The sequence below is a fragment of the Camellia sinensis genome, chromosome 2 (genome assembly GCF_055761805.1).
Source record: "Camellia sinensis isolate YWXY chromosome 2, ASM5576180v1, whole genome shotgun sequence".
NCBI lineage: Eukaryota > Viridiplantae > Streptophyta > Magnoliopsida > Ericales > Theaceae > Camellia > Camellia sinensis.
The window spans coordinates 93,256,705-93,328,793 of NC_138962.1; the positions used below are offsets into that span (position 1 = coordinate 93,256,705).

Consider the following 72,089-nt stretch of genomic DNA (forward strand, 5'->3'; position numbering starts at 1 on the left):
TTCACACAGCACCATCCTGTTTTAGTACATTGCCAACAATACCATAAGTCAACATTTTAAAAAGGAAGACAAGGAGATGTATCTTAAACACTCGTAACACCGCTACATCACATCCGGCGACCCCCAAACAGGTTTGCAAAAGGCGCCGACGCAGTACACTGGAGCTGTTTCTGTGTAAGCCATCCAATGATGTGGTCATCATCAGGCTGGCACATCATGATCTCCCGGTAATCGGCGTTATCCATAAGTGTGGAGGCGAAGTGGAATAACGGCGTACCAATCATGGATGGAATACTACTCAGCTTATGCATGCACTCGGAAATAGTGTACAGCGATTCGTTGCCTGTGAGGTGCCTAACCGTGACCTGCTGATTCTTCGAACGAACCACATCTGTCATTCTGTCCATGCTTTCCGCAATAACGGACGCACCACTTGTTGCCTTCTTCGACTTTGAAACACTTGTTGATGGCGTCTTTCTCCTTTTTGGCTTTTCAATCGGAACATGCTCGAGTGAAGAATCGGAATCCACGTCCTGTGCTCCTGCGGGTATCGGATCAGCAAATGGCTGCGCTCCCAAACTATGCACTGAATCAGATGAGGCCTCATCAGCTTCAGGGAGGATCTCTCCCGAGGTCCAATGGTGCTTCCTACTAGCTGATGCCCCCATGAAAACCGTCTCCATCAAGTCACGGTGTTCCAAAGTTTTTTTCCTGAACTTCGCACACACCTTGTTGATCTGCAGAAATGTAGATGTATAAAAGAGGCAGACGTTATATTTCATATAAATAAATTGTATTGCAGTTAAATGAAGAACTAAAAAATGTACTTGTAAATGACAGATATGAAACTTGTTTGTACATGTACTTACTGATTCCATCTTGTCCCACCACTCGTCAGGTGCCTGAAACAAACCGGTGTCATAGTCAAAGCCTATCCCGGACACTCCCTTACTTGAATCCATCAACTTTGTCCACGCCTGCCACTCTTTTTTCAAGCTCATGTACTTATTCTTCAACTGTTTTAGTCCATGTTTTTTTCCAGTTTTTCTCTCAAATTTCCTTGACAACGACTTGTACCCTGCCTGGCTGAGGACTAAGAATGGGCGATTTCCTTTACTAATCTCATTTGCGATCAACTGGAGGAAAACTCGGACTGAGTTACTGTCCCATGAGGCCTTGTGGCTTAACTGATTTTGTGTCTCTTCAAGGCTGCTTGACTTGTCACTGACAATGCCTTTGCTTTTCGAGTGGTTACGCGACGAAGTACGTGTGGAAGCCATTACTAATGTACGGTTACAAAAGATTACCATCACAAATTTGGTTGTTACATACACACGCATAAGCCATGACACATTATTAACAACAAACAGACATATATGATGCTAAAGTTAAATTTACATATACCCATTGGAAATTACTAACGTACGTAAACAGGTTCCATGGAAGTTAGTAGTGGCCACAAAAAATATGATAGTTAGTATTACGGCTCCCATATGCGAGAACATACTACCAACATACTATGAACGTACTAACTACATACTAACAACATACTGACAACATACTAACGTCTTTGTACATACCCCCAAACATGGTACCGGTGCTTACATACGGCACAACAAAATGACAACCACAATGCAGAGCACATACACAATGGTCTTAAGGACACGCAAAGATTGTTGAATGTCTATGACATCAGCCCGCAATTGCATGGCAATTTCATCTCCGGCAGACGCATAGCCTTGGTTCTCTCGCCTTGGTTCTTCACACCAACCAATCCAACTGACACAGGGCTGATGAGTGGAAATTATGGAACTATTAGTTTCAACGGTTGGTCATGTTCATACAGTTATGATCGGTAAAGATTGGGTCACTCACCACAGGGCGGGGATAGACAAAGTAGGGACGCCCTGGATTTTTGGTGGACCTGGAAATCTTAACAATACAGGGGCCATGTCCACAGGCACACATTCGACGTGGCCATGTACTGGAAGTTGCACTAGAGGTAAATGAAGCCATGCTATGTTTGACAAACATTCGAAAGTAACAATGAATCATAGCAGTAATTAGTTTATGATATCCATATTTCAGGTTAAACATGAACTGAATACGCTGATGCACAAGTTTCATAGGATGGGTTTACAAACTCATTATTTTATTCATTTTATGTTAAAGAAAAACAGCACACCAGTTATGGTTTCACTGTCAAAATGTTTGTAAAATGAAAATTTTAAACTAAAATAATGACAAATCCCCACATTATATAAGCTGGATATTTTACTTCCTCACATTATCACCTTCAATTAAAATTATGCCAAAGGTCAAGCACTGAAATGTTTTTTTTACATTTCTGATAAATATGTCAATGAAAACAAAAATGAATTACTTTCTGCCATATGCAATCGAGTGCTCCAATGGCAAGTTTACATTCATGAATCCACAATATAATAATAGTGTAGTTGAAGTTCCATACATTTTCTAATAACAGTTTGAAATGTCCAGTGTAATAAGAAGTGAAGTTGAATAACCACAAAAAAAAATCTCATATATATGAATGAAGCCACATATGAATACAGATTTTTTGAAAAGACATGGAGACATTCTCAATCAAAGCAAGTGGTGTGGACATCTGGGTTTAGGAGAGGTTTGTAGGGCTGGAAAATTGATTCTATACTTACGTATGTGTCCAACAATTTTAGGTCGGTTACATGAAGCTTGTTTTACCATCCTACTCAATCAAAGCCTTCAAAGGCCATAATCTTAGTTAAACCACAAGGTAATATGCCTTTCTGTATTATCTCAAACCAATTTAATTTGTTCTCCCTCATCTCCCAATGTTACCTTAAATGTACATAATGTCACTCTTTCTTATCTCCTAAGCAACATGATTCTTGTGTTATAACAATGAAATTGATTACATGGCAGCGTATGTTGAAATGCTATATGATTGTTCAGTTCAAAGCAAGATCAGGACATGATGATGTGGAGACATTCTCAGATTTATGACGACAAAAGCAGAGGGTTTTACTCAGATTTAAGATTATTATCAATACATAAAATTAGATTTTAGATTTCAGCAAAAAAATTGATTACAAATTCCAAATTTCATAAACAAAAATCTGAAAAAATCACAAATTCAGAATTCATAATTCAGGAAAATCAGATTGCATTCACCATTCACAAATCAATAAACACTTTGATATGAACTTTTTTTTTTTCTGTAATGAGAATTATAAGAAATCAAATTAAGAATTTACGAACTCAAATTTGTTTGTAAATTCAGATTTTTTTAAGACACATAGAGACATTCTGAGATTTATGAAGATAAACATAGAGGGCAAATTCAGATTTCAGATTATTATCAATACATATATTTAGAGTTCAGATTTCAGCAAAAAAAAATTTGATTAGAAATTCCATATTTGAGGAAAAAATCAAAACAAATCAGAATTTCAGATTTCAGATTTCATATTTCGGAAAAATCAGATTTCATTTTCAGCATTCAAAAATCAATGAACACTTTGATATGAATTTTGTTCTTTTTTAATGAGAATTATAAGAAATCAAATAAACAACTTACAAAACTGAAATTTGTTATGGAGACATTCCAGATTTATGAAAACAACACTGACATGGAGACATAGTTTTTGTAAATTCAGAATTTTTGAAGACACATGGAGACATTTGCAAATTAATGAAGAGAAAAATTTCGATTTCATATTTCAGCAAAAAAATTGATTAGAAATTCCAGATGTCAAGAAAAAAAATCAGAAAAAATCAGAAATTCAGATATCATATTTCACAAAAATCAAATATCAACATTCAGATTTCAGATTAGGCACAACAATCAGATTTATGAAGATAGAAATTTAGATTTCAGATTTTAGAAAAAATCTTATTAGAAATTCCAGATTTAAGAAAAAATTAGCAGAAACAAAGCAGAAAATATGAATTTAGAAAAATCATATTTCATAAATACAGATTTCATATGTGAAGAACACCTCAAAAAATTGTCAAAAAAAATGTGTTTTCCACCACAAATCGGTCGTGATGACCAGTTTCCATGACTGAGCGTCCATCGGAGTGAGGTTTTGCAGTGAGTGCGAGAGATATAACACTGGGTTTCCCATTGTGCAAACCGAAATGAACAAAATGTAACCCAAAGAATTAGAGGAAAATTTTGAAGCAGCAACAACAATGAGTTTCAAAGATAAGCCGACCAGATCGGGTTCGAGGATAGGCTATTATGCAAACAAACCCCCAAAAAAAACAAAAAAAAAAGAAGGTAAAACCAACCATTACCTCAAAATCGGTCGTGTTTGAGAGACTGAGGATGAGGGTCGCCGCTGATATGAACTCCGGTGGTGTTGGCCTGTCAGAAGTATCGCTGTGGTTCTTCCCCGAGCAGCGCTGTTTAGGTCGCCTCCTTCGACGAGCGGCTGTGGATGACCTAACTACTGTGAAGTGTGTGTGGGGGGGAGGGGTTAGAGGCTGTGCTTTTGTCAACACAGTGCCAAGGGTAGTTTGGTACTTTCAACTCGCCTTGTATGTAAGTCATGCCCGTGAACTCATTTTGTCGTTTAGTGGCTAATTTAGCCTATTTTGGACTGTAGTGGCTATTTTAGCCCAAAATGAAGTTGCCAAACGGAGGCTAAAATAGAAATAAAAATACTTTTTTCATGAAAAATTAGTTTACATGAAAACTATTTTTTGATGTAAATATTTTATTAAAAAATTGATATGAAAACATAATTGACTGAAATAAGAAAATTGTCATTTTTAGAATGGTCATTTTTCCCTCCCCGCTCAACCCCTAGATCCCCCGTCCCATCTCGCACTGGCTTTCCTTGCCCTGATAAGTAATTAGGGCAGGAATGGGTTTTGCTTTCCCTACTTGTTCTACCCAACCCTACTCCAATTATATTTGTTAAATATATTTATATGTATATAACATATATAATTTTCTTTTGTTATAATAAACTTAAAATACTAAAATATTATATTTATAATTAATTTTTACTCATTAATCTTATAAATCTCATTAAATATAAATCATTATTTATAATATACTATATTATGTATAATTTTTATTCCCTAAACTCGTCTCGTAATCATCCCTAGTCATTTTCATGTTTGAAATATGAAAATAGAATTAAGTTTGGTTTTTCTAATTTGTGGTTCACTTTTGATTTGAAAATTGGGAAACCAGTGTTAGTGGTGCGATTCGGTTTCGGATTTGGGTCCACAGTTTTGGATTAAAACTAAACCAGACTAGGTAATTTAAACCATATACAATGTTGTCTCTCTATCTTATTTTTGTTTAAGTTAAGGGTTGAACAATGAGCTTGTTTATGTTTCGAAAGTTTATATTTTGAAAAATTATGACAGATTAATGTTGAATAATAGATTTGTTTACTATTATGAGTTTTTAACTGGTAAACATTATGAGAGTAGTTTGCTTGATGGTCATATTATTATTATTTTTTAAATTTCTAACAGGTTGAATATTTTTTGAAAGTGTTATATAATTTTACTTCTGAGCAAATTATATGAAACAGTGATTTCAAACTAGACATAGCTATGTTTAAAAGGTTTGGTCTGGATTGATTCAATGATTTTAATAATTTGGTTTGATTCCAATTTTTATAAAACTATAAGTAGTCAATTGGTTCTCATTTCAAACCACACCAAACCAAACCAAACCAGACTATTCTTAGCCCTATTAACTGTCTAAGTATTAAAAGAAAATATCGCTTACATTTAGAAGTGTTAAAAATCTAATTGTGCAATTTATAGAAGTGTCTACCTTTCACCGTACTATATTTTAGAACACATGGCATACCACAGTCTATTTTCGTCCCTCGTACCAGAACGATAAGCACTCCAGGTAACTAACATAGGCCAATCCTTCAATTTTACCTCCATCCTATAGTTTAGACAGTTATATGTAGGGCTGCAAACAAGCCGAATTGAGCCGAGTTTTAGTATATGTTTGGACTTATTTATTATGATTTTAACGAACTCAAATTCGAGCTCGAGTTCAATAAAAATTTAACGAACCAAGCTCGAGTTGAGTTGGCTTAGGTTTGGCTCGAGCTCAAGCCTGTTCACGAGCCTTAACGAGTCAAAAAATTTATAAATTTATACTTGAGTATGAGACTAAAGTTACAATTATATAAATGAATATTTTATCAAAATAATAATATCTACTACCATTATTATATAAATGTACTATCTACAGTTAACTATTATTTACATTTATTTTTTAAATTTATAAATAATATTTTTATCTTATTTTTTATACATATTTTTACATTATTTAATATATAAATAATAAATATTAATCAAGTCAGCTAACGAGCTGAGCTTACGAGCCAAGTGTTAGAATATTTGGACTTGTTTATTAAAAATTTAACGAATTCAAGTTCGAGCTTGAACGCAAAAATAAAAAATAAAAATAATAAACCGAGTTCAAATGAACTCTTACCGAGCTGAACTCGTTCACAAACAATTTTGTTAATTTGCAACCCTAGTTATATAGAACACATATGTTTTCTTTTTTTCCCAAAATCACCCAATTCAATTGGGTTGTTGCTGGTTTTAAAATGCTATTTTACTTTCTGAACAAATAATTGGTTGTCTTCTCTGCAAAGAATTGGTCATTTCCCCTTTCCACGCTACATAATAGGGCAAATTACACTCATCTCTCAGTTTAAAAAAAAACACTGTTAATTCTATATTTTTGACATAATTATAATAGTCTCTTTTAAAATTTTAATTTCATTTTTCATTAGTAATTTGTGAGTTGTACGAATTAAAAAAGGATATTATTATCTCTTTTTTACTAAAATATATATTTAACCTTATTTATTTTTATGTGTACCCAGCATTTGTATTAGTTTTGATTAATTTAATCGTACCAAAAGGAGGTTGAGTGTAATTCTGCTAACTATATTTTCCTCAAATTTCAGAGGTAGGAAAGAGAGGGAGGACATGAGCACACAGAAGATTCACCAGTTTTTGTATTAAATACAATGACAAGGTTGATAATTATTGAAGGGGGTAAGCTATATTCTTTGGATGAACAGTAAAGAAGTTAATCCCGATCTTATTTGCATATTATTTATACAATTTCTTAAACTGATTTTATTAAAGAAGTAATTTAAGCCACAATTAATTATTCATTTAACCTTAATTGTGATGCTACATTTGCAATTAGAGTGAAGTTATCTTCATCAAGGAGTTGGTGTCACTCTTGTGCATGACAGTAGTGACAGTTGTACAGTTCGTGAGACTCATTTTTGAGTTTGCAATTAGCGTAAAGTTATCTTCATCAAGGAGTTGGTGTCACTGTTGTGCATGGCAGCAGTGATAGTTGTGTGGTTCGTAAGACTCATTTTTGGGTCTTATTTTGATAATTCGAACCGTTTAAATTTTAAAGAACTTCAAGAATAATATACCTATGAAAAATTAAGTTGATTAGATATCAATAACTTCTTCATCAAATCACACCTGTATATAAAAAATGAATATGTATTTATTAAACTAAATACAAATGTGATTTGATGAATGAGCTATTGATATCTATCAGCTTGATTTTTTTAGAGGCATATTCTTCTCGATGTTTGGATCAACAAAATAAGACAATAAATGAATCTCACGGGCCGTACAACTATCACCGCTTCATGCACAGTGGTGACACTAGATCTATCTGCCAATTTTCTCTACCATTTCTCATTTTACTTAAGTATTCAACTTTTATATTAAAATTAAATATATTTTTTATTTTTTTGGTCTACCTTATTCATATTTTATTATTAATTTGTATTGAGTTTTCTACTTAAAATGAATTTGTTTATTAGGAAAAATTTATATTTAATTTAAACTTTATATACCTATATATAATTATATATAAAATATATAAATAGTTTGAAAAGATATTAAAAAAAAAATTAATACTCAACATAATTAATTTATCTTTTCTTTTTTCTTAATCCAACCACATCATATTTATATTTAATTTTTTAAAATAAATTTTGTATAACTTCATAAAAATTAAAGAATTAGAATTACATTTAATTTTATGTTACGATTTTTTTTCCAAATTAGCTATTATTATTAGGATTAATTACCAAAAAAAAAAAAAAAAAACTCAAGGTTTCATGCGTTTTTCACTTTAAATTCTAGTGTTTTAATTTTGACAAATTAAACCTAGAGTTCCATCTATGTTTCAATGTGTCTCCTCTATCCATTTCCGTCTGTGTAAGGTAACGGAAAATCGTTTTGGAGTTTAAAGTGAAAAAACGTGAAATCTTGGAATTTTTTTTTACCCTAATATTTAATTTTTTGTTTGTACATATATATATATATATATATAACTGATATATCTTATTGCATATGTACATATATGCTTGTATTTTTGTTGATATTTTTTAATTCAAAATTTGACTCTTTTGATGATAAAATTTTAATTTCGTCCCTAATTTTGATGATTATGTAAGAAGGGTTACCTGAAGTGTAATTAATCTCTTTTTTTTAAAGTCTGCACTAGAGTTTTGATGCAGTTTTTATTTACCGCTTATGAAGTAAAAATAACTTAAATAAGTTCTAAAAAAAATCTTTTAGTCTTGTTTGGTGCTACTTATCTGACTTGTTTATAATTTTTTTTTTATTTTAGAAGTTTGTAATAAACTATTTGGTACAACTTTTACTTTATTAGGTAAAAATAACTTAAATAAATTGAAGAAAAATAAATTTCTAAAATTTGGGCGAAAAGTACTTTTGCCTTCTACTTCTAGATTATCAGCTTGTAAATTATAATAAATTACACCAAACACACCATTTGAAAGCGGAAATTTGTACTTTTAACTTGTGTTTTTTTATTATCAATTTTTAATTTATAATAAATTACACCATACAACTCACTTTCTTTTAATAGAAAATAGCAGAGTTGATAAGTGAACCACTTAAAAGAAGACGCCTTTTGCTCACTCTTAAATTTATGATCCCTGTGCTATTATTAAATTCAAGTCATTTTTAAATAATTTTTTTTAAAAAAAAATATGAGTAATTTTAAACTTATTTTTTAAATTAAGATTTTTTTTTTTTTTTTGACCTTTGTTCTCAAAACACCAATCGAAACACGTGCTGTCAAAAAAATGACTTTAAATTTTTTTTTGCAGGCCTAGTGACTAGAGTCTTGTTTTTGAGAGGGATTTAATAATTGTTGTTTTTATAATTTTTTTTTGGTTAACTTTTTTTTGTTTTTAGTGATTTTAAATTTTTTAAAAAGAATAATTAATTACAAAAAAAATTCTAAAATTTAATGGATTTTGTCACTTTAAACCCCAATGTTTTTCCACTTTCAACCTAAAAACAATTCTCTGTTACCTTATACAAACAGAGATGGAGCAGGAGAGAGAGCATATTAAAACACGGATGGAACTCAAAGATTTAATTTGTTAAAATTGAAACACTATGATTTAAAGTGAAAATCGCGCAAAATCTTGAAATTATTTTTATAATTAACCCTTATTATTAATGACAAAAAGAGTATTTATTTTATCATGTTATAATTTAATATCATATAAAATAATTATATATTTATTTCAATTATACTTTTATAACACGATATCGTTCAAATTATTAAATTATACATAACTAATTGAAACAAAATTATTATATATATGCATATATGTTTATTTAAATAATACTTACATATGATTAAGATTATCAAAATAAAAAATTAGAATTGTTGTTTAATTTAAATGACTTTTTTTTTCTTCAATTTAATCATTATCTTCAATATTAAAAAAATATTTATTTTATTATATTGTAATTTAGCATAGAAGCATAATATATATAATTATATATATATATATATATACCCACAGATATAAGCATAAATAATTCAACCAAAATTATATATATTTATTTATGTTATATTTCATACATGATAAAATTAATATTATTCAGTGTGTTTGGTTGAGTTTTGTGGATTAAACTTTTTGAAAATTGAGTTTTTTGATTTTCGTATTCTTTTGTTTTTAGTGAATATTTTTTAAATTTTAAACATTTTTTTTACTTTTTAAGATATTCCTTAGTTTAGATGTGTCTAAAAAGTAAAAAAATTTGTGAAAAAATATTTTAAAAAATTAATAAATTCATAAAAATATAAAAAATGTACTGAATTCTTATATATATATATATATATATATATATATATATTTGTATATTTTATATTTATTGAATTTTTAAAAAAAAAAATTTACAATTTTTTTACTTTTTAGGTATATTTATGTTAGGTGTGTCTAAAAAATAAAAAAAAAATTGTTTAAAATATTAAAAAAATTCAGTAAAAACAAAAAAATACGAAAAATAAGAAAGTAGAATTTTCTAAAAAATATTTTCTGAAAAATAAAAACAAGCTTTCATAATACATATATCGTAATATATTTTTAAAAATAATATATATATATAAATAATTTAACTTAATTTTATAAAATATTATTTTTAAAAAAAATTAATCCGCATTGGTCAACGTCTAATTATTTATTCCTTCCGTCTCATTTTGTTAGTCTACTTTTTCATTTTTATTCGTCTTAAAATATTTATTTTCTTTTTTATTTTAGGATACTATTAAGGCCAAGTTTGGGAAGTTTAGAATAAGTGTACTTTTTGACTTTTCTTGTATTATGTGTAGAAAAAGTAGAGAGGAGATGTTGATTGATGTGACCCAAAAAAGATAAAAAGATGAAATAAGTGCACTTTTTTAGTTTAGCCAAACTTGACTTAAATTTTTAAAATTACACATTATAAATTATTATAAATACATTTTAAAATTCAAGTAGAAGGACAATAGTAAAATAATTAGGTTTGGTTTGGGAAGTGGGTTGGCTTTTTAGCTTTTTGATTTTTTTGACTATTTTAGCTGGGTTAAAAAGCTTGGTTTGGGAAGGACTTTTTGACTTTTTGACTTTTATGACTTTTTTTGTGAGAGAAGAGTATAATGGTTATAGGTTACATGTGATATTTTGTTTGTTATAGCTAAAATAACCTATTTTATTTTTTGTGACTAAAATAACTAAAAAAGCCTGAAAACCTTCTTCCCAAACGGTGCCTTACACAGTTGAATTTTTTTACTTGGACAAACAAATTGAGACGGAAGTAATAAGAATTTTAGTTGTCATTTGATATTGACTTTTTTAGTTAATTTTTTTGAGTTGAGACTTTTTTAGTTTGAGATTAAAAAATTCGTTTGATTTGATTTTTTTGACTTTTGTGAGAGAAAAAATGAAATAATTATGATTTAAATTATTTAACTTATTTTGCCTTTTCTGCTTTTTTAGCCCAACTAAGATCTCGTTTGGAAACATGTTTTTTAGTAACTTTTTAAATTTTTAGTTAAAATATGATATAAAAAAATAGATGCTTGGAATGACTTTTTAATTTTTTATGAAAATATATATAAAAATAGAGAGAAAATAAAATCTTTAACTTTTTTTATATAAGTTGTTAACTTTTTAATTTTTTTAATAATTTTTATACTTTTAAATTAAAAAATAATATTGTCAAACGAGACTTAAGGGAAGTACAACGAAGGCTTAATTACTACTAATTTGGACTTAATTGAGTCGCCACGTTGGCAATCTGAGTGGAGGTGTCTCAACCAATCAGCACATAGTTTTAATTCCTATATAAATTCCCGCTCCACGCCCTGTTCTCCGCCATTCCAATCAGCGTCTGTGTCTTCCAAAGAACCCAAAGCGGTAGAAAGCGAAAGCTAGGGTTAGGGTTTGTGAAGAAAGAAGAAAAAGAAGAAGATGAGTTCAGGTGGGGGATCAACGAAGGGTGGGCGAGGAAAGCCCAAGGCATCGAAGTCTGTGTCTCGGTCTCAGAAGGCCGGTCTTCAATTCCCCGTTGGTAGAATCGCTCGATTTCTAAAGGCCGGAAAGTATGCCGAGCGAGTGGGCGCCGGAGCTCCGGTCTACCTCTCTGCTGTCCTCGAGTACCTCGCTGCCGAGGTATATTTTCTTCCTCATCATTGTCCGATTGTTTCATCAAAAGAACAAACATTTTGTCCTCAATTTCAATAGATTTTGATTTGGGAATTATGTTTGATTATTGGAATTGGTTGGTGTTTGATGAATTTGATTATTTTTGTTTGCAGGTGTTGGAGCTAGCTGGGAATGCGGCGAGAGATAACAAGAAGAACAGGATAGTGCCAAGGCACATACAGTTAGCAGTGAGGAATGATGAGGAGCTGAGCAAGTTGTTGGGGTCAGTGACCATTGCCAATGGGGGGGTTTTGCCAAACATTCACCAGACTTTGTTGCCTAAGAAGGTGGGTAAAGGGAAAGGGGATATTGGTTCTGCTTCTCAGGAGTTTTAGGAGCCACCCAGCCTTATGTGATGTACAATGGTTTTTTTTTTTTGGGTTTTCTTTTTAACAATGTATTATGATTTTATGGGTATAGCTCCTCTTGGGGCATATGAATCAAAGTTCTACAGTTTTGATGGTTGAAGTTTGATGTCAATTGTGATTTTTTTTTTTCTTCTGGGGAATTTTGTGGTTGATGGCTTAATGTCAATTGATTAATTTATCCAATATGTACCAAATCTTTGGATCAACAATGCTTGGAAATCAAGTTTGTTTAGATACTGTAAACAAACATGCAAGTTGGGTATAGATCCTCAAGTTGGAATGTGAAATTTGGATCACTAGTTAACCTCTGCATGGAAAATGTTTAAGACCAAAATATAAGAGTGCCCAAGTTTCTGGACAACAAGACAAGTTGAAAAAATATTTTTTTTTTAAAACAAAATATTTAAAGATTGTTAAAGTATCTTATTAGAGGAAAAAAATAGTGGACCGTTTAGAGTTTACTTTAACTTTTTTAATTTTAGAATTAAAAAAAATAAATTATCTTTTAAGAGGACTAATAAAGTAAATATTATGATATTTGTTAATCATCTTAGGCTTCGTTTGGCAAGAGGTTATTTTAGTCAATTAGTTAAAAAGTTACTAAATTAGTTAAAAAGTCAACAATCTATACCAAAAAGTCAAAGATTCTTTTTTCTCTCTACTTTTTGCATATCTTTTTGTAATTAGTCAAAAAATCATTCCAAAAATATAAGTTTTTTTTATTTACTTTTTTAGCCAAATAGTCAAAAAGTTATTAAATTAGCATGTTCCCAAACGAAGCCTTAATAGCACTTATGCATCAAAACAATTTGAGAAGAGTCTAAAACTATAGATGAATATACAATAGTGTTATTAAGCTACCAATAATATCTTGAATTAAAATTAGATTTGAGCTCCATCTGAATTTGAAAAACTCACCAAGAAATAGATGAGTAAATATTTTCGACAATACTAGCCCCAACATTCTAAACAATACCAAAGAGAGTAAATACATAAATGAATGTATGTAATTAATTCGAAGACTTAAAATTTGCTCCAAACCTGTTAAGCTTATTAACTTCTCATAAAATTTATAATTTGGCTTGGAGTTCAAATTAATAACAGGTTTGGAGTTCAAATTAATAATCTGTTAGGCTTATTGACTTCTCATAAAATTTGCACAATTTGGAGCAAGTTTTCAACTCTGACTAGAAAGCTTTGAAAGATTTTTCTTTGATCTGTCTAACTACAAGATTCTAGACAAAGCGTTGAAGATAGTTTTGGCAGAAACAAAAGGTAATAATATATCTATATTTCTTTGCCAATTAATGTGTTCTCTATTATATCAATGCAAGAGCCAACGGACTTTCCCAAAGCCATGGCTTCTGCTACTTTGGATCGAGCTTCTTGATGACGAACTAATATTAAGAGAGTATTTACAGCAGCCCATTTTACTTGAGAATCAGCTTCACTCTCAGTGAAACCCAACCATTTAAGCACTCTATTCAACTGTTTCATAATTGATAAATTGCCAATTAGTAATCCTATTCAATTAAGGGAAAGTGAATATTTCATAGAAAACATGTGCTTACCTTTTCCACATCAGAATGAAGTCCTTCAGAGTATCCAAACACCAGTTGCTCTGCTGCTAAGCCTCCTAATATTACGCATAAAAACTTATTCAAAGTCTGGAATAAAAAACAATATAAACAAACCCATATCAACATATAGTGAAAATGATGTAGAGAAACCATTTTCTAATAAACAACAATATTAGGATTCTTATGGTAAAATCCTGCAAGCACTGAGATGATAATTGATTCTCAGTGTAATTAGAGTCCTACAAAACATTTCTCACTTGACAATATCCCAAACTTTGAACTGCGTATGCAAATGAAGAATTGTCAGATCAATTGATTGATACTTGATGCTTGATGCTTGATGCTGATGCTTCTTATTATTAAGAACATAAATTTTATGAACACAGCAGAAGTATATTAACATGAAAGTGAGAACTCAAACGTTAGTATTGCTTAATGAAGTATCCTATTGGCTTGAATTCAACCTTCTAACAGGTTCGAATAGGAACTTGTCAAACATTCACAAAAATGACTTCTGAACTTTTTGCAAAAAGGTTATAAGCATAATGCTCAGCCTTGTCTATAGGGTGTGACTCAGACTCATGACACTGCTATTTACTTGGGGCACAGTTAATGTCTGACCTTGCTTGAACAAGTCTGAAGTGTTTTAAAGAAAACCCACTAATTATGATAACCAGTTAGCACAGTTTGAGTGGAATGTTGGAGTTTATGTTCATGTTAATCAACCTTCTAGTGTTACACTAACTGAACAATGATGTATATAACACAGGCACATTGTTTTACTTTAAAAATATACAAATGAGTGCATATGCTCCAGAGATGCCAAGAGTAGAGGTATTTAAAACTAGATTCTGTGGCACTCCCTTTACAGGCCACTCATGTCACAATGCAGACACCTACTAGCTCATATTACTTATGCCTATCAAACTTTGAAATATAATTAAACTAAGCTGAAAATTTGGGTGTTGAAAATCACAACAACTCTAGCATTGTTAATTAAATAAGGCATGGCTAAACCAATTGTATTAGAAGCAAACACCACTACCTTATTTCCATTTTATTTTAATGAACAGTTTCCTATTGAAGTAAAAATGAAATGATTGTTCACAGCAATTACAAAAGGTTCTTCCTCATTATTCAGATCTGAATACTAACTGATTCTAAACAAAGGTATAAAAAGAAGTAAGCATCCTATGAATGGAAAGATGATAGGCAGTAGTATTCACAGTTTATGGCTCATCCAGTCACCATAAATAGGCATAACTTCGAGTATTCAGGCAGCAAACTTGAGCCAATTTCCTAGAGGCTTATCCAACTTGAGGATGACTTTTTATATTCAAGTGATATACAGCACATGTGAATCCTCTTGAGTGCTACAAATAATTTAAGCATATTGATTTCACGATTACTTTATCTTTCACAATATAACCAACTCAAAGCTCTGCAATAATGGATCCTAGAAAATAAAGTTACGTATAACATGTATACTTATCAAGAAAAAAATAAAAAAGAAAGTATGATGCACAATTTCTCTATCTTTCCTATTCCCTGTTGCTTTATTTTTATTTTTTAATTTCAATTTTGTGTTAATAATGAAAATCATAACTTGTGTTACATGGGCTCTTCTAGATTTGTTAATTAACCATATCAGACACTCGACACTTGATTAAGGATACGAAATGTTTGTCCAACATGTCTAGTTGGACATGCACATTCGATGTGCCTAAGGGCATCTCCAGCCTTCCCTTTACTCATATCAAATGTACATTTGAGTAGAAATCCTCTCCAAAACCCTCTCTCCACTCCTTTGCTCAAAACTCGTATCAAAATGAGTTTTACTCATTTTTTTACTCAAATCAAGGGAGAATCAAATGTTTACTCAAAATTTTTAAGGCTATTTTGTGGCTTTAAAATTTATAGTCCTGCCCTTGGTGAAGTTTTTACTCAAAGTTAAGCTTAAATTTGAATTGTCCATTGGAGTGTTTCATTTCAAATAAAGCTTTAAAATTTAGAGTAAAAGCTGGTTGAGTTTAAATCATGACTTTACATTTGACTCTGACTATATACATAAAAAACTCTATGTTAGTTGGGGAACGCCACTTTTCGTTTAAGAAACATGAAATCTAGTTGTGTCCTAGTGTCCTCGAACATGACAATTAGATGAATTCAACACTTAAAAAACACATATCCCCACCCCAACATAAAACACGTATCCATGTAACATATATCATAAAAAAATGACCCTCAACATGAGATTTTCTCCCTTGGACCACCAATTAGTTATTCATTTTTCAATCTTTTAATGTTTATGTAAAACATAAATATCTAGTTTGTCGTGGTTGATAATTGAATATGATTTGACACAGAAAAACCAAGTCACCATCATATAAATCAAAGAAAAACTTTTAGCTTAATATATGATAATAAAGGGAACAGGGTATCTCACCGTGGATGAAATCTTGCCCCTATTGGCCTGCATGTCATTAAAACAGATATATTAGAGGTTGATGATGACATTAAAACAAAATAGCACATACATATTTAGAACTTGTTTCATAGAGAATATCTTTCCAACTTATGTCACGGTCCCTTTTAATCTAGTTCCAGTGGCTTCAGTTAGTGGCAAATCATACTACTACATGGGTTTCTTTTTGGTCTTTTTGTTTTGTTTCTTTAACTATTTGCCTATTCTTTTTTCCAGAATATGATCTCTGTCCTGATAGAGCCTCACAAAAGGGTATTTTAACCCTTAGATAACAAATTATCTAGCAACAAATCATGTCATGTTTACTTTCAGATAAGCACCATCAGATACTGTAAAAATGGGTTCAGGACATATAACCCTAAGGTGAGGTGATTAGTAGGCAGCAGATGTTATATGCGCTTCTACATAGTGGTATTGCATATGTGCTAAGAAACACCGACACATCCAATAAGGCGTCATGTCATGTTGGACACCGTATAATCTAAGCTGATCTGATGCTGTCTATTCCTGATTAAAAGATTGTGTACAGATACAATGGTAGTGATTTACAATACTCTGTTATATTCTCCAGTACTTCCTCCAGTTAAGGACATCTACGATGACTGTTTTACCTTGGCTTCTTGTTCAATTTCAAATTTCATAACCATTTGCAATTGCGAAATAGAAAGACAAACGAAGGAATTTAAATTTAGGACAAGATCAACTTGCTTATACATATGTCTGCAGACTACATGGGGTCTTTTGTGTTTACATAACAAAGGGTTTTAAATAAAAACCTAAAAATATAGAGAAGAAACCTGTGTTATACACATTTAGCTAAATCATATCATAATGTTCATGATAACCTAGTGATTCAGTGTACCTCACTTATTATACCCTCCTATAGATGTTACAATGGGGATGTGCAACACTAGAACAGTTTGATTACCAAACCTTGTCAACCTTTACGATGAAAATGAAGAGAGAATAGAAGTCTTACCCCATCAAATAATTTTCCCTTGGAGAAGTTCTGTAATATTTTTGTAGTATCAATCTGCAAGCAATGAGAAATTGAGAATAGTGAACTAACCATTGTGAAAAAGTAAGTGCCGCACAAAAGCAAAGTAAACATCATTATATTCTCCAGTGATCAATCTCCAATTTCCTTACAGTCACTACAAAAAAGTTTGAATAAACCAATGGATACAAAGGTAAATCATAGAAGCAAAATTAACCAAGAACACAAACCATAACCTTGGCACCAGCCCCAAGAAATCCTTTACATTCCACACAAAACTGATCCTGAACAATGAAGCCAGACACTTAAGAATCTGTTTCATTTGAGCTTTAAAGATTTTACAGTGAAAAATGACTGCATCTCAGGCAACCATCTCTGATGCAACACACATCCGATGTGTAGCTTCAAATTTTTTAGGGCAAAATTCATTTTACCCCCTTATGGTTCAATAATAGGCAAAGAGCCCCCACATGGTTTTGGACTAATGTGCAACTGTTACATTTTCCATCTAAATTAACACAAATTGCGCCACACGCACGGAATTGGAGAGTTCACATAAAAAAAAGTTAAGGTCAATTATTGTTGTGAAAAGACACAACCACCCTTTAACTTCATCTTCCTCATCTATCCCATAAAAAAACCCTAAATCTAACTCAACCAGCAGCAGCAGGACAACACTTTCCACACCATTACTACACCTCTTCACCATTTTCTTTTCACTGTTACCAATTGTGTTTTCTCTCTCTCTCCTCCACTAGAACACCACCATAGAACACTCTCCATGGAACTCGTCTCCATTGTCCCCTCCAACTCTCTAACCATTTGATTGCTGGACCACAAGAAGCGAACTTGGCAGTGGTGCATCAATGACAGCTTGGCAACGGTGTTAATTTTCTGGACCACAAGAAGTCAACACCGTTGCCAGAACCATTTGGGATGGCCATACTTGTCTTGCCGGATTTGAATACGGGTTTATGTGACATTGCCGGAAGTAGAGTAAATTAGAAAGATAACACCAAGATGTGTGTGTGAATGCAATGGGTTTGTGCCTGAAGTTTGAACATCACATTAATTGTAATAATAATTGTATACTCCTTTGGGTCATGGTGAATGGATCAAATTGAAAGATCCTCTCATTACTTGACTTTATATGTTTTCACTCACATAAGGATCCGTCAAGCTCATGATGATATGCATGGAGTAATTTTTAACCCCGCTCATACGTTTTTAAGGATGAAATGGCATCGGTATATATGTATATGTACAGATTGAAAACTTAATACGTAATCAAATTTAAAATTAGATTTAAAAGTTAAATAATTTTTTTTTAATTAGATTGAAAAGTTAATTTAATTTAATTTTTTTTTTTGTAAATAAAAGAAATTTTATTATTAAATTAGGTTTAAAAACCAATAATAATAATGTCTTGAATAAGAAAAGGAAGGGTATAATTGTCTTTTCCTGTTTAACCTTAACAGAGTTATTATTGCAATTTAGTCCAAAACCATATGGGGTGTCTTTGCCTATTTTTGAACCATAGGAGAACAAGTGCTCCAGGCTTTAAAATTATGAGAAATCAGATCCAGAAGCTCAAATCAGCTAAAAAATATCAATTTCTCTGGCATACAATACAACAGGAATCAAGAGAACTGGAAAATGAAACCAATGAATTGTATTCCATAAATAACCTATGTTGACAAAATATATAAACGTATTGAAATTTTAAATTTATGCCGATTTCTTTTGGAAGGTACAGTCCATTAATGCAGAAAAAACAAGGCCAATATTTAGAGAAATGTAAATCATTTACTGGTTATGATTTTGGGGCAGGGAATAAACAAAGTGAAAGATAACAATAAACTTACGTCTCTGAGAAATTCAAATCCCAAAAATTCTACCCTTCCTCGTGCAAATTTTTCTTGTCTCAAAGCTTCCATGTTAGACACTTTATATCCTTTTGGTAGCACTCCAAGCAAGTAGCCAACTAAAAAATGACCAGCTTCGTGCTGCACAAAGTTATATTCTGCTTGTTGAAGTGTATCATGGCAAAGAAGTTTCAAGAAAAATGTTGAAATGGATACCTTTAGAAAGCGCCGTATTAATTGTTACTAAAAAGAAGTTAAAACTAGTGGAATAGCAAACATTTCAAGGTTGGTAATGTAAACTTTCTCACACCCCTGCTTGAAACAGTTAACTGGGGTAAACACAATGCATTGCCCAGTAAACCCGTGCCTTATTCTTTCACCAAATTGGAGTGGTAAGGAAAAATGGTTGTCTTACTTGCATACACATTAGATGATCTTCACAGAGAGACTCATAGCTTCCACTGTGCATCATATTCTTCAGTTCTAATACGGAGACCTAGCAAAAACAATTTTAGTCGAAAAAGACATGAAATTCAATACATCATTAGGATCAGTGGATGAATAGATTGATCTCTGAATGACTCGAAATGAAACACAAATAAAGCCACTTGCAACTTAAGGAAGTTGTATCCATGACAGGCAGGCAATTACAAGGACATCTTCCCTTAAAAAGTCACACTTAAGGGCAATAAATACTTGAGTTGAGGATGATAGAAAACTTGTGTCTAAAATGACAATCCATCAATTACATGAAGAAAATAACCTAAAACACCGTGTTAGTGCATGATTCCCCATAAAGAGCAGTCGATGATGTATCATGAAATATGTGCATCCTCTAGTGGCACGTCAGAAAAACAAACATGATAATATAGAAGAGTTACATTCCTATGAGCAGTATAAAATCTATCATCTTAGCCCTTAAAAAACTATAATTAATGTGTCAACCACCAAGATGCAAGTAATGAGGTTCGTTATTAATTAAATGGCCACCACATACAAAAACATGTTACAAGCTTGACCACATAAATATCATTATATCTACACGTCAAAATCATCAGAAACCTCTTTGCCTCACTAATCCTTCTTCTGGATCCTTAAATTTCAGAAGAAGTCAAATATTTGGGCAATGCTAAATTTTACCTTCATCATCCATGTTGTGTTTTCAGTATTTTAGAATGTTTAGTAATACACCATAAACTACAATCATACATGGATAACTCAGTCATCTTAATTTCCTCCTTACTTCTAGGAAGTTGGAGTAATATGTGATGAAGCACACATATTCTTAAATATCAACTTTTTCATCTCTCTCTATCTCGTGTGTGAACGCTGTAAAGTGAAATCCCACATCGCCCAAGTACTAAAATAATATTAAGCATATAAGCGTGAGGGCACCCTCACTTCTTGAGCTAGCTTTTGGGGTGAGTTCTACCAAGACCATGTGTGTCTTTGCATGAGCATGCATGCATGCCTTTATGCAAGTTGTTCCTTAATAGAACATCAGCCATGGAATTGTAATCCTTAATTATTAGTCTTTATTTCTCTCTCATATCTTCTGACTAATTTTCTCTTTAAATAGAAACACACTTAATCATCTACTTTCTAAAAAAATAAACACATAATTCTCCACTTAATATGAGAACCGATGGTTTGTAGGTTAGAAAAACTCCATACTCTATCCAAATACATCATAAGATGGAAAAGAGATTCATGAGGTTTGCCTGTACCCCATTTCTCAAGACACCAACCATCCTCATGAAAAGTAGATGTCACTGACTAACAGAAAGAAACTTATGTAGATCATTGAGGGCCAAATGGAGAGTGAGTGGCAAACCGGCAATCAATAAAAAATTAGTACAGATTCAGCTTTGGATTTTGTACAGCATGCAACACTTTGGTATATTGAGTTCTTAAACATTAAGTGATTCACCAAAAAACAATCTCGCCCAAATTTTCAGTATAAGAAGAAAAAAAAAACAGATGGAATTAGAGGCTTCAAATTATCTTTGATTATGAAAATATAATCCTCATCATTAACAATTGACTGGAAGAATGGGGAATACTGAAAATCTCCTTCAATTGAATAGAAGCTATCCCCAATTGTCATTGTCTCCTCAAACTCATAAACTAGACAGAACTCTTGATAGAACCCCAAGGGATTCCCAGTCCAAATCCTACATATTTAGCCAACCATGTAATGGCATTACCAGCAGCAGCCTATAGGGATTAGGTGTGGAAAATGTTGAGACAATGTCCTATTCCACAACTTTAGAATCTCTCCTAAGGCACAGGCAACTGTATGCTGACCGCTTTCCAGTATGCAGGGCGAGTTTTTGCTATACTCCTTCAAAAGCCAGAAACTACATTCCCTTGAATCCATTAGAATATTACTATTGTGAGCTACTAAGCTTCTCTTTTTCTTCTTTCTGTCTTTTGAAACGATGAACCATAAATTTAGTGTCCTAAACATTCCAAGTCTTCATTTGTCTTTTCCCTTTATAAATGCCATGAATCTCACGGAAAGAGAAATTGCAGTACTAAGGGGCACCACGTTTGTTCTGTTCAAATCCACTTTAATGAACCCATGAGGTACTTAATACTGATTATTTACATGTCTGTTCTCTAGTTGTTATAATTTAATCCTTTTATGTGCTCTATATGTGGTATATCACACTAGGACCTGGTTGACCAACATAATTTAATAATAAAAGAAATTATCTCAAGATAAATAAATAATACAATTCAAAGCCATACGTAAATCTTGTTGATTTCTCAAACTTAAAATTGTAATTATTGTTGACCATGGGCCAAGATACAGGGTTATTTGGATCTTGTTATGATCATCAATTTCTTTTTTCCCCTTCCTTCTGATGTATAACAAGAATCAAATCGAAGACCCAATTTTGCCCACCCCAACAAATCCTATGATGGCATAACCAGATTATTGTCATGTGAAAATCACTTTGTTGGGGTCGATTTCTTAGAACATGTTGGTATTTTTCAGCCCTTTTTGGCTGTGGGAGGCAATGGCAATGGCAATGGCAATGGCAATGGCAAAGGCAATGGCCTGGGAAGAAGCATGATGACCATTAAAGGTAAATTCTGGTAGCTCAACAAATTACAAATTCTGGAAAGTCTTTTGCATCAGCAATTATTTTTTTTTCCCATTTTTCTTACTTTGAGGTTTAAATAATTCATGTAATCAAATGTTGTATAAAATGAAATGCCTTCATGCTATTGGACATCCAAATGACCTATTATGATTGGCGGTGAATAGAATACATGCAGCAATGTGTAAATAGTTTATCAAGAAGATGCATCAAGACATGCTTGCCAATATTGATGGTTACAATTTTTTCCATAGCACTGCAATATAAAGAACAAAAAAGTTGAAAAATGCAAATACTTACACAGAAAAGATAAAAATGTGAAACTTTAACTCATAGATTGAAGGTCATAAAGTAGGGAATAAGGATAGAATGCATAAAGAAAAATACAAACCTCTTCCGATAATTGAAATTCAATACTGCGCTCGATGGAATTCAGAATTGAATCAACTAAAGATTGAAGATATGATATGTCTATTCCACTGAGCTTTAATTCATCCAAAGATGAGATTCTTCGATGAACCTACAGAATGGAGCTTTTAGCATCTTTAAGACAAGTTATTCCAAGAACATGATACATTCAATAACACCGGCATGCTAAAACATCATGGCAAAAAGTGTCTATGGCAACTTGGAAGTAGGGAGGGGGTGGGAGGAGGGAGAGAGAGAGGGAGCAAAGCAGTTTATAACCAATGTTTTAATTACATGTTTGAATGTCTATGGAAGACTTGCTATGCTTTGTGACTTCACAATTATCATTTTCCCATCAATTCACCGTAAACATCATATGAATCTTGAAAATACGGTATCAATTCAAATACAGATAATAACTACAATTTAATCAAAAACAAGATTTGGAATGGCAAGAAAACATAGTACTTTCAGCTGAATTCCTATGCATCCCATCTTCGGAACAAATTGAACCTATAAACTGTCAAAACTTCCACTTGATTTTTACCTACTGGAGGGACCAAATACTAGCCCACAACAAGAGTTCCATAATGTTTATTGTTTCTAAATTTTCAACAACACTAAATCACTTTCCTCTAATTTTCTTTCCCATTTTCTTGTTTAATAGAATTTTGAAAAACTCTCTTTTATTGAGGAGCATCATCTGAACCTCCTCAAGGAGCACTGAATAATTTCTGAGTATGCATCTAGTGATTGTGAATGACATTTATAAGAGAGACTTGAATCAAAAAGACATTCATAATAGAGATTTAACATTCCCGCCAAAATTCAACTCATAGAACAACAATTTCAAGCAACCACATAAATAAATCTCCAGGAAGGCAATTAATTAAGTAGCATTGCATCAACAAAGCGTCTAAGCACACCAACCCTCTGTTTGGTTTCTGAGAAAAACCGGAATGGGAAATAACAATAACAGCGAATAAAAGAAACTTGAAACTTGAAACTTTCTTTTCCTACAATCTCTAGGCAACCAAACAGAGACTTTCTCTGGTTAGGGAAAGGGAGCAGACCTGTTTGGCAGAACCAAAGCCACGGAGGCCTCCAGGCTTACCCTGCAATTGCTTGACCAAAGTGAGAGCTGCCTTGTGGTTTCCCTTAGAAAGCTCTCTATCCACTCTTCTCAGCGCTCGACGACGTCGTACAGCGTCTGGCTCTTTCAACTTGGCCAAGACTAGGGTTCCATTCGCAGGAAATTCGTGCCGGAGGTGGAAGGCGCCGGAGTGAAGCGGCAAGTTCATATCTCTGCAGATAGGATTTTCTGGTTGGTTCCCCAGAAAATGAACCCCAATACACCAAAAAGAAAAGGAAAATTTAAACCCTTGAGAAACGACGTCGTATGGAGTTGCATCCTCTGAGGCACCCCTTCAATATTCTTAATTTAAAAAAAAAAAAAAAAAAAACTTAAAATTTGTTAATTTCATTTTGTTGCTGATTGGAACTTGAATTTTTGATAATTTGGGTTTTTTCAAATTTTTTTTTTTTTTTTTTTCATGGTTAATTATCCAATTCATGTGGTTGAGAATAAGTGAGAGCATTGTGAAGCATGTGTTAAAGCATCCACCATTTTCCACTAGTGTTTTCTGGGTGTTACAAGTTTTCTTTGAATGGGCATTGTGGCCTACTATGCAGGTGTGTTGCCCAATTGGCAATTGAGATTGCCCAGTTTCAGAATTGCTAGCTTGTCCGAGCCGGCTGGGTTGCGATGGCAAGTGTTGGAACAAGTTGACAAGGAGCTGAGTAAAGGGGATGAGAGAATTGCACTTTCTCTTGTCAAAGATATGCAGGGCAAGCCCGGTGGACTTCGCTGTTTCGGTGCTGCTAGGCAGGTCCATGCCTTAAAACTTACTTCCATGGACTGTAATTCTTTGTATTGAAGCCAAAGATTCACCTCTTTACAATCCCAGATTGGTTTACATCATAATGACTTTAAATTACAGGCAATTAAGATTGTGTATAAATTGTGATGTAGCCAGAATGTGTCTTTTCCAATTCTGATATACATATATATATATATGGTACTGAACTTGCTCTGGGTACTGGAGGGCAATTTTAAGCAATAGGATTTGGAAATTAGAATTTATACATGGAGGTGTGTGCTTCTTCTTATCAAGTGATTGAAAACAATACAAGTCATGGATTTTCATTCTCTTTGGTTTCAACCTGACATTTGTCCATCTGAAGCGTATTTACACAAGCTTTTCTGCTAATTTTAGGTCACATTGAAGTTTCCATTCAATCAGTGGATTTTCTGTGCAGGTACCTCAGAGGCTCTACACTTTGGATGAACTAAAACTGAATGGAATAGAGACTTCCGCTCTTCTGTCACCAGTAGACACTACTCTTGGTTCTATAGAAAGAAACCTGCAGCTTGCTGCTCTTTTAGGAGGAATTTCTGCCTGGAATGTGTTTGAATTTAGTCCACAACAAATCCTATACTTATCTTTGGGATTGCTGTTTTTATGGACGCTGGACCTGGTAATTTGCTGCAAAACAAATTTTATGCTTCATCTGAAAACATGTTGCATTATGCATCTGTAATATTGTCGTTCTTTCTCTGTGCCTTTTGCCCAAAATTGAGTCTAATGATGTTGTTACCTATAACACAAGTAAACGATATTTACAAATACACTCTCTTCTCTACATATGCATAGCTGCTTTTGCTCCTGTTGAGTCTGGTTTTCTGTTATTTTATTTTTCCCAAAGTAAAATCTCTCAAAATCAGTGCTTTTTACTTGATTCATTGCAGATTGAATTGTTTCCAAATTGTGTTGAAGGTTGGAATGTGGCCTCTTAAAACATTTGGGTGGCCTGAACTTACAAAGATAGAATCTCATATGCTTATTCAACAACTTAAGATTTCTGTTTTACTGACTACTCTAAGCAGTGAAGGCTAATATGACTTCACCTCATAACTTATAGTAAGTCATACATCCAAAAAAGAAGAAGATAACTTGCTTGTTTAGGGATTATTCGCTTGAATTGAAAAGATGTTTCAATTTACGAAACCTCATATATTTGAAAAGAGGGAGAGTGAGTAGATCATATTTATGCCTTAGGTGCACAGTCTGCAATATATTTGAAAAGATTCCTCGCTTTGCTTCCTATCTTTTGTTATAGCATGCTCGGCAATTCAAACACTGTTTTCTAACCATTCTCATCTTTCTTTGAGTAAATTAAAGTCATCACTAAAATGACAGCATGACTCAAAAAATGAAGTAATTTAGTTTGAAGTTTCAAATCGTCAATAAAAGGAGGAACCATATTGGCACTTCACTTGAGGCCATCTGCACTCTACTTGCAGGTATATTTTAATTTCATGTACTCATAATATAGAGCATGGCCCTAGCAATAATTTAAGTAGTCTCATTCAAAATGATAAGTAAATTAGTGAAAATGCAGGATATATTTGGTATATAGGTAGAAACAAATTTAGCATTCATGAATTGTTCTCACAGTTCTCTGTGGTTTCTTTTCTCGTGCTATTCTTTTGTGTTTAAACCTTTTTTGAGTCATCATTTGACTTGTATAGTATCTATCATCGGTCTCATCAGTGTTCCTTTATAGGTCTCTTTTAATGGAGGAGTCAGCGGCTTGCTTCTTGATACAATTGGACACACATTTAGTCAAAAGTACCACAATAGGGTTATCCAAGTAAGATGCGTATCTCTCTCTCTCTCTCATACAACATTTTTCTGTTGATTTTCTACATTGTGTGATGTATTATTCCAGAAACACTATTCAGAAATTATGATACATGTATGTGATGCAGCATGAAGCTGGCCATTTCTTAACTGCCTATGTGCTGGGAATTCTTCCCAGGGGGTATACACTCTCAAGTTTGGAAGCTTTGAAGAAGGAAGGATCTCTCAATGTTCAAGCCGGGACTGCTTTTGTGGATTTTGAATTTCTTGAAGAAGTAGGTGGTCGTTTTCTTCAAATTTTTAGTACCTTATCTTGACAGAAGTTTTTTTTGTTCCTGTTATGTTGGGAGGTTGAAGGATTGTCTTACCCCTACTCCAACGCTTCTAGGTATTCTACAGGACAGCACTTTACCACCCCATCTTGTATCTCACAAAGTATAAACACAGATTCAAAGATAAATTTTGGACACTTTGAGAAAATAGTGACATAAATATCTGCTTGGGGACAGCTTCTATTTATTGGGTTATTTGTGTTACTTGTTTTGACGTAATATCTAACAAATTGTGGCATTACTGCAATAGGCTTGCACCTTCAGTTTTGTGAAGAACAAATTGCTGAAAGGCAACTTTCATGAGTTTGTAGACTTGATTTGTACTTCAACATGTTGCAACCAACATTATGCTATATATTTCCACATTTGGGCATCTATGAGGTTGAATCTCCTTTCTTTCTTTCTTTTTTCTTTCTTTTTCATTAGATTTTTGTGGAACAGTCTGCACGCACAGGGGCGACGCTACCCTTTGCTTAGGGGTGTCACCTGAACCCCCTCAATGATTTTTTTATTATTATATAGATATTAGAATTTATGACAGAAGTCAACAACTAAACCCACTAAATTATAATTTTGAACCCACACTTTTCACACCCACTACTTTTTGAACCCTCCAATGAAAAGTTTCTACTTTTTGATTTTTTTAATGATATGTCTACTTTCTGTTTAAATATTTTACATGTAAAAAAGTGTTATTTTGTAGTCTTGTTTTGGGAGATCAATAATGAATGATTGTTCGGTTATATATATTGAGAATGATGTATTTGATAGTATTGATAATGAGTTTATTATTGAACGATTTCAAAATATGAAATCTCGTCGGGGTGAATTGTAAAAACTCATGTATTAACATGTCTTTTTGTTTAAAGAGTAGTATCAATATATTAACATTCCTTTTGTTTATAATTTGAGAATTTAAATTAATTTGTTGATTTTTTGTAAATAGGTGACATATATGATTAATGTGAATTTTTTTTGTATATATGTCATTTAAATTTTTGATTAACTCCATTGGCAATAATTCCTGGAGTCACCACTGTGCACACATACTAATCACTACAGTTTGTAGGCCATACTAAAACCATGATGCAATCCCATGAAACTGGCACTATCTTTGTAACCATAGTTGGAACATGTATCCTCTCTTTCCCGTGCTCTAGGTCCAATTCCTTAAGGCTGTGTTTGGATTTATGATTTCGAGAGGGATTTGCAGAGGGAAAGGAAAAGTGACAAAAAGTCAGCTTATAGTTCAATCACATTTTTCTTTCCCTCAACAAATTCCTCCCCAAATCTAAGATCCAAACACAACCTAAAGTAGTTTACCTTCAATAAAACTAGGGAAATAAATTGTTAATTTTTGCAATTGACATGCTTAAAGTTATTAAGGGTGTATAGTTTTGTCAATTGCTTGTGGAAATGAAGAAGATTATTTTGAGTGAACAGGTATTTGAATAATTATCTTTTCTGTTGTTGGATCTTTGAATGTGACTTTTGCCCTCACGTGCAGGCTAATACAGGAAAAGTATCAGCCACGGTATGACCTCTATTCTCATCAGACGCATTGTCGCAAATTGATGTTGCAAGTTGCATGTTTCTCCAAGAAATTATTGAGTCTATCATGTCAAATTTGGAAGGGGTTGTAATTATGGTTCACTCCTCCTTATTAGATGCTGAACAGGTTTTCATGCATAGCACTGGCAGGTGTGGCTACGGAATATCTTCTGTATGGATATGCTGAGGGAGGCCTTGCGGATATTAACCAGGTTTACACCATTCTTTTTCTTGTGTTTCTATTAAAAAATAAGTAAACGAATAAATAAATTAATAAGAATAAAAAGAGGAGGAAAGGGGGGGGGGGGGGGGGGGGGGGGAATTCAAGCCAAAACAAGGAGTTTACTTGGAAAGGGCAGATAAATCATCTTTGCAAATGTGAGACTGATAAGTTTTCTACAAGTTAAGAGCCCATCTGCTTAAAAGAATGTTAATGCCATGTTGTTGTACTGACTTCAAGTGTACCATAGTATCCCTAGGGGTCCTCCTTATGGAGCCAAGATATACAAAATCAAAGACCAATCATGAAGGACCCGCCACCAATGTTGTTTTGTTACCCTCCTTTTCATTTGAAAAAAAGAAAAAAACAGAATCAAGGACCACCACCTTGACTTAAATATGGAAACTGCCACTGCCACATCCTTTAGGATGGCCATTTTGATACAACCTTTGCGTAGCTACGTAGTGTCCTGGATTCTCAATTTTATGTTTGTTAGAACTTAATTAAGATTCAAAATTTAAAATAAAAGTTTGTCTTTTAATTTAAAGACACAAACCAAGGGACACTTTTCAAGAGACATATGTCCATTGTAAATGGGTACTTAGCGTCCTATATATAGAGGACCACCTTTTATATCCGAACGCATGACAAACATCATATTTGTTTCTCTCATTTTTTGACGTCCTTTTCTCCATAGTAGATATAGAGTATTCGACTATTTTTTATTTCTTTTCTAGCCAATCCAAGACAGACTTGGCATCCGTTGTCACCGATCGTGTGCCATGTCAAATATTGTGAGATTCTGGGTTGTATCTTGGACACGTACTTTTTCTGCTAGAACCTGCATGAAAGGAGACAAATACGGCTTTAGGACATTGACTTGTCGTGCTTCTCATCAATCTTAGACTACTTTTCTTTTTATACTTTTATTAGTAATTTGTGCTTGAATCACGTTTTTAGTTGCTGTTATTCATGATCTCTAGTGTTAAAATGTTTTAGGTATTTGTAATATCTAAATCCCCAACAAAGCTGTCTCTGCAGAAACTTCTCTATCATGTTTGCTTGATTTACCAGTTTGACATGAGCTGAAACAGTGGCTTATTTTTTCTTGAGTAAAAACAGATTATTGTTCCTCACTATCATACATGGTTTCACTTGTTATGGTTGATACTTGATGTCATTGAGAGTAGTTGCATTGCTAAGTACTGAACCATTTTTAATTATTGGAACAGTTGGATGGATTACTGAAAGGCTTGGGTTTCACTCAGAAGAAAGCAGATTCTCAAGTGAGATGGGCTGTACTTAACACTGTCCTAATATTGCGTCGTCATGATGGAGCACGAGCAAGACTAGCAGAGGCCATGTCTGATAGAAGATCTGTGGGCTTTTGCATTGATGTTATAGAGAATGCCATAGACGATGCAGACATGTAGATTAAATTACTACTGATCTCTGTTGTTCAATCTTTTTACTAACCTTTTTTTTAAAAAAATGATGATGGCTGTGATTAATGAAAATCAATCAAATTAGGGAGAGCAGGATTAATCATCTAAATATTTAGTGACAAATAGACTCTTCCCTCAAGACCACTCCACAGGCAACACTTAGGGTTGGTTTGGCAAGGGCTCATTGTGCTTTTTTGGCTCAATGAGCCATAAAAGACAGAATAGGCTCATGAGCCACAACAGACAAAACATCCCATCCAACCCCATAATCATTACACTCTTCTCTCACAAAAAAATCAAAAAAGTCAAAAAGCCAAAAGCCCTTCCCAAACTAAACTTTTGAGCCCAGGCTCATATAGTCAAAAAAGTCAAAAAGCCAACCCACTTCCCAAACGGAGCCGCCACCTTCCTCCTGACCAAATTAACTTTGACTGGTACAGGGCCGAAGGCATATGTAATTCCTAATCGAGAAAATTTATCAAAAATTTTAAAATATAATTTCAATTTCTACCATCATAAAAAAATTGAACAACATCACCAATAACTAAACATTCTTTATTAACATAATACTAAACATTCTTTATTAACATAATACGATCATATTGTTGAGTATATTTTATTGTTTGCATTAACTTACAAAAAAATTTAAAATAATAATTCTTGCTATATGTTTCTATCTACTAAAATTAGACATCAAAGATTGTGCTTAGCATTTTTTTATGTTATATTAAACATCTACAATAAATTTGACATTAAAATTTCAAGCAATGTCTTTTTTTATCAAGTAACTAGCTAAAGAAACATTTTTCATCTTATTACGGAGTATAGTCTTGACAAGTTTCATAAGTGAAAACGCATGTTCCAATACACAATTGAAACATATAAGCTTAACACAAGACAAATCCTTAGTACTAAAATTTGGACTCAACACCCCACACCATTATCGAAACTTTATACTCAAGAGTAGTTGAACCCTTACTCACCCCTAGCGTCCCATAGTAATTTTCTCTAACCCTTTATATCTCTATTTCATCCTCGTTGCTCTCTCAATCTCACTAAAACCTATAGCCCCCACGGCTATTTGTAATATTCCATCACCATAATCGTTGAACCTTACACAAAATAAGTTACTTCATTGCCAAAAAATTTCAACTCGTGTAGACTTTCTTTTTCTCACACAATTGTTAAAACCTAACACATAAAGATTCATGGTGAATTTTGAACTTCACAACGTAATTCAAACACATGTGAACAACCAATAACTATGTGTCCAAATGTGTGCACAAATCCCAACAATTACCCCCTCCACTCATATGGGGTGATCCATATCTACATCCTCTAATATAGATGCCTCCACTCCTTTGAGTTCTCTGACCTTGCGTGATAATGCACCTTCACTCATATGGGGTGATTCATTTTTCTTCCACCATCATGAGAAAGAATGGGTTTTGGGGAGATTTTTTTGTTAGGGGTTGGGAGATGATGGCTTTTAGGGGTGTGGAGGTGTGCATTTAAATGGGGTGAAATTTTCATAAGGACAATTTTAGTATTATTTGGAGTGAAAAAATAAATTTTAAGGGTTTTAAAATTTATAAGTGGGGGTCCAAAATAATAAATAAAATGTTAATAGTAGTACTTCTGAATTTTTGTGTTGTGTAATGAGAAATTGAGTGCAAGGAGAAATTTTTGTTGTGCAAGTAGAATGTCCCTATAATTTTTTGCTAACATCAGCAAATTCTATGATGTCAACAAACAGTTGACTTACAGATGGATCCATGTGTTATACAAAATTCTAAAAGAGAGGTCAATGATATTTGAGAGAATAGAAGGGGTGAAAGTATTATGCCATCGGGCAATCAAACGATGTGAGTGTAATTTACACAAAATTAAATTGAAAGAGAAAAAGATTAAAAGAAAAGAAAATGAAAAATAGGAGGAAAAAAGAAAGTTACAACAGTTATGATGAATAAAGAGCCAAATGGGCCTACTGATTTTCACCATCTACCTTGTTGAAGGAACCCTAGCTAAAGACGAGTGTAAGTCATTTGACAGCAACAGTTAACCCGATTTTGATTTTGCTTGTGAAAATGAAGGTCTTGTTGAGAGAGGAAAGAAAATTTCATGAAGATTGTACAAGTACCCTTTATCGTAAATATTATCCTTGACAACTTCCACATCTTCCAAATGAGATCTCCGAAAGAAGGCCCTCCATTTGCTCTCTGGCCGCTGCCTTTCACTGCTAAGTCCACTTATACTTGCTTTGAGTGCTGCAGCACTTACCTTTGCCTCGTGTACCTTCCTCTTCCAGCTTAAGTACTCTTCCCACTTGAAAGTCTGTCATTTCAAAAAGGGCAAGAAATAGAAACTTTACTAGTCACCTAATGCAGTAAAAGGTGCATCTACAGACATACATATACAGTGATATAATTTTGACTCAATGAATTGCTAACCAGAAAATTCATTTTAAGTCCCAAATTGTGAGTCGTTTCTGGGTTTAGACATTTAGTAGATATAACTGATAGCTGAGCTACGAAAAGGACGTTAATTTGAGACACGCCCAATCTGTCATAATCACAATTTCACCACACAATACTCGAGCCAATAACACGCATGTTTTAAGTTACTCATGAGTCATGACAGAAATTGAATCTTCTATAATAATATGGCATTCCACTGTAGGGGGAACTTTTGCTTTTAAAATGGTGCAAATTTTAAATTTGAACACTTCCAATCAATTTGAAGTACATGCATCACTAAGTTTTCGTTACAGTATAAAACCACAATTCATGTTATGCCTTCTTTCCAAGGAAATGAATTCTGGAAAATAAGCCTAAGAAAGTTTGGGGACATAACTAAAGCATTAGAAGTTCCCTAAATTTGGTGCTCTTTGTTATCCCAAGAGACAGTAAAAACAAATTTATTTACCAAATTCAGGGCAAATGAAATAGACCTCATTTGTGGTGGTGTTTGTGAGACACAGATTGGCATGATACCCAAAGAAACCAGCTAGTAGCAGAGAAACAATGGCCAGAAACACCATAAGAAGTATTTGAGTGTTGTAAGAGCCCAACAGCCACTGTTACAAGCCAGAGAAAAACATTATGGTAAGAGCCAAAGCAGAAGAGGCAATGGAAAGCATGATGTAAGTCGATATAATGCACATGGAATGCAGACCAAATATAATAAAATATGAAGAGCCCATTCATAAAGCAAGGAATACTTGTAGTTTGTCGCTCCAAAAAAGAAAACCAAGTAAGCAATGAATACACATAGTTTCTCTCTCTCTCACACACACACACACACACACACACACAAAAAAAAAAAAAAAAAAAAAAAAAAAAAAAAGAAAAAGAAAAGAAAACCAAACAAAATTTGTACACGAAGGTTGTGCTTGGATCTTGGTTTTGGAAAGAGAAAGAGAAATGTAAGAGAAATGCAAATGAAATTTAAGCTAAATTACTTTTGTATTTCCCTCACATTTTCCTTTCCCTTTTCAAATCTCTATCCAAATTTATGATCCAAACCAAAGTTCCTAAAGCCAAATGCATAACACAGGGCATTTTAACATCATGACTCATGAGGTGAGGCATAAGTCTTGAGGGGTCAAAGCATAAGCATTTTGAATTTTGAGTTTTTAAATTTAGTAAATAAATTAAATAATTTAAAATAGTAAAAAACTAAATATAAATTCAATATAAAGGTGTAAAATTTTTCTCCTCGAGATATTGAACATTTTACTGCAAAGAAGTAAGCTTGCCCTTGTTGAAAGTGAAATTGATACTCACTTGAGCATTAACTTTGTGTTTTTTCTTGATTGGTTATTTATCTAATTTTTCTTATACAATTTAGTTGCAAATGGGGTTCTTATTTATTTTTTACCTTTTCATATTTAAACCATCTACTAGACTAAATTTAACAAGAGTCTAAGACGAGCTCTTCATATGTGTACTTCTCACATGCTTATGCGCACAAGGCAAACAAGGCACACCTAAGGTGTAAACCTCAGATTGTAATGTGCAAGACTTTTTTTTTTGATAATAAAAAAAATCAAAGCATTGATGTGTTTGCCTCAGCCTTTGCCTTGAGGTGAGCACTAAGGCAAGCCTTTTAAAACTTTGAGCCTAAACGGACAAAAACAAAGGCAGATTTTCAGAAAAAGAAGGGTAAGCCATCCCAATCAACGTACAGTAGGAGGCAATACCAAACTGATTGGACAACCTGAAGTACATCAGTAATGGATTTGTAGTACAATATCTTTGTTGGACCTTATTGCGAAAAATTGCAAAATCAACCTCCACCATGCTCTTTTTCTCTATCATTTCTTAGCATTCTAGTTGTGTACTTCTGGTTTTTCAGAGGGAAATGAAGGACTCTCTATCAACAGATTTTCCTGTAGATAGAAGCAGGCCAATGTATTCAAACAAAATGTTCATCACTAGAAATTTGTAGTCTCGTTAAACTGAATGTTTAGGCCTTGTTTGGTAATCATTTTGTTTTCAATTTTCAGTTTATATTTACAAAAATTTTAAAACTATTGTAAAAACTTGTTTGGTAAATTTTTTGGTTTATGAATAATTGGTCTCAGTTTGTAAATTTGATAAAAAATTGTAAACTCAAAAAATGAGTTTACGTTGGTTTTTAAACTCAAAAAACGCAGAGCTACAGTAAATCAAACCATACTCTCTCTCTTCCCTCTCTCCACAGCTCTTCTCTCCCTCCCTTTCTCACCACCACTTCCCCTCACCCTCCGCTGCTCTACCGCCACGTCCCCTCTCTCTCTCTCTTCTTTCTCCTCTCTACATCCATTAACGCTGACACCACCACAACTCTAATGCCACCGTCGACCGCGTCTTCTCCATCGACTACACTGCCGTCGGGGCGCTCTCTTCTCCTACGCCCCTCTCTCTCTCTCTCTCTCTATTCTAAACACCCACCACACCACCTCTCTCTCTTCAGATCTGGACTCTACCGCCTCAAATTTGGACTCCGCCATCACTTCAGATCTCTCATCCTCCATGCTCGATTCCACCATGGACGAATGATGGATCTTAGAGCTCCGAAAGCCACAGCTCTAGATCCATCACCGTAGTTCCAGATCCATCACTGTAGCTCCAGATTTGTTGCTCTTCTAAGGCTTTGATGGCGTCAGAGTCTGATCGGGAAGAGACGAGGATGCGAAAGACAAAGGACAAGGCAGTCCGCAGCGGAACCGAGCGTGACTGGTCCGGTTCAACAAAGAAATGACTTCTTTAAACTTAGAAAGAGTGAAATCGATTGCGTTTGTGTTGCTATTGTTGGTGTTTTGATCTTGCATTAGATCTCTAATGTATGTATATTGTTGATTTTTTGATCTCTGATGTATGATCCCACTGTCATAAATAATAAAAAATAAATATAAATATTGTAGGCCTTAGCAAATATGTTTTTTAGTTTATGTTTTTAAAAATTTTCAAATATTTTGTTCAAATCAAACGCGTTTGTAATTTATGTTTTTTTAAAAATAAACAAAAATTAGTATATAAAATTTTTGTAAACATAAACAAAAAACGTAAACATTACCAAACGCCCCAAACCAGCTTTGTTAAGATGTATAACCACTTTAAAAGGGTTCCCAATTATAAATAAATATGTTCAAGTTGACTCTACTTGCCGATGATGAGTAAAAAGCCCCTTAAATTAAAGGTGCAATGTTTCCAATGTTTTTCTTCACTTTTAAAATTTTAATATAAATATGATTATGACTTAATGAGTCATACGACTACGTGATAATTGTAACAACTAACAATTAATTCATAATGTACAATGAAACATTCTTCTTAACTTACTTCCTTCTTTCATACAGACAGAAGCAGTTATAGTTAATTTAATGGTCATTCAGGCTCATCAGTGATTAATGATACTTTAAATTAATCAAGTTCTGAGTCTAAGTCTTCACTGTATGATTCAGAATGGGTTGAGCTGTGTTAAGACATCTGGTTGGGATTGCATTGTATTATTTAGCTTTGGATTGATATTGAGTACTGAAGGTTGCAGCCATTTTGTCTTAGGGCTGTGGCCCTTGTTCTTCTTCTCTATTTTCTTTCCCCTATTGTGTACTACATCAGCACTTCACCCCTCCTTTTAAAAATAGCCAAAGAATCGTGTGATTTTGACCATGTTGCATTTTACCTCCCTACCATCACTAATCCCATCCAAATTAACAAAAATTAAGCCACACAACAAATTTGAGAGTTATATAACAAATTTAAGTCTAAGTCAAAATATACAATATAAAAGGATAAATATGCCCTTATGTTCATCTTCTTCCCCAAACCAATATGAAAACCCTAACCGTAACCCCAACTCTAACCCTCCCTCCTCCATGTATCCACCTCACAGCCACCTTCTGCCACTCCCTCTTCCCTCCATCACCTCCCCACCACTCACAGCCACCTGCCGTGTCCCCCTATCCTCCTCCATGACCCCCGCCACCCCCAACCCACTCCCAACCTAAAGACTAATAAAATTCCAAAAACCAGAAAAATATAAATGAGTTCCAGCATTCTAGCATTCAATCATTAGAAATACATATCGCTTTGTGACAACATCTCCTTCAAGGCATTGGAAAAAAATGTAAAATCATTTAAATGTTTAGCAGCACACTATTAAGACTTTCATTTTTTCCTTTTTGCTTCTTTCACTGTGTTGTTTAGAAAAGGCAGGAAGGTCTTCTCACCCATTAATTCTCGCAGCACTTCTGGTATATCAACACCATCTTCACTCTGGTAATTCTCAAGGATGCAGCACAAAGTCCATTTGTATACGTATACATAGGAATGGCAATGGGGGGCAATGGGGTGGATATTAATTCTCCATCCCCATTCCCCTATAATAAATTTTCCCCATTCCCCATGGGTACCACCCTCCCCATTTTTTAATGGGTATGGATTTTCCCCAACCCACTTTAATCCCCATTTTTATTTTTTATATTTAATGTTAACAACCACTTTTTTTTTTTTTTTTTTTTTTTTTAAGGTTCACAACAAAAACTACATATACCTTCAATCTTTTTTCTTTCTTTTGTAATATATTTAATGTTAACAATTTTTTTTTTTTTTTTTTTTAATGTTCACAACAAAAGTTAAATATACCTTCAATCTTTTTTCTTTCTTTTTTAATATATTTAATGTTAACAACTTATTTATTTATTTTTTATTTTTTTAAGGTTCACAACAAAAGCTAAATATACATTCAATCTTATTTTATTTTATTTGGTTCAACAACAAAATCAAATACACATTAATTAATTAATTAAAAAGTTTGTTTTATAATAATCAAATATATAATTTTGAGACAATCAAATAAGTTTTAGTAATTGAAAAAAAAAATGTGGAAGAACGTGGAAGATTAAAAAAAAATTACAACCATCTCTCTCTCTCTCAGTCTCACTCTCTCCCCTACATGTTATAAGAACCTGATTACAATGTTATAAGAGCCTGTTTGAAGAAATAAAATGTGAAAGAACCTGTTTGAAGAAAGTGTTATAAGACTCATTGCATCAGGGCATAAATAAGGAATTGTTTGTTGATCTCTTAGCCACAGACATTTTAGACATTAAGCCATCTTTCTCTTAGCAAATTTGAACCATTCATTTTAATTTATCCAAAATCTAATTATACCTTTAACAAATCTGAACCACTCATTTTAAGATATCTATGCATTACCACACCCAATCCATCCTCCATCTTCTTCCTTTAGTCCCCCACGAATTTTGTTGTTTGTTACTTTTAAAAAACAAAAAATGTTTTTTCAATTAAATTTTTACTAATTTCACAACACCATCACCACTATTCTCACTTTCATTGTCACACTACCATCACCATAGCCACTACCATCATCACTGCCGCCATCACCTCACCACTATGTAACAATCTCTACTTTCACTTTCGTTCCATCACCACCACCACCAAATATAAAAATATATATTTTTAATTTTTTTTATAAAAAATATTTTTCATTAAAAAATATTTTCTATCTAAATAAATGAAGCATAACATTGGGAAACAAGCTGATTTCAGTTAAATCTGTTCATAACTAAGAAAAATTCTTTTAATTTAAAAAAAAATTATTTAGTAAGACTTTGTATCCCCTTTTTGTTTTTCTAGCAAATAAATCTTTATACCCATCATTTCTAACCAATCATGACTCATGCTTGTTTTGATTCTCTACAATTTCCTTATTTTCAAATACATTCATATATATATATATATATATATGTGTTGTATAAATTGTGTGATAACATAAAACAAATAAATTCATACTCGTTAATTGAAATTTCAGAACAAGCAAACCATTCTGAAAATCACAATACATAACAAAATAAAATAACATAGAAAAGCAAACCGAAACCTACACTAGATAGTGTCCTTAATTTTTTTAAATAAATTAAAAAAATTCTAGATATGCATAAAATTTGACAAGAATAATGTGACAATGTTAATTAATGTGTATTTGATTTTATTGTTGAGCAAAATAAAATAAAATAAGATTGAATGTATATTTAGTTTTGGTTGTGAATCTTAAAAAAAAAAAAAAAAAACAAAAGAAAAAAGATTGAATGTATATTTAGCTTTGGTTGTGAATCTTAAAAATTTTAAAAAAAAATGGTTGTGAACCTTAAAAATAAAAATAAAAAGATTTGAGGTATATTTAGCTTTGGTTGTGGATCTTAAAAAAAAAAAAAAAAAAAAAAAAAATAGTTGTGAACCTGAATAAATAAATAAATAAATAAAAGAAAAAAGATTGAATGTATATTTAGTTTTGGTTGTGAATCTAAAAAAAAAAATATATATATATATATATATGGGAAAATTAGTGGGTACCCATCCCCAACCCATCCCCCGTGGATATTTAAAGAATATCACTTACCCTACCCAATGGATAAGAAAAAGAGGAAAAAACCCATGTATTTAGGTTGGGTCTCCATAGATACCCACAGGGTAGGTTATCCATTGTCATCCCTACGTATACATGCATTCTATGTTGTTTATGTATTTTGTGTGTGTATATATATAGATGTGGAATGTTACAATGTGCAGCCCTAACAAGGTGCACATCGTAAGAAAAGTTACAAATGTTTGTGGTGTGTTATGCCACTTAGTGGTAAAAGATACGAATGACAAAATTATGATATGCAACCTAAAGTTACAAATGACAAAGTTAAGCCACTTTGTGGTAAAAGTTATACCTTTTTTTGATGAGCAAAAATTTGATACTTTTAATGATGAGAAAAGTTCTGCCATCTTGTGGTAAAAGTTATGAATTATTGTAGTAAGGCACCATTTTAAGATTGCACATGGTAGCCTTCCCCTATATATAAACCAAACCAAGTGTTAAGTCCCATCAAATGGGGTCGGCTACATGAATCCTTCTTCTCCATTCGACTCTATCAAAGGCTATTTCTTTAGTCAAATTAAGGAGGTTCATATCTCTATTTACTACACTAACCCATGTCAATCTAGATATGCTCCTTCCCCTAACACTTTCATTTACTGTCATTGTATCGTATCTCTTCATTACTACCTCTGTTGGTCTCCGTTGTATATAACTAAACAATCTCAATATATTCTCTCTCAAGTTATCTTCTATCGGTACTACACCTACCTATTCTCAAATATACTCATTCCTAACTCTATCTTTTCTAGTCTTGCCACACATCCACCTTAGCATCCTCATCTATATATTGTTTCTTAGTTGCCTAATATTCCGATCCATACAACATCGCTGGTCTAATAGCCATTCTATAGAACTTCCCTCTTAGTCTAGTGGGTACTCACTTATCACACAATACCCCAGAGGCACTCCACCACTTAAGCCAACCCGCCTTAATTCTGTGGACCACATCCATTCCAATCTCCCCAACCGTTGTGATAATCAATCCTAAATAATGAAAATGTTCTCTCTTAGGTAGTTCTTGGTTCTCAATCTTCACTTCTCCTTTATTTCTATTGTTACTGTTACTAAAATTACACTCCATGTACTCTGTCTTAGTTCTGCTTATCCTAAATCCTTTAGACTCAAGTGCTTCTCTCAAAGTCTCCAACTTAGTATTAACTCCTTCTCTAGTAAAAAGCATACACAATGGCCATCATCCTTAATATTTCTCGTCAACTCATCCATAACTAAAGTAAAAACGTAAAGACTTATGGTTGATCCTTGGTATAATCCTACAGTAATTGGAAATTCACTTGTCTATCTAGCAGGCGATCTAATAGTGGTCACCACACCTTCATACATATCCCTAATCATATCATTGTAACATTTTGTTACCCCTTTCTTCTCTAACACCCACCAGATTATATCCCGACACACTTTATCATATGCTTTCACAAGATTGATAAAAACCATATGAATGTATCTTTTCTTTTCTCTATACTTTTCTATTACTCTCCTCAAAAGATAGATTACTTCCATTGTTGACCTACCAGGTATAAATCCAAATTGATTCTCTGACACTTCTGTTATATCTTGCAATTGACGTTCTATCACTCTCTCCCATACTCTCTCCCCTATATATATATATATATATTAAATTTATATATTTTGGTCTATAGATATGTATTGTGAGTGGCTGAAGAATGAATATGTTAGTGGAGGTGATTGCACTTTCAGCAAACACAGAAAGAGGAAGACCATTATAGTAAGAGGGTAAAGAAGTCTTTTTACATTTTCCATTAACAGAGTTAATTGTGCACTTTAGTCCAAAATCACATGAGGGGTCTTTGGCTATAGTTAAAGAGAGGGTGAAGTGTTGCCATACCAAGGGGGTAAAATGGATTTTGCCAAATACAAAAACCAATCATTCCTGTTACATTATTGAGCTATTTTTGTCTTCTAGTTAGAATATCATGTGTGTGTGACAATGAAAATCAGTAATTAATTGGCATGTATTCGTTAAGTCTATAAGTAATGAAGTAACTGCAGAAAAATAAATACAGTTGGTTTTAAAATAATTCAGTTTATTCAAGACCATGATGCTAAATCAAACCAAAGTGATGCTGTGGCCCTTGACTGGTTGAAGTCCAATTATCAAATTTGGAAGCCTAGGGTAAAGCCCATAGGCCTGAAGACTTTTTGGTTCCTTAAGTGCAATTGGTAGTTTATTATTATTATTGTTCAGTTAGATTTAATTAAATAAAATTAAGAGATAACGATTGCTTAGGTTTCCTGGTGTAGTTAGGTTTCTTGTTTTGCTTATATATTAGAGTTTTGCATTGTAATATTCAGTTTTGGAATAATATTGTTGAGAGTTCAGGTTGTGGCCGTTTGTGTGTTTCTTCCCCTCTCTTCTCTCTATCTTGTCCTACATCACAAAGTTAATCAATTTAGCTATGTTTTTAAACCAAAACCAAGCCAAAATAACATACCAAACCAAGAAATAATGATTGAGTTGGTTAAGTTCTCGGGTTGCATTAAACCAAATTTCCTTGTTGGAGTAAACATTCCCAAAACATCTTCAACGATGTTTTTATTTATCTATTTATTAATGTTAACAGTGAAACAAATGAAGCTTTATTAGCTTGGGAATCCCAAGCTTGCAAAATAGCATTGAAACTAATTCTCTCCAAACTCAAACCATAGGCCACAACTAAAACACTTACTCTTCACAACAGCAAAGTCAAATAGATATAAAATGTACATAAAAGTACTCACCTGTACAACATGTGGAGCCAAACTGCGGAATGAATTTTCAATCCCGTAATAAACTGCAGAAAGTATAGTACATAAGAGATACTGACATTCAGCCTCACATGCAAACCAACTAGGAAACGTCACGGACAAACAAATTTACCTGTTAAAATATAGACAACTTTTAGTTCCTTCACTCGACCAGCAAGAACCAACGCAATGGCTACTGTTCCATATATGCAAAGGAGGAAATGCCTGCAAACAACTTAAATATTGATAGGACCAAAGATTGAAGTAGATGCAGCATTCATGCTGGAAGACTCCAGGTTGAGACTGATTCATTGCCATAGAGCAAATACAACAATGCACAATCACAATGTTGGATTTTAGTCTCCACTGCAATGGGAATACTACTAATGAGACACCTACAATTGACCAAAATCTAATGTAGATATAGAAGATTAAAAAACTAACATGTCTGCACTTACATATATAAACACAAGTAATTATGTAGGTGTTGGCCTCCTCATTCCAGGAAGTTAGTCCCCTATGACACTATACTATTACACATTTTTCCTCCACACTCCTATAAACTTCCACAAAATATTCCCACAAATGGAAACTACATGACAGAGAGCCCTGGTTGTAACCTTTAAGTCAAAACTAAACATAGATAGCATGTGATCTAACACATGTATTAATTTGTTTCACACACATTAAGTTTCACTTTTTTATTAGATATGAAGTAGTTGCATGTGTTAGTATAAAATGATGCGACCCTGAACATAGTGTATTTTGAAGCATAAGCATAAAAGAACATAGTCAAAAACAAGGTCACTAGAAACCTATTTTACTTGGTTATAATATGAAATGCGGTTAAATCTCAACTCACCAAAGAAGAAAAGCCATGAAGTATCGAGTGTTCCTCTCCCCTATGCAATTATTCTGCAGCAATGACACATAAGAAAGAGAACTATAATGAGAAATGGGATGTACTGATATTTGATAATTCAGACCACCAAAAACATCCAAATTTTTTACGAATGGGAAAAAAAAGGAATAAAGAATAAGATAAAATCAAACCATCCATCCACAATGATGGTCAAACCGAGCGACACAGCGATCGCAAATGCTGCAGTGCTTGGACCTAGCAGGTCTATATCAGTGAAAAGAACCCTATTAGCAAAATAATGAAAGAGCACATTTAAGAGAACTACAAACAAAACAATGAACTCACTTCAGAATCTTGCATGTTGAACATTCTTTCTCCAAATAAATTGCATTGTCATACGGATAAGCAGAGAGATATTGAGAAACATTCTCTGCATTCACAGTTCCTGGATCAGAATAGCTAGTCAAAAGAAAGAGTAGAATACCCACACCAACTGCCAACAAGCTTGTGAGCCTGCAAGAACATACAGGGTCCAAGAAAAAATTGGAAGTTATGTAGACAGAAACCTAATGAATATTGAGAGAGTAAACATTAACATTTCTTAGTATGATACCTGTGAACTTCACTTAGATAATATCCAGGTATATAGCTGAAAACTGACTTTACAATAAAGTAATAAGTAGCTCCAATTATTGCCAAATATATGATCTGCCACAAAAGAAAACTAACTTGAATCCTCAATCAAATGCCCACCTTCCTTTTTTCTTCTTCTTTTATTATTTTATTATTTTTTAAGAAAGCAACTTTGCATGGTTTTTAGCATGAAAAACAAAAAAAATTATACTTTCTGCATTGCAGCTCTTTCCATATTTGATCATCCCAAAACAGATGTCCATGTAAGATTTCTGAATGTTTTTCTGTATATTCAATTGTGTATGTAATACAAGAATACAATGGTTTATATAACAATCTAACCCTAGAACGAAAAAATAAACACGAATTATTCACTCAATCCCTAACATATACAAAATATATATACTAGCATATATACATAAAATCTAATATTCTTACACCCCCGCTCAAACTCAAGGTGTTTTAGCAGAAAACACTGAGAGTTTGCCAAGAAGAAACTGAAACCGAGCAGTGGTGTGAGTTTTGGTGAAGAAGTCAGCAAGTTGCAGAGTCGAAGAGATAAAAGGAAGTAAAATAGAGCCAAACTGCAGATATTGACGGACAAAGGGACAATCAATCTTAATATGCTTTGTCCGCTCATGGAAGATAGTGTTATGGGCAATCTAAATAGCAATGCAGTTGTCGCAATAAAGAGAGGTCAGAGAAGACTGTGGTACACAACGAAGCCAAACAATCTCAGTAGTAGCATGAGCCATAGCACAATACTCAGTTTCGGTAGTAGAGCGAGCAACAACAGTTTGTTTCTTGCTTTTCCAAGAGATCAATGAATTGCCAACAAACATACAGAAATCAAACGTAGACTTGCGATCAGTGGCATCACCAACCCAATCAGAATCAACATAAGCCACCAAGTCCAAAGAAGAAGTAGAAGACAGCAGGAAGCCTTGAAATATAATACCCCGAAGATAGCGAAGAATCCGAACCAAAGCAGCCCAATGTGTAGAACAAGGAGCAGAAACAAATTGGCTAACCACATAAACAACATAGGCAAGATCAGGACGAGTAACCGTCAGATAGATTAAGCAATCCACAAGCTCTCGATATAAAGTAGGATCATCTAGAGGAATACCATCAGTAGTGTTGAGTTCAATGGGAGTATTAGAAATCTTAGTGTCAGTAAGACCAGCCCGGTGAATAATCTCATTGGCATACTTGGCCTGAGACAAAAAGTAACCCTTGGGACAAGAAGCGACCTCAATACCAAGAAAATATCTCAATGGGCCAAGATCCTTCATTTCAAAGGTGCGAAAGAGATGCTGCTTGACCTCAAATATAGCAGAACAATCAAAGCCAGTGATGATCATATCATCTACATACAGTAATAAGGCAACAAAACTAGTAGATGTGTGAAGGAGAAACAAAGCGGAGTCATGGGCACAAGGATGAAACCCAAACTCAGTAAACGATCATACCAAGCACAAGGAGATTGTTTCAAATCATACAGAGCACGCCGAATATAACAAACTTGTCCAGAGGAATGAGGAAGGCCAGGTGAAGGACGCATATATACCTTCTCAGTGAGATGGCAATTAAGAAAAGCATTCTTAACATCCATCTGATAAAGAGGCCAATGACGAACAGCAGCGACAGAGATCAAAGTAAGGACAGTAGTCATTTTGGTTTATATAACAATCTAACCCTAGAATGAAAAAGGAAACACGAATTATTCACTCAATCCCTAATATATACAAAATATACATACTGCTATATATACATAAAATCTAATATTCTCACAGTCCATTGTCAAAAAATCAAATCACTTAGTTTTCTACTTTTTCATATCACCCCTTCAAAATAAACTAAATGTTAACAAAAACAATGTTAGTGAAAGCATGAGACAAACTTAAGCGCAAAGGCCTCTTGGATCCTAGGCGCAAAGCGTAACCGTGCGCCTACTAAAGTAACCCAGACATTTTTCAAAAATAATGTATAATGAAAAGGGATTCATTATATATAAAAAATTAATATGTATATATATTTTCACTCTCTATCTCTGCTCATAACTTCTAGTTAGAATTGCTAAAAAGATTGAAAAGTTGATGAGGAATTTCCTTTGGGAGGGGCGGGAAGAGGGGGAGAAGGATCATTTGGCGAATTAGAAAGTTGTTTCACTTCTGAGAAGGAAAGATGGTCTCACTATTGATAACATTGTGGATAGAAACATTGTTCTTCTAGGAAAATGGTTATGGAGATTTCTTATTGATTGTTATTCATTATGGCATTCCATTATTAGAAGCAAATATGGGGCTCAAAGTAATGGTTGTCAATATCTTATAATTTTAGGGGGTAATTGTCGATCCCCAAGGAAATCCATTTCTCGCATCCTTCCTCTCATTTCTAGGTTTCTTTTTTTCAAAGTAGGGAATGGGGTAAATGTCTGATTATGGGAGGATGTTTGGGTGGGTGAGGCCTCTTTTGACAATCTTTCCGAAGGTTTTATAGAGCAATTCATCCTCAAAATGTTTCCATTGCTTCTTTAGCATGCTCTAATTTGGCACCAATTTTATGGAATTTCAATTTCATTAGGAATCTTAATGATCGGGAAGCACTTGAATTAGCATCCTTGCAATCAATGGTTCAGGGTTTTTCATTGTCTCCTTTGGCTTGGGATAGAAGGGTTTCACTCTCCATTCTTCTGGTATCTTTTCATGTAAATCCTTCTTTGATAGGATCATTGATAAACCCACATCTACTTATGTTGCATTCCACGCAAAGATTTGGAAAGCTGTAGTGCCTTCAGAAGTGAAGATTTTTACGTGGTCTTTGGCTCGTTAGGACATTATGATCAATGATACCTTTCAAAAGAGAATACCTAATCATGGTCTTTGTCCTTTGTGGTGCATTATGTGTAGGAGGAACAAGGTATCGGTGAATCATCTTTTCTTGCATTGCCCCGTGGCTTTGAAACTATGGCACCGGCTTTTTTCACTAGACTGGCTCATGTTGGGTTGCTTTAGGCAATTGTGCTAAAATGCTCTAAATTGATTTTTGGGGCTTTGGTGGCAATAAGAAAGAAAAAGCATTGTGCTTTTGTGTTGTGTTTGCTGTCTTTTGGGTTATTTGGTTGGAAAGAAATGCAAGAATTTTTTATGACAATGTCACAAACTTGCATTCTTTATAGGAAAGGGTGTGCCATTTGGCGTCGTTTTGGGCTTATGTTTCTCCTGTATTTAAGGGGGTTTCACTTTTTCTAATTTCCAAAGATTGGAGCATTTTTAGTTTGTTTTCCGCTATGTTTGATTATGGTTTTTCTTCGTATTTTCGAGTTAGAGGACTCCTTGTTCTCTCCTTATACCTTTTGTTTTTTATTAATAACTTTCTTTTGTTGCTGATCTAAAAAATAAAAATAAATACTATCAAGATCTAAAGGTTAAATCTAATAAAAAAAATTTAAACAAAAACAAAATGTGCAAAACTATCCTTTAATGTTATTTTTTTAAAAATGTACGTTAAGCGTGCTTTTATAATGTGTTTCACTTAACTACTAAAACCTCTTTTGTTGTTACGCTCTACGCTTTAAGCACACTTTTACCAAAAATTGAATGAAAATAATTTTTGATAAGAACATGGACCAAAATTTTGTTTCGATGTGTTGTTTTTATCAACATAGAAACAAAGATGTTTTGGAAACATTTTAGAAATGCTTCCAAAACATTTTAGAACAGTTATAAATGCTCAGAAATATAGATTGAAATCTATTTAAATGTATAAAAACTAAATAATTGATTAAATAAATATATTTAGACTTATATAATCATTCACGTAAAAGAACAAGTGTACAAATAAAAAATCATTCTTACTAGGAACTATATATTGTTAATTATTGTCAAATAACTCAATTTTATTAAAGCCAAGAGTAAAATATACTAAAAGTGTTTAAGAACCCAACAAAATAAAATGTACATAAACAATAGTAATGATATTATTACTATATTAGGAACTCTATTACCATAATCTTTTGATTTGCGATTCGATTTGTAATTTAAGCAAAATCGATATGAATTTAAGGGTGAATCTATGGTGAATCGCACAATTCACAATTGATTCACGATTCGATTAACTTTTTACATTTCATGCAAAATCTTGAAACTATTGTGTCTACCATATTTCGATTCTTTTTTTCTCTTTTTAGTGAAAATGACATAATTTCTAATATAATAGTGTTTAGTACGAAAATAACCAGTATATACATGATTTTTTGTTGTTTTGGTGACCAGAGAGATTTCAATAGGATCTCATCAAATTTACTAGTTAAACTCAACAAGTTTTTAACCTTTGGTTCTCATTTTTTTTCCTTAACAAAAATCAAAATGTATCTTGCACCATAAATTATCTTCTTTTTTTTTTTTTGAAATAAATATAGTTCAATATTACATGAATCCTTTTTTCTTTTTCTTTTTTTTTAAATATATATATATATGAACAATAAGCATACATAACTTTTAAAGTGTTTTAGGTTTTACAACAATTAATTCTTTCTTATTACTGAGTCCTTGTTACTTGGAAAGTAGGACTGCAAACGAACCAAGTCGTTCATGAACAACTCGAAGCTCAACTTGGTTTTGTAGCTCATTTGAGCTCGTTCGATTACCAAACGAATCAAGCTCAAGCCATACTTCCGAACTCGATAATTAAACAAGCCAAACTCGATCTATTGTGAACTCTGCTCAATTAAGCTTGGCTCGAGTATATTAATATATATTAATTAATTAATTACACTTGTTTGAGCAACATCTAACTTTTACAAAAATATTTGTCAGGAGTCACTGGTAACCCATTCTCTAAGTCAGCAAATAAATTATGCTCAAAGCACATAAAGGCAATAGAACGGACAACACTTATATGAAGAGTGGGAATGGTTGAAGTTTCCTTCGTTCTTTGATGTGGGACAAACAGTGAATGGACTTGCACAAAATGTTTGCAATCCTTAAAGCTTCCCACATCGCTTTCTAAAAGATTTGAATAGTTACAAAACTTTATATAATATAAGTGGATAAAGCCAACAACTAAAGCTATTCAAGTGGCTAGTCATTGTACACTGGAACCACATGAGCCGAGCACGAGCCTTCTTTTAACCCAACGAGTCCAGTTTGAGCTGATAATTTTAAAGAATATCAAGATTAGGGAATGATTGTGATATCATCCCTTTTTTATATTAATAAAGATCAATAATTACAAGGGAGCCCTAAGGCATAGAATAATTATAATTGAATAATAACCCCAACTAATAATAATACTCCCCTCAAGCTAGTGAGAAGATATCTCTCATGCCCAGCTTGCCTAAGATGTCATACAATGGCTTACTCCCAACTCTCTTGGTGAGGATGTCAGTGAGTTGTTCACCAGACTGCACAAATAAAGTACATATTGTGTCACTAGTGAGTTTCTCCTTAATGAAGTGGCAATCAATCTCAACATGCTTTGTCCTGTCATGTTGAACCGGATTGTGTGCGATGTTGATAGTGGCCTTATTATCACAATACAACCGCATGGAGTCCGTCTGATCAATACCTGGATCACTCAACAATAACTTGATCCATAAGAGCTCACACACCCCTTGTGCCATAGCTCTAAATTTAGCTTCTGCACTTGACCTAGCAACCACATTCTGTTTCTTACTCCTCCAAATAACTAGGTTGCCTTCAACAAAGGTGCAATACCCTAAAGTCGATCTCCTATCAGTTACTGATCCAGCCCAGTCAGCATCTGTATAGGCTTCCACAGGAAGATGATCACGCTTTGAAAAATAAAGACCCGTACCAGGAGCAGACTTCAAGTACGTCAAAATTCTTATAACAACCTTGAAGTGAATTTGATGAGGAGCATGCATAAACTAGCTAACCACATTGACAGCAACAACAATATCAGGGCGGGATTGAGATAGGTAGATGAGCTTACCCACTAAACGTTGATAGCTCTCCCTATCAACAGCTGCTCCTCCTCCATCATCCCCCAGATTCTGATTAGGTTTCAGTGGAGTGTCACAAGCCTTGTAGCCAAGCATTCCAGTTTCCTTCAATAGGTCAAGTACATACTTCCTCTGTGAGATAAATACCCCATCTTTGAAGCGAGCAACTTCAATTCTCAGAAAATACTTCAAGGTCCCCAATTCTTTGATTTCAAACTCACTTGCTAAATATTTTTTCAACAGAGATATTTCCTCACTATCATCACCTGTAAGAACTATGTCATCCACATAAACAATGAGCGTTGTAGTCTTACCACACGAGGAATGTTTCACAAACAAGGTATGATCTACCTGACTCTGTTTGAAGCTATATTTAAGCATAGCCTGAGTGAATCTCTCAAACCAAGCCCTTGGAGACTGTTTGAGACCATATAATGACTTCCAAAGCCAACATACTTTACCCTCTATTTGATGATTCTCAAAATCAGAAAGAATGTCCATATACACCTCTTCTTCGACGTCACCATGGAGAAATGCATTCTTTACATCAAACTGATAAAGTGGCCAATCTAGATTAGCTGCTAGAGAGAGAAGTACTCTGACTGAATTTATCTTAGTCACGGGTGCAAAGGTCTCTTGATAGTCAACGCCATATGTCTGAGTAAACCCTTTTGCCACAAGCTACGAAGCACGGACACAGACACGGATACGAGACACAGCAATTTTCAAAAAATGGGGACACGGACACGGCAAGGGACACGGCAAATTTTTTTTTTAAAATATATTTTTATTTGTTATGTAGATTAACAAAAACTAACATAATAATATTAATTCAAGAAATATAACCATTATATTTAAATAAATTAATAGATTATCCATCCACAAAAAAGTAGTACATATATAAATCAATAATTTAAAAAAAAAACAGTTTTACAAAGATATATATATAAACCTATTATAAATAATACAAAAAAAAAAGAGTAAGTTTTACATAGATATATATATATATATATATAAACCTATTATTATAAATAAATAAAAAACGAGAGTTCGAGTGAGAGAGAAGAATGCGAGAGAGAGGATAGACTGTTCGAGAGAGAGAAGAGTGCAAGAGAGGGACTATTCGAGAGAGAGGATAGACTGTTCGAGAGTTCGAGAGAGAGAAAGAGTGTGAGAGAAAGAGGGACGAGAGAGTGCGAGAGAGAGAGGGACTTACGATCAAGGTTCGAAGGTTTGGATGGACCTCGTCAACGACTGGACGTCGACAGTTGGAGTAGACGTCTTCGATCGATGGTTCGCTCTCTCCCCTTCACGGCGACAGGTTTGTCCACTCTCTTCACTCTCTCTCCTTTGTCTCTCTTTGTCTCCTTTGTCCCCAAAGATTTATGCCTCCTCGTGTCTATGTCGTGTCCAGATCTGGACACGCGTGTCCTCACCATGTCCTCTACAAAAAAATAATTAAATTAAAGGATACGCCACCGGCATGTCCCGTACGTGTCCCCGTGTCTAACACTGCCATGGAATCAAATCTGACGTGTCCATGCTTCATAGGACACAAGTCTACCCTTATAACGCTCAATAGAACCATCCGCTTTGTGTTTCACAGTATACACCCATTTGCATCCCACAGGTCGTTTGCCCTCAGGTAACTTAGTCAATTCCCAAGTGTCATTCTTCCTAAGTGCTTTCATTTACTCAATCACAGCAAGTTTCTACTCATAGGTAGAAAAAGCATCTGGGAAATGGTTAGGAATGCTAATAGAGGAAATACTTGACACAAAAGCTCTATATGAGGACGACAAATGAGAGTAGGACACAAAATTTGAGATAGAATATTGAATACAAGATTTCACGCCCTTTCTCTTGGCAATAGGAACCTCAAGATCAATAGGAGTACCAAGATCAGTGGATTCAAGAGATTCAAAGTTACCTGGACTCTCATCAGAAGCAAGAGATAGCAGTGGGTGAGCAGAAGTGGTCTCTTGTATCCAGTTGACTTTCTGTCTGTCTTTGTCCCTGACAAAAACTTGTCCGTCCCTATCTTGGGTGACATTGGATTCTGTAGTCCTAGTAAGAGGTGGTGGTGGTACAAGAACAACTAGAACAACTGGTTCCACCATAGGAATCACAGGAATTACTTCACACCAACACTCCCCGTGAAGGGAGGATTATGACACTGGAGAGGACAAGAAATAGGACTTGGGCTCAAAAAATGTGACATTCATAGACACAAACCACTTATGAGGAGGGTGATAACACTTATACCCCTTTTGAGTAGGACAATACCCGAGGAAAACACATTTGAGGGAGCAAAGGTCCAACTTACCACAAGTAGGAGCGTAATTGTGAACAAAACAGACACAGCCAAATATTTTTGGAGGAAGAGAAAACAAGGATTCAGAACTGAGGAGGACTTGAAAGGGAGCTTGTTTTTGTAAAACCTGGGTAGGAAGACGATTAATAAGATGGGCAGCGGTGAGAACAGCGTCGCCCCAGTAGGACCGAGGACACTCATAGGAAAAACACATGCACTGAGCCATGTCAAGAAGATAACAATTCTTGCGTTCCGCCACCCCATTTTGTTAATGGGTATTAGCGCAAGAAGTCTGATGGATAATGTCATGGGCAGAAAAATATTGCCCTAACCCAGAATCTATGTATTCCCCCCCCCCCCAATTATCAGAACGGAAGATTTTGGCAGTGGCCCCAAACTGAGTACAAATCATCTTATGAAAATTGTGGAACGCAGAGAAAACCTCACTCTTATCTTTAATGAGATACACCCAAGTAGTACAAGAAAAATCATCAATAAATGTAACAAACCATCGACGACCTTTCATAGACATAACACAAGATGGACCCCAGACATCAGAATGTATTAATGAAAAAGGAACTAAACTTTATTAAAATTGGGAGCAAAAGAAGTTCTGTATTGTTTTCCAAGTTGACAAGACTCGCAAAGAAACTCAAGACACATTATTGTTTGCAAAGCCAGATGAAAATAAATGCTCAAGTAAATAAAAAAAGGATGCCAAAAACGTCGATGCCAAGGGCTATGCAAAATACCGCCCAATCCGCTAAAACCGCACCGATCCGCATCAATCCACACCGCTCTAACCGCTAACCGCGGTTTAAACTATAAAATTTATAATCCGCCAACCGAACCGCTCCGCTCCGCTATAGTTAATACGTATACATTTTTTAACTTCCAATAAAATATCAACGTAAAAATGAGTGTGAGAGAGGTTTAAGATATGAAATTTATTACAAATTAGTGGTTATATCTGTGAAACATATTATGTAACATTACTTTATATTACATATCTAAAAAATATTATACAAATTAGTGTTATATATTATGCAAATGTATTATAATTAGTTAGAATATTCTTCAATCCGTTAATCCACCAAAAACCGCCCAAACCGCAATTTGTCAATCCGCTAATCTGCTAAACCGTCATTCGGTTTGTAATTTTACTCTCAAACCGCCCGAACCACACCGCACACACCCCCATAAATCATCTTGGGTAGTAGGACTCGTGGTGGAAGAGTGAGCAAGCTAGTCCGGTTGATCCAGGAAGTAGAGACCATTTTCTACACTACCATTGCCAATCGTCCTCGTGACAAGGTCCTGAAAAAGACAATGATCAGGGAAAAAAGTCACACTACAATTCAAATCCTTTGTAATACAACTCAAAGATAACAGGTTAACAGAAAAATTGAGAACATGGAGAACAGAAGATAAAGGTATGGTAGGAGTGACATGAACTAAACATTTTCCAGAAATAGAAAAAACAGTATCATCTGCAATCATAACTTTGCCTTGACCTAAAGAGGGCTTATAGGCAGAGAAAAGGTCAGAGGATCCAGACATATGATCTGAGGCACCAAAATCAATAATCCAAGGCAAAGACTTATGAGAAAGGAAAACACAAGGAGAAGAGGCTAAGTTACCTGAGCGAGTAAACGACGAGGAAGCTGTATTGAGAGCAGTAGAAGACCGACGGTCCAACAAGTGGGGCAGAACATCCTCAAGCTCATGAGTAGTCATGCTAGAGAGACCATCAGAAGCCTGACCAATGAAAGCGGAAGTAGAATCAAATATATCAACGGCACTAGACTGATAAGCCCGTGGATGAGAGCCACGTCCTCGAGACTGGCCTGACTGACCTCCTCTAGAACCAGACCAATCACCTCGACCCCCGGATGGAGTCCCATGAAGCTTCCAACATGTCTCGTGAGTATGCCGCGGCTTGCGACAGTAATCACAGAATACAAACTCCTTGGCAACAGACAGAGGAATGGGAGTTAGGTTGAGGCCATCTCTAGGGGTAGACAGTAATGCGGAGCGGTCAGTAGAGACAGGTGACATTATAGCAGATCGGCACCTCTCTTCATTCTGTACATAGGTGAATGTCTCCTGAAGTGAAGGAAGAGTGTCCATACCCAGAACCCGACTCCGAACCAGATCATACTCCACATTGAGACTGGCCAGAAACTTGAAGACCCTTTCCTGTGCAATAAACTTCCTGTACCCGACTGAATCAGTAGTGCAAACAGGCTTATAGTCCTGCAGATGATCAAGGCGTTTGCAGCCGTTGGTGAGGAAGGAAAAGTACTATAGAATAGTCTGTTCCCCCTGAACAAAGCTCTCAATAGAGCGGCGCAACTCAAAGGCCTGTGAGAAATTCCCTTTGCAGGAATAAGTAGTAGTCACTGCCTCCCAAATATTTTGTGCAGTGTCCATAGATAGATAACCCTCTCCAATCTCCAAGACCATAGAATGTATCAACCAACCCATAATTAGGGAGTTTGTGATCTCCCACTGATCATAACTCTGGTCTGTGGTGCTAGGTGTCTGTATCCTGCCATCAACATACCCCATCTTTCATTTGCTCTTCAAAAAGATAGTCAAACTCTGCGACCACGCTAAATAGTTTTGATCATTGAATAGAGAGATGGTGATTTTAAGACTAGGTTTGGGATTATCAGTCATAGTAGTAGGTATAATGGAACTCTCACTCTTAGGTGTCTGAGAAGGAGTGAACACACTGGTAGAATCTGCCATGGATACTATACTACCTAACCCTCAATAAAACTAGTGTCAATCACAAACCTGGAAGATGGTGGAGGAATAGTAAGCACAATGACCACTAAAAATGTTAAAGAATTAAACATGCATTAAATTTTTTTTATTTTATTTTATATTATTTAGAAACAGAACAGGAACTTGATAATTTTAGGTCACTACCACATCACAAAGTCAACGACAACAGCAGTTCAACCAAACAGGGAGACGTCACAGCAGAGGGATGTCGAAGGAAGCCTGAGATTGCCTCGGGACTGTCGACTGGGTCTGAGAGACTGCCAGTGGCAGTCGGCAAGGCGAGACGAGACTGCCCTAGTGCCTGCAACAGTGATCGAAGGGTTTGACTTAGGCCAGAAGGCTTGTCGGTAGTGATCGAAGGGTTCGATTTAGGCCAAAAGGCCTGTTTGCGATGGTGATCGAAAGGACTAGGGTTGCCTCCGGCAGGTTCAACAGCTAACGGCTGGGCCAAGAAGCCCTTCGGCAGTAGCTGACTAAGCTAGAAAGGTGGTACCTCTGTGGTGGCTTTGTGGTGGCTGTGTGATGTATGGATTTAGGGTTGTGGCTCTGATACCATGATAATTTTAGAGAATACCAAGATTAGGGAATGATTGTGATATCATCCACTTTTTATATTAATAAAGATTAATAATTACAAGGGAGAGCCATAAGCCATAGAATAATTATAATTGAATAATAACCCCAACTAATAATATACTATTCTAATATAAGCTTGGTTATTCAGGCTCGATTCGAGCTCGAGCAAACCTCGAATAAGGCAATACTTAGCTCGGCTCAGCTCATTTGCAATCCTATTGGAAAGGTATGCATACTTATTGTCCAAATATCAACATCGCTGTTAAGGGCTTTTTTTTTTTTTTTTTTTTGGATAAAGAAAAGTTTTATTATTGAAAGAGTATCAAGATGATACTAACAAATACATCGGAAAAAGTCAAAACAAAACCCAAACCTAAACCCCAAGAGTGTTTATAAAATCCACAAAAGCAAACAAATGTGAAGATAAAACTTCCGACACCCAACTAAACAAAATTATCAAAAGTTAAGCTTTCATTGTTAAGTTATTATTTTTTGAAAATTGAGAGTTTGTCTTTGTTTACTTTGAAATATCTAAAAAAAGAAAAAAGTAATATGGTGATCTAAATCTAATATTTTATATTTATAAGATATATTTAACATCTAAGTGCATAGATATATTTTTGCTAAGTAATATAGAAAAAGTGACTGAATCTTCAAATTCACAATTTGATGCGCGATTTGGTAAGGCCATTTCAATTCGCAATTCCTATCCCGATTTGACAACTATGATTAGGAATAATATCTAGATAGTAGAAATAGTTATATTATAATATTATTATGGATAATATTTATTAATATCATAAAATACATCCTTTCATATTTTTCTCAAATAAATTGTAAAACATTTATAATAAATTCTAAATTTGTGTTGATACAACTTACTGCCTTTGTAAATTGTGCTATGTTTTCGTATGGTTCACTATTTTCCAGTGTGTTTCAAGGAAAACAATAGAATTTCATTATTTCACTAGTGTTTCATTTGGTCTCGTAAGAAACAAAAACATTTGGACATTTCAATGGAAACAAATGGAACTTTTAATGAGAAGAAAATGTGACTTGCTACCAAAAAAACAAATCCAAATATGCAGAGGTTAAATATAAAAATAAAAAAAGAAAGAAAGAAAGAAAGAAAGAAAGAAAGAAAGAATGGTGGTCATGCTTCATTAAGTGCAACTTCATCTTTTCATTGCATTTAAAGAAAATCAAATGCATATTCCCATGTCTAATATGGGCATAACAGATATTTTTTAAGAGAATTAGGACAATATTAGTAATATCTATACATGCATGTCTTTGACAGCTCAAATGACAGCTGGGCCAAATATGGTATTAAAAGAGGTATCACTAATTTACCTAATAAAAAAAGAGGGGAAAACAAAAAGCAATTTAGAAGAGAAACCTGAATTCTCTCATTAGAGTTGGAGCAAAAGCAAACCTGCTCGGATAGAATTGCTTCAATTTATATGTGACCTCTCATTACATTTGAATACCAATTTTTTTTCCAAGGTAAGCAGTGCACGAATTGCCCGAATCTAAGTCAAAATTGTTGTTTTGTTTTATAAGATGAGAAAAGCTTGTGTGAGGAAGTAACATACAAAAGAAACTCATACAATTACAATAGATTTAATTCATTATTTTGTTGGTATTTTTTTTAGAAAACCTAGACCCCTCTCTCCCAAGAGCTGTTTCATAGTAGGAGACTCTATCTTCAATAGGAAAGCCCTTGATAGAAATAGACCCAAATTTTAATAGGCGCACAAATCATTTAAGGCCATTTTTAACCCAACATTAAAAAGCAATAAAACTTGGCCCATACGATTATGAATTGGATCAGATCTCCATGCAACCATTTGACTACGGACCGGATCTCCATATGGACTGGGCCGAGCCTCAAATCACATTCTACGACCTAGTACCAAACATATAAGATTGAGGCTTAGAGTACTAAATTACGAATAATCTTTGAAGTGAGGGCAAGACAGTAACAAGGCCGAGCGGCCCAGCATCTTAGGGCCGATCTAAAATGGATTGAGTCCTCAGTGTGCTCGCTCGGCTGGCCCAGCTTCGACAGTGCTCCCTTAGATGTAACCTTACTTGTAGGCATACTTAGGTCAAGGAGGCATAAACTAAAGTGCCTGTGCGGACTGGCAAAGGTTCATCAATGGAGAAGTCCACATCAACAAAAGCTCTAGATATTTAGCGAGGTCAGATCAGGATGGATCTTCAGTCACATAGGTTTCAAACTGCCTTCATGAAGGTAGGCCTAACCGAAAGGTGGTCCCCCCACGTTAGGCACGTCGATGATCTGAGCAAGGGGGCACATGAGGCAGTTAGCCTCATATACATCCTGGAGAGCGAGGAGAGAACATTGTAATAGGTAAGCATTCGTCTTGTGAAACTCCCTAAACCCTAGCTCTTTGCATTCCTTTGTTCTTCATATCTCTTTCCAGAATCCTGACTTTAGCATTGGAGGGGCTTCTCCAGCCAAACTCTTCTATTACTGCAGAATTCAATCCCACACATTGAAAAAGGGACCCTAATAGTAGCCTAAATCATCATTATGTGAAAACAATTACCAAATGATAGGATTAAATTATTAGTCATTCAGAGCCAACTTTCAAAATAAATCCAGAAAACATTTACCAAATGAGATACCTTGGCATCCTATAAAAATCCTAACAGCTTGTTATGTTTCCAATAGCATTTTATTGCATAAGTTAGCAAGGCACCGCAAAGTAAACATCACAACCATAAACCACAAAGTAAAATCATTCCACCCTCATCAGAAAATTTCAATGACTACTGTCTGACCCACAATATCAAGCAAACATGTGAGGCCCACAAATACAACTCCCAAAAAAAAAAAAAAATGTAGGAAAATTGCAAACCATTTACAACCCAACCCATAATTACCCACCTCAATTCAATATCTTTAAACCAAATTGCAAACCATTTACAACCCAACCCAACCCAACCCATAATTACCCACCTCAGTTCAATATCTTGAAACCAAATTGCAAACCATTTACAACTCAATCAATAATTACCCAACTCAATTCAATATATGTCAACAAAGTTTTTGCTTACATATATATAGGTAAATGGAAAAATGATGAGAATTGTGAGTTGGGAAACCTGTAGGATAGGGTTAGGTCGATCGCAGCAGTAGTACTCGACGGAAAGAAGCGCATCAGTGCCTCTAGAGCCACAGATCACCCCAACAATTCGTCTGAAGAAACAGAGAATAATTGATATCAATCTTGAAGAAGATACATAGGAGTGTGTGTGAGATAGTAGGATTATATAGTGATGAATAAAATACCGGAAATAATCGTAGGCACCGAAGGTGAGGAAGTAATGAATGCGTTCGATGAAAGTGCCTCGAAAGATTGGCCATTGGCCGCACAGGAATGAAACAACCACCAACAGTGTCACCAGGCCGTGGCACACCAGAATCCACTGTACGCTCATCACCATAGAAAGAGAAGCTCTGAAACCGAAATTGCAGCGTCTTGACTGGTTGGGTCAACTCAATCTAAATTTTTATGATTTTGTGGAATGTATTTTTGAAGAGCAATGGTACATTCCCCAATTTTTTCCTACCAAATTCCTTTTAATGATTTGGCAAATAAGATAATGTTTGCTCTCCAAATTGGTTAATATTATTTGCCACATCTTTAATTTCAATTTTTTCAATTCATTTTTTAAAATGTTAAAAATTTTATTTTTTATATTTTTTTTGTTCTTATTAAATTCTTTTAATATTTTTAGTAATTTTTTTAATTTTTAAATACACTAAACATAAATGTACTTAAAAAGTACGATATTTGTGAAAATATTTTTTTTATAAATATTTTACTTTTTAAATGTATTTAAGTAAGGTATATCTAAAAAAAAATTACTTAAAATTTTAAAAATATTCACTAAAAACAAAAATATACAAAAAAATAAAAACTCAATTTTAAAAAAATTACATCCAGAAAATTAAATCAAACACAGTGAATATTATTTATCACATCATCGACAAAAGTTTAAAAGGGAAAATTGGAGAAAAGGGCATTTTTCATTTTTGAATTTGATATGAATTTAAACATAAATTTGAGAGCGTCAGATTACATTTAGATTTGGTTTAGGGAGAGACATTGGACAATCCAAAACACGATTTGTATTTCGTATATAAGATTTTGTTTGATTAACAAGATTAATTGTAAATTAATTAATAATCCATAAAATAATGTAGAATTGGTTATACAATTAGATTAGTAAAATAAATAAACTCTATTTTGGGGGTGTTTGGAAATAAGTTTTTTTAGCTTTTTTGGCTAAAATAGCATTAAAAGACAAAATAAGTTAAAATAACTAATAAGATAAAATGTCACATTAAACTCATAATTATTTTATTTTTTCTTTCACAAACATCACATCCAACTATAAAAAAAAAATCAATCATCTTTCCAAATACAAAAATTTTAGCCTACTAAAATAGCCAAAAACTAAAATAATCTACTAAAATAGCAACTTTCCAAACACCCACTTTGTCTATGTTTGTTTTGCAATAGAAATGTAAATATATAATCTTAATTATATGTTTATTTTGTATTATTAATTGTAAGATTAAAAAAATTGCTACTTTTATTGGATAGAATGTCGATTGGAATCTAATCTCAATAACAAAAATTGGAACAAAAAACACTAAAATGTAAATCTCATGAATTAATAATTCCAACCTTATGATGTCATCCGCCCAATCAAACAGGGCCTAAAAGTGTTAAATATATATTTGTACATATGTTCGCACACGCTAAAATTTGATTACACAACCAACAAGATGTAAGAAAATTACTTCTTCTGGGATATCTAGGAATAAAACCAATCACCCGAGATGAAAGTGAAACTAGTTTCTATGGGTATGTTCTTCAACCAAATAGGATTCACTAGTTTGGCTCGTGTTAACCTTGTTGGTCGGAGTGGAGGGAATTTGGATGCTTTGTAATCCAAACACTGTCAACGTTAGAGTAACTGAAGCAAGCTCACAATTAATCACAACAAAGATTGCCAAACAAGAGTACCCTGAGTGGCTTCTTACAACAGTATATGCAAGCCCTATTAGTAATAAGAGGGATATGAACCTCTGAGTCATGTATGATAGTTGGAGATTTTTTTTTTTTTTAAAAAAAAAAAAAAGTCTTACAGGTAACCTAAGCCAACATAGTAGTCAAGATTAGAGGAGAACCATAATATTTTCAAATAGGATGAACTGATGCAAGCTTATGGACTTGCGGTGTTCCGGTCTGCGACTAACTTAGACAAATAGCAGACAATGATGGGCTAACATAATGGTAAGGCTGGACAGAGCCATGTGCAATAGTGAGTGGAGAACTAGCTTCCCCAAAGGACTGCTTAGAAATCTTCCAATAACTTATTTTGATCACTCCCCAATGATAATATTTATCCAAGGTAAGTCTCCTTACAACCCTTCTTGTAAACTTTTCAAATTTAAGGCTGCTTGGATCTCACATAAAGCATTACAAACAATGGTGGAGGAAAATTGGTCTAGTAACCAAGATTCTTTGTTGACCAATTTAGATAAACTAGCTCACAAGGCTAGTATTTGGAATAAAGAGGTGTTTGGCAACATTTTTGGAAAGAGAAGATGGTTACTTGGAAGGATTGAAGGAATCTAGAAATCCCAAACAAATATATATTCCCATAACCTTCATGTGTTGGAAATGGATATTATTGAACAATACAATAAAGTTCTTTATCAAGAAGAACTTCGCTGGTTCCAGAAATCTAGATCCAAGTGAATCACTTAGGGAGACAGAAACACCAAATTTTTCCATCTTACCACCTTAACTAAAAGGAAGAAAAGGGAGATTGATGTTCTGAAATGTGAGAATGGTGTTTGGATGATAATTCTGAATAGCTTAAGATGATTGTGCTAAACTATTTCACTAATATTTTTGCTCATAACTCTACCATCTTTTTGAATCATTGGAATAACCTCGCTACTTATATAGTTAGCAGTGATGAAAATAGTGATCTTATGAATGCTGTGACTAATGAGGAAGTTTAGAGGGTGGTGAAGAACATTAAGGCTTTCAAAGCCCTATGCAGTGATGGATTCCAAGCCATATTCTATCAGGGTATGTTTGATTGGACGGACTGGATAAGAGGGGATTAAAATCCATCGGACTTGAATCCTGGGACTGTAAATCTCCCGAACTATTTGGTTGAATTTGATATGTATCTCGTGTTTGTTTTTTCATGAGATTAGATGTCTGGAAATGACTATTTTTAATAAATCCAATGTTTGGTTGAACGGACTGGATGAGGATAAAAGAGCAAATGACTATTTTACCCTTTTCTCAATTGTTTACTAAGTAATAGCAATATTAAATATGTCTTTAAATTTAATCTTTATTTATAATTGATTAGTGGACCACAATTAATTGTTTAATTTTTTCAATGTTTCAAACAAACATTTCTCCAATAGTTATATTTTTAATGGTCACATTCTTTCAATATAAATATGACCATTTCCCTTCTAATTTTTATCCAACACAAAAAAATATATTTTATTTTATTTTTATTAGCAAAAAAAATAACTTTATTAATGCATAGAATGAACAAAGCATAAATACATCAACAAAGAAAAAGAGTAAACAGCACACACCCAAAAACCAAAAGAACATAAAACAAAAGTTGAAGAGATTTCAACAAAAAAACCTTCACACCCACAGCTTAAAAGCAACATACCAACAGCATCACGCAACACACTAACAACAATATGCAACACACCAGCACTTCCTCATCACACCAGTAAATCCACATAACACACCAATTACTAATCATCCAAATAACAGGACCAACACCACGAATCCAAACAAAAAAGAGTACAACAACCAAAATAAAAACAGCAACCAACATCAAAGTGATATATGTTCATAAAGATGTCAGTAGGTACAAATATTTGTTCCTATAACTAGCAACTTTCAACAACAAAAACAATAGTATCCCATGACTAGATGAGTCAGAGGCACCAAATCATGATATAACAATTTAACCCACAAAATACGATGCTTGACGAAGAGAAAAGGCAACAATTAAGTCTATGGAGCATAACCTAAAAACCAAATATTCCCATCACATGCCACAAGTTTGTTATGGAGCATTCCTACTTAGCAACCTCATTACCCACCTCAGCCTATCATCATGTGTCAAGAAGAACATGTCAAGTTTTTGGACATCATGGAATATGATTTCGCAAGCATCTAACCTTTCATCTACGGTAATTGGCAACTTTGTAAGTTCATCATTTAATGATGCCCATTTTGATGCGACATCATGTGAATACCCCATCATTCTTCCAATGAATTTCAGCTTCTCATTAGTTCTACCCATGACATCAACCAACTTGTCAGCAAACATAGAGAGCTCTTCAACTACATCATCATGGGATCTAGATCTTTTCTTGTCTTTCTTTGTGGCAGAGCTCTCAGAAGCTCGCTAAGTTGCTGAGTTTGAACAATACATTCCTTCACCAATGCGACTATTTTTTTCCATTTGTTCAAGAAAAGTGTCATTATCTATAAGGCCATGCAACAACACATCTTTCTCAGCATTCATAGCCTCAACTGCATTAGCAGGCCCTTTGGCAAACTCCTCTGTAGCTCGATCCTTGCCAAATATTTGAATACATTCATCGAAATATGGGAAAGTTTTGTTCCTCAGGTGTTTTGCATCGGTGTCCCTCTGTAATGACCAATTAATCCCAGTTAATATAGAAAAGTGCATTTCAAAAAGTAGTTACATAAACATGTAGCAATTAAAATAATAATAATAAAAAAGTATCTACATCATGGTAACTTTACCCAAACATATGCCTCCCATATACTATCATTCTCCACATCGATTCTTTTTTCAGTGTTATTCCATTCAAACCCACTAGTAACAAGCACACCGGACACAGAATTATAGTGTTTCTTCCATATTTTAATTTTTGATTCAATATGGGGAGAGCCACGTAAGTCTATCCCAGGTAAGATATCCGCCAATTTAGTTTTCAGTCTCACAAGATAGCCCGCCTTGAAAACATTGTCAACTTTCATTCCTTCATTGACAATGGACACCAATGTTGAAATTAGAGCATCCTTTTCACGTGGACTTCAAATTCACCTTTTTTTTTATGAATCAACCTTGTCATTCTTTTTCTTACGAGAACTGGATACCTCATTATCCATGCCTAAAGTAATCATTCAACATTTCATATGCATTATAATAAATCACGAATAACTCAAAAAACTATCATTCAAATAATTCGACATCCACATTGTCAGATATTAATAAAAATACATAGCAATGTCATATTACAAATTTAAATGGTTTAACAACAAATCAAAGTAGAGAACAATAGTAATGAAAATAAACACAAAACAATCCTCATCCAGCCCCCCCACTAGCTAACCAATCGTTGTACAATTGCACTGCAAGTGTACCCCGCCACACAGTCCACTCATTAGATGTCTCAACAGTATCAATGAAATCATCTCCCATTGGCAATTGATTTTCTTCATCATCATTGTCATCCTCTATAGGGTCAACTACCATCTTTCGTCGAATGAAGCTGTGTAACAAGCAACATGCTGTGATAATATGACTTTGGGTTCTAATGAGATAGTATGATGCACTACGGTATTGCCTATCTCATTTTCAACAATCCAAAACACCTTTCTATGACATTCCTGGCTTGTGCATGTTTCATATTGAAATATTCTTGGTAATTACTTGGAGTTGCCCTTTCTCTCCAAACAGACAAATGGTATCGCTGGCCACAGTAAGGCGCTAAGAATCCTTGCCCATTCATATAGCTCGTATCCACTAGGTAGTAGTAACTTGTGTGTGGAATGTTATGTATTAAACTCAATTATTATACATGAACTTAGGAAGAATTAAGTATCCTGAAATTACCATTTGGAATCCTTAGGTCATTAGGCCAATTGATCGCATCTCTTAAAACCCTAGAGTCGGCCACTAACCCTTCCCACCCCTGCAACACATATATAAAATTCATTTGTTGGGAGCAAACTCTTAGAACATTAATAGCAATATCTCTCTTTCTTGTCCTATACCTTGCTTGATGAATCACAAGTACACAAACTCTAATATAGGTGCCATAGTGCTCCAAGACAATTCTAAACAAACCAATTGAATAGATATTGTAATAGTTATGTTTTTTTTTTTTTTTGGTAAAATAGAGAACAAAAGAAAAGAAAAAAAAAGTAATGTAAAGTTACCAAATTCGTGGACAATATATTTATCTAGAAGCAATTCCACCGTGGATCTGTGTTTGCTTCGGTAATAGGATTTGGTGTGCTAAGTAAGTTGGCTTGCAAGCGTAGCACAGCCTTTAAGACATCATTGACATATCGACTGACAGTCTGTCCAGATCTATAGAAATTAAACTTAACATTTTTTATTTTCAAGTGTTGTGCCAAAATAAAGAGGAAGAAGGCCACTTTCTCTTAAAAAATGACATGTTTTGAAGGTCCTAACCCACCAATTGTATGAATCATATTGCACAAAGTCATAAAAGAACGACGATCTATACAGAGTTGTTCAATGCATGTTATGTCACTTTCTCTCACTAAACAGTTAATATGGTTCATTTGTTCTTGCAACCGATTAGGTCCTCTAATAAGATTATGTGGATACTTAGATAAATACTTCTTCAAGATAACTTCAATAACAACAAAAACTATAGTGCATAAGGCAAACAGTTCTTGCATTAAAACTTGCAATACTACATACAATTGAAGCTCATCATTATTCTCATCGTCGAAGTCATTGATATTCTCATCCATCTATGAAAATAAATTATCATACAAAAATCATTTAGAATTACAAATAATTTAAAGAATTGAGCATCTCTAGGCATATATATAACATATAAGAATTTGCAAGCAACATAGATGCAATTTCCATAGAAAACTCAATTATTATACACAACTCAATTATTAAGGAATTTGCAAGCAGCATAGATGCATATAGATAACTCAATAATTATACATGAACTTAGGAAGAATTAATTTTTTATTTCAATTTCTAAATTAATGATGGCAATTTCCATATAACTGTTGGAAAAATGGTTTAATATAGGCATATTTTAGAGCCCAAATTTGAGTGGCCCCAAACGTTGTTTGGGGTGGGTCCGAAGAGGTGAAGACAGAACGTCAAAACCATTTATGAGGTGAAGACAGAACGTCAAAACCATTTATGAGTGAATGGGAAGTTGACGTCGTTTTCGAATCTAACATTAATTTTTTAGATAAAATTCATTTGAATTTTTTCAATTAAAAATTATTGTGAGAATTTAATTTAATTCTAAATTCAAATTTTGGATTCCTAAGTGGTTTCCTAAAGTTTGTAATTGTGGGAATTTAATTTAATTCTAAATTCAAATTTTGAGTTTCTAGGTGGTTTCCTAAAATTTGTACCTCTTACTTTATTTATTAAACTATTCAATTTGTTTAATATATATATATATATTCAATAGTTTAATATATATATATATATTTTTTTTAAATAGTTTAATTAATATATAAAAGTTCCATCAGTTTGTTGCAGATGCACTAACAGACGGAATTTTTTCCAAGTTATTTGAATTGTTTGCAACGGTCAAATCTTGTGTGATTTAGTGGTGCACCTTTTCATTCAATTTATGGAACTTGTTCGGGCTGTATTTTTGCCTATTTATATCCTTTTTTTCCTAGCAGTCCGGATAGAGATGAAAAAATATATATGTCTTTGTGATCCGAATTTTCCATCCGGAATAAAATCAGTCTGCAGATTGTTTTTTGTTGCTGTCTATTTCTTTTATTTTGTGCATTTTCCTACATTCTAGTTTTTAGGAAAATTATAAAGAGAGTATAGAACACAGGTTTGGTTCGCCGAACAAATTTATTTGAAGTACTTCTATAAATTTGTGAAGATCATTGTATCCTGGGAGATAGACGCCATTCAACCGTAAGCACCGTAGCGGGGCGAATCTGTCTTAAGGACAGAGTGTCACACACTCGATTTGGTCTTAATTTTAATTCGTTTCGATAAATAAATCTGGTATTTTATTTATTTATTTTATTTGAATTTATTTCAAGTTTTTTATATACACAGAAGATTGTTCCTACAATCTTAAGACAAATTCGAATTATTCTGTTTATAGAATTTTTCGTTTGTTTTCCTTTTTCTTTCTTCGTAAATAATTTCGGAATAAAATTATTTTCTGTGGATTTACAAAATAATATTCTGATTGGAAAAACAAATAGCGATTATATGCTATTTGACAGATAGTAGTAATATATTGTCTCTTTTCTTTGACAACAACTAGTAGTACGATACTAGTGTCATTAACAATTCAGAATATATTTTTGCAGAATTTTTTCAGAAATTAATTTTGGGTTTTAGAAATTATTTTCTGAGTTTTCATTAATTAAAATTCTGTTTCAGTATTTTAATTATTGAAGTGTTACTGAAATTAATTTTCTTGTGTGGAATTAATTTGGTTAAATAAAATTTTATTTTATTTCCAAATTAATTCAAAAATAAAAGTTATAGTTTTTATTTCTTTTATTTTTACAGAATTTAATTTCTTGTGTGGAATTATTTTGGTTAAATAAAATTTTATTTTATTTCCAAATTAATTGAAAAATAAAAGTTATAGGTTTTATTTCTTTTATTTTACAGAATTTAATTTTCTGTGTGGAATTAATTTGTTTAAATAAAATTTTATTTTATTTTCAAATTAATTGGAAAATAAAAGTTACATTCTTGTTTCTTTTATTTTTACAGAATTTAATTCTGTGAATTTGGTTTAATTTTCTGTGTAGTATAAATTCTAATTATAATTTTGTTTTATATATTAGAATTGATGGCTACTGAAACAAATGCCCAAACAAGTACTACTGTGGTGGCTGCAATGACGCCAACCCCCTCTCCTGTTGTAACAGTACCGATAAATCACGGTGAAAAGCCAAAGAAGTTCTTAGGAACTGACTTTAAAAGATGGCAACAGAAAATGTTGTTCTTTCTTACAACTCTGAACCTAGCTCGTTTCCTCCGTGAAGATGCTCCTATCCTGAAAGAGGATGAAACCGACCGGCAAGTGGTTGCTGCGGTTGATGCCTGGAAACATGCCGATTTCCTTTGCCGGAATTACATCTTGAACGGACTTGACAACACATTATATAACGTCTACAATCCAATCAAGACAGCAAAGGAACTTTGGGAATCGTTGGAGAAAAAGTACAAAACGGAAGATGCTGGCTCAAAGAAATTTGTGGTTGGCAGATTCTTGGATTTTGTAATGGTTGATTCAAAAACTGTGATCAGCCAAGCTCAAGATTTCCAACTCATTCTGCATGACATTCACGCAGAAGGTATGTCTCTCAGTGAATCCTTTCAAGTTGCAGCCTTAATTGAAAAATTACCAAAAGGCTGGAAGGAATTCAAGAACTACCTCAAACACAAGCGCAAAGAAATTTCTATGGACGAGTTAATTGTGTGTTTGAGGATTGAGGAGGACAACCGCAATTCTGAAAAGCGGGCTGGTAAGCTTCCTATGGAGTCTAAGGCAAATGTGGTAGAACATGCTTCAAAAACCAAGAAATGAAAGTCTTCTGGAGAAAGTTCATCACAAGGCTCTAAGGGGGGGAGAAATAAAAAGTACAAGTTTAATGGCAAATGTTACATCTGTGATAAAGAGGGACATCGGGCCAAAGATTACCGTAGCAAAGGCAAAAACAAAAGAAGAACAAGTAAGAAGCCTGCTCAAGCCCACATGACTGAAGTGGACAATATTTCCAATGGTGTTGATGACATCAATCTTTCTGCAGTTGTTTCCGAGGTAAATCTTGTCGGAAATCCTAAAGAATGGTGGGTGGACACTGGTGCTACTCGCCATATTTGTGCCGACAAAAAGATGTTCACATCTTATTCTTCAGTGGACAATGGTGAACAACTTTTTATGGGCAACTCCTCAACTTCCAAAGTTGAAGGACAAGGAAAGATTATACTCAAAATGACATCTGGAAAGGAACTCATTCTCAACAATATGTTACATGTACCAGACATTCGCAAGAATCTTGTTTCCGGATCTTTGTTGAGTAAGAATGGGTTTAGGCTAGTATTTGAGAGTGATAAATTTGTACTTACTAAGAATGGGATGTATGTAGGAAAAGGTTACATGTCTGATGGCCTTTTCAAGTTAAATGTAATGACCGTTGTACCCTCAGTTATTAATAATACTACATCTTCTTCTTACTTGCTTGAGTCTTCAAATTTATGGCATGGTAGACTAGGACATGTTAATTATGGATCTTTGCGTAAATTAATTAATATGGAATGTTTATCTAAATTTAACATTGATTCAAATCATAAATGTGAAATTTGCGTTGAGGCAAAATTATCTAAAACTCCTTTTCATTCAATTGAAAGAAGTACGGAACCACTTGAATTAATTCATAGTGACATTTGTGATTTTAAATCAATTCAAACTAGAGATGGGAAAAAAGTATTTTATCACTTTTATAGATGACTATACTAGATATAGTTATGTCTATTTAATTCGAACCAAGGATGAAGCTTTGGAAATTTTCATTTAATATAAGAATAAAGTTGAAAATCAACTTGGTAAGAAAATCAAGAAACTTAGAAGTGATAGAGGTGGTGAATATGAATCACCTTTTGGTGCGTTTTGTAAAGAACATGGAATAATTCATCAAACCACCGCTCCTTATTCACCTCAGCAAAATGGAATTGCTGAAAGGAAAAATAGGACTTTAAAAGAAAATGATGAATGCCATGTTAATTTGTTCTGGATTACCTCAGGACTTGTGGGGGGAAGCAATACTTTCTGCTAATTATATTTTAAATAAAGTACCCCGAAAGAAAATAAATCAAACACCTTATGAATTGTGGCATGGAAGAGTACCATCCTACAAATACTTAAAAGTGTGGGGGTGTTTGGCTAAAGTGGCTATTCCTAGTCCTAAAAAGACTAAGATAGGTCCTAAGACCATTGATTGCATTTTCATTGGTTGTGCCAAGAATAGTAGTGCATATCGGTTTTTGATTCATATGTCAGAACATTCCGAAATGCATGTAAATACTATTATTGAATCTCGGAATGTATCTTTCTTTGAACATGTATTTCCAAAGAAGACTGGACAAGAGACTAGTACTAATAAAAGATCTTTTGATGCTATTACTAGTCAGGATCAAGAACATGATCAAGAACAAGAGTTAGATCAAAATGAGGAAGAGGAACTTAGGCGTAGTAAACGTGCTAGAACCTCAAAATCTTTTGGTCCAGATTTTCTAACATATTTGTTAGAAAATGAGCCTTTAACTTTTAAAGAGGCTATGTCCAGTCCTGAAGCTCCTTTATGGAAAGAAGCTGTCAACAGTGAAGTTGAATCCATCTTGCAAAATCACACTTGGGAATTAGTGGACTTGCCACCAGGTTGTAAACCTCTTGGGTACAAGTGGATTTTCAAAAGAAAATTGAAAGCGGATGGATCAATAGATAAATACAAGGCAAGACTTGTAGTCACAGGTTTTAGACAGAAAGAAGGTCTAGATTACTTTGACACATACTCACCGGTTACTAGAATCACATCCATTAGAATGCTAATTGCCATTGCATCTCTATACAATCTAGAAATTCATCAAATGGATGTTAAAACCACTTTCTTAAATGGTGAGTTAGATGAAGAAATTAACATGGAACAACCAGAAGGGTTTTCTGTTCCAGGGAAAGAAAAGAAAGTGTGTAAATTGGTTAAATCATTATATGGTCTAAAACAAGCGCCAAAACAATGGCATGAGAAATTTGACAAGGCAATGATGTCAAATGAATTTAAAATTAATGAGTGTGACAAATGTATTTATATTAAAAACATAGACAAAGGTTATGTCATTGTATGTCTTTATGTAGATGATATGCTCATCATAGGTAGTAATAATGATATGATTAAAACTACTAAGAAAATGTTGAATAAACATTTTGCCATGAAGGACATGGGCATTGCTGATGTAATACTTGGTATGAAAATTACCAAAACATTAGAAGGATATGCTTTGTCACAATCTCATTACATTGAGAAAATACTTGACAAATTCAGCAAAAATGATGATCATCTTGCTAGAACTCTTGTAGATGTTAATTTGTATCTTTCTAAAAATGTACAGGAAAGTATTTCTCAATTAGAGTATGCCAAAATTATTGGAAGCTTAATGTACTTGATGAACTGCACCCGCCCAGATATAGCTTATGTAGTAAGTAAATTAAGTAGATATACGAGTAATCCGGGAGTAGAACACTGGAAAGCAATGATAAGGGTTCTAAGATATCTCCGATTTACTCGTAACATTGGGCTTAATTATACTAGATATCCAGCAGTACTTGAAGGATACTGTGATGCAAATTGGATATCGGATACTAAAGACTCGAAGTCCACCAGTGGGTATGTCTTTACTCTTGGTGGGGCGGCTGTATCTTGGAAATCTTCCAAACAGACTTGTATTGCTAGGTCTACTATGGAATTTGAATTCATAGCTTTAGACAAAGCAGGGGAAGAGGCAGAATGGCTTCGCCACTTCCTTGAAGATATTCCAATATGGCCAAAATCGGTGCCTGCTATATACATACATTGTGATAGTTAATCAGCTATAGGTAGAGCACAGAGTCATATGTATAACGGTAAGTCATGACACATTCGTCGTCGACATAACACCGTGAGACAACTACTCTCTAATGGAATTATTTCCATAGAATATATTAAGTCTAAAGACAACATAGCGGATCCACTAACCAAAGGGTTAGTAAGAGAGTTAGTTGAGAATTCATCGAGGGGAATGAGACTTAAGCCTGTTAAATAAGAGTTACCACAACGGCAACCCAACCTAGTTGACTGGAGATCCCAAGATCTAGGTTCAAAGGGACAACCGAGTTGTGAATGACTCAAAAGGATCACTGGGGAGTCTAACTCCTACCCATTTCTTTGATGAAATAGTGATGTCTGCAACGTTAAAGGTTAAGTAAAATTTTAATGATTCTTATATCTAGGTTAACCTAGTGGAGTATAGCAGGATGCTCTTCATAAGAATCACCTATGTGAGTGTGAACTAGGCCGGTTCTATGAGATTTGTGATGGGCTACAATGCTCTAGAGCACTCATGAAAGACCAGGTTGTTCAGGGCCCAAATGAACACAATAGTGAGAACTAAACTGTGTCTGGGGATATACTGTGTGAGTTCTATTGTCTTGGTTTACACAAACGGCTGAACAATTCAAGACATCATGTTCACTGGTTAGCTAGTAAATCCGATAGTGTCTCACAAGGGAAGGTTCAAAGCCAAAGCTACCTATCCTATGCAGAATATTTCCAATTTCTGTACTCTCTGACATTAAATCATGTTGTTGCATTTTCTCTCCGTCAAATTCCATTCATGTGGGGGATTGTTGGAAAAATAGTTTAATATAGGCATATTTTAGAGCCCAAATTTGAGTGGCCCCAAACGTTGTTTGGGGTGGGTCCGAAGAGGTGAAGACAGAACGTCAAAACCATTTATGAGGTGAAGACAGAACGTCAAAACCATTTATGAGTGAATGGGAAGTTGACGTCGTTTTCGAATCTAACATTAATTTTTTAGATAAAATTCATTTGAATTTTTTCAATTAAAAATTATTGTGGGAATTTAATTTAATTCTAAATTCAAATTTTGGATTCCTAAGTGGTTTCCTAAAGTTTGTAATTGTGGGAATTTAATTTAATTCTAAATTCAAATTTTGAGTTTCTAGGTGGTTTCCTAAAATTTGTACCTCTTACTTTATTTATTAAACTATTCAATTTGTTTAATATATATATATTCAATAGTTTAATATATATATATATATATATATTTTAAATAGTTTAATTAATATATAAAAGTTCCATCAGTTTGTTGCAGATGCACTAACGGACGGAATTTTTTCCAAGTTATTTGAATTGTTTGCAATGGTCAAATCTTGTGTGATTTAGTGGTGCACCTTTTCATTCAATTTATGGAACCTGTTCGGGCTGTATTTTTG

At 33.9% G+C, this 72,089-nt stretch overlaps 5 protein-coding genes across 16 annotated transcripts in view; 2 read left to right on the top strand and 3 right to left on the bottom strand.

Annotated features, from left to right (window-relative positions):
* Positions 1-2,170, bottom strand: part of LOC114309686 (L10-interacting MYB domain-containing protein-like) — a 2,364-nt gene extending 194 nt beyond the window's left edge. The window contains exons 1-2 of the mRNA XM_082915085.1: positions 870-2,170; positions 1-737 (exon numbers count right to left, since the gene is read on the bottom strand). The exon at positions 1-737 is cut by the window's left edge and continues 194 nt beyond it. Of these exons, the coding sequence (XP_082771211.1) occupies positions 108-737; positions 870-1,340 (1,101 nt within the window). The 5' untranslated portion in view covers positions 1,341-2,170 and the 3' untranslated portion in view covers positions 1-107. The remainder of the gene's footprint in view (positions 738-869) is intronic.
* A 9,480-nt stretch (positions 2,171-11,650) lies between these two features.
* LOC114310865 (histone H2AX) lies at positions 11,651-12,521 on the top strand. The gene is made up of 2 exons (XM_028256963.2): positions 11,651-12,020; positions 12,167-12,521. Exons 1-2 carry the CDS (start codon positions 11,820-11,822, stop codon positions 12,386-12,388), a joined length of 423 nt encoding a protein of 140 aa, XP_028112764.1. The 5' UTR covers positions 11,651-11,819; the 3' UTR covers positions 12,389-12,521.
* A 1,012-nt stretch (positions 12,522-13,533) lies between these two features.
* On the bottom strand, positions 13,534-24,227 carry LOC114310876 (translation initiation factor 3 subunit I). Of its 3 annotated transcripts, none has more exons than XM_082915087.1 (9): positions 23,940-24,225; positions 22,850-22,978; positions 19,764-19,844; positions 19,349-19,489; positions 17,720-17,767; positions 17,466-17,519; positions 16,448-16,474; positions 13,993-14,088; positions 13,534-13,909 (listed from the first exon to the last, which is right to left on the bottom strand). In XM_082915087.1, the coding sequence occupies exons 1-9, from the start codon at positions 24,165-24,167 to the stop codon at positions 13,709-13,711; spliced, it is 1,005 nt and encodes a 334-aa protein (XP_082771213.1). In that variant the 5' UTR covers positions 24,168-24,225; the 3' UTR covers positions 13,534-13,708. The 3 variants fall into 3 exon arrangements, with proteins under 3 accessions (XP_082771213.1, XP_082771212.1, XP_082771214.1); XM_082915086.1 differs by having other exon boundaries at positions 17,714-17,767; XM_082915088.1 differs by lacking the exon at positions 17,720-17,767 and having other exon boundaries at positions 23,940-24,227.
* Positions 24,228-24,363: 136 nt separating this feature from the next.
* Positions 24,364-30,227, top strand: LOC114310877 (stress regulated protein). 7 transcript variants are annotated; one of them, XR_003646309.2, is made up of 8 exons: positions 24,364-24,755; positions 25,186-25,404; positions 26,494-26,580; positions 26,699-26,845; positions 27,153-27,283; positions 28,410-28,436; positions 28,570-28,665; positions 29,906-30,227. XR_003646309.2 is itself a non-coding variant. In XM_028256977.2 (8 exons), exons 1-8 carry the CDS (start codon positions 24,534-24,536, stop codon positions 30,104-30,106), a joined length of 1,119 nt encoding a protein of 372 aa, XP_028112778.1. In that variant the 5' UTR covers positions 24,364-24,533; the 3' UTR covers positions 30,107-30,227. The 7 variants fall into 7 exon arrangements, 6 of the variants coding, with proteins under 6 accessions (XP_028112778.1, XP_028112780.1, XP_082771215.1 ...); XM_028256977.2 differs by having other exon boundaries at positions 28,581-28,665; XM_028256979.2 differs by having other exon boundaries at positions 28,604-28,665; positions 29,906-30,136.
* Positions 30,228-31,931: 1,704 nt separating this feature from the next.
* LOC114310879 (DHHC-type zinc finger family protein) lies at positions 31,932-60,425 on the bottom strand. Of its 4 annotated transcripts, none has more exons than XM_028256980.2 (10): positions 58,284-60,425; positions 58,097-58,190; positions 43,291-43,385; positions 43,023-43,190; positions 42,869-42,941; positions 42,678-42,730; positions 41,949-42,040; positions 41,810-41,862; positions 33,069-33,194; positions 31,932-32,452 (listed from the first exon to the last, which is right to left on the bottom strand). In XM_028256980.2, the coding sequence occupies exons 1-10, from the start codon at positions 58,436-58,438 to the stop codon at positions 32,177-32,179; spliced, it is 1,185 nt and encodes a 394-aa protein (XP_028112781.2). In that variant the 5' UTR covers positions 58,439-60,425; the 3' UTR covers positions 31,932-32,176. The 4 variants fall into 4 exon arrangements, with proteins under 4 accessions (XP_028112781.2, XP_028112784.2, XP_028112783.2 ...); XM_028256983.2 differs by having other exon boundaries at positions 33,044-33,194; positions 58,284-58,596; XM_028256982.2 differs by lacking the exon at positions 33,069-33,194 and having other exon boundaries at positions 58,284-58,596.
* Positions 60,426-72,089: the final 11,664 nt, after the last annotated feature.

Excerpts from the sequence above, each read along its gene's own strand:
- LOC114310865 (XM_028256963.2), top strand. The coding sequence starts at position 11,820 with ATGAGTTCAGGTGGGGGATCAACGAAGGGTGGGCGAGGAAAGCCCAAG. Across the intron at positions 12,021-12,166 it reads TCGAGTACCTCGCTGCCGAG|GTGTTGGAGCTAGCTGGGAA; the intron begins GTATATTTTCTT and ends TTTTGTTTGCAG.
- LOC114310876 (XM_082915086.1), bottom strand. The coding sequence starts at position 24,167 with ATGAACTTGCCGCTTCACTCCGGCGCCTTCCACCTCCGGCACGAATTT. Across the intron at positions 19,490-19,763 it reads ATCATCTAATGTGTATGCAA|CACGAAGCTGGTCATTTTTT; the intron begins GTAAGACAACCA and ends AACTTTGTGCAG. Across the intron at positions 17,520-17,713 it reads GGGCTGGTGCCAAGGTTATG|ATTGATACTACAAAAATATT; the intron begins GTTTGTGTTCTT and ends CATTGCTTGCAG.
- LOC114310877 (XM_028256977.2), top strand. The coding sequence starts at position 24,534 with ATGGGCATTGTGGCCTACTATGCAGGTGTGTTGCCCAATTGGCAATTG. Across the intron at positions 25,405-26,493 it reads TTTTATGGACGCTGGACCTG|GTCTCTTTTAATGGAGGAGT; the intron begins GTAATTTGCTGC and ends GTTCCTTTATAG. Across the intron at positions 28,666-29,905 it reads GCCTTGCGGATATTAACCAG|TTGGATGGATTACTGAAAGG; the intron begins GTTTACACCATT and ends TTATTGGAACAG.
- LOC114310879 (XM_028256980.2), bottom strand. The coding sequence starts at position 58,438 with ATGGTGATGAGCGTACAGTGGATTCTGGTGTGCCACGGCCTGGTGACA. Across the intron at positions 42,731-42,868 it reads ACCATCATTGTGGATGGATG|AATAATTGCATAGGGGAGAG; the intron begins GTTTGATTTTAT and ends TCATTGCTGCAG. Across the intron at positions 32,453-33,068 it reads CAAACACCACCACAAATGAG|ACTTTCAAGTGGGAAGAGTA; the intron begins GTCTATTTCATT and ends TTGAAATGACAG.